Genomic DNA, 72,089 nt, shown 5'->3' with positions numbered 1-72,089 from the left:
CTGGCTGGTAGGGCTCAAAAGCCCGTGCCTCTAATGACAAGTTGACCCCACTGCCAACCAGCCACAGTTCCTGGATGAGGTCCAAAAGCAACCTCATTAACATAATGAAAGAAACCTTTATTGCTATCCTCATTGGAAATTACAGAGGTTTTTAGTTCTGTGCCTGAAATGGAGACACAGAACAAATAGTTCTGTTATATTTCTATTTCACAGAAATAGAAAGTAAAGGAATAACATAAAGAATGTAAAAAAAAAACCTAGATCAGTGAATAAATTTGATGATGTCTTTTTCTAAGTTTTCAATAACTTTGTTATTGTACCATGCCTAAAACATATTGTATATGTAAACACAACCTTACTTGGTTATCAGTGATATTTAAAACACAGGGATATACAGACAACAGTAGTTTAATATTGTCTTAATTCTCCGGGTATTTTAGTCCATAATATCCATTTTTTAAAAAGACTTTATTTTTTTATTTGACAGAGGGAGATCACAAGTAGGCAGAGAAGCAGGCAGAGAGAGAGGAGGAATCAGGCTCCCTGCTGAGCAGAGACCTGGATGCAGGGCTCAATCCCAGGACCCTGGGATCATGACCTGAGCTAAAGGCAGAGGTTTTAACCCCTGAGCCACCCAGGTGTCCCAATGAACATCCATTTTTAATTATATATGTTGCTTTGGAAATTTAACAACTGAGCTGAGAAAAAAAAACTGTGAGTTCTTTCAAAAAAGTGAATATTTTGTTAGAAAAAAGGCTAGAAAAAATTGTATAGTATTGTACACTAAACTCTTATCTCATAAAATTTACCAACTTAGAAATTCTTAAAAATTTAAAAGATATCTTTGATACCCTTATTTGTACCTTTTAATGAAAAATTAATTAATGGGGGCCCTGGGTGGCTCAGTGGGTTAAAGCCTCTGCCTTTGGCTCAGGTCATGATCCTGGGGTCCTGGGATCGAGCCCCACATCAGGCTTTCTGCTCGCCAGGGAGCCTGTTTCCTCCTCTCTCTCTCTGCCTGCCTGTCTGCCTACTTGTGATCGCTGTCTGTCAAATAAATGAATAAAAATCTTTAAAAAATTAATTAAAATTTACAGGGAGGGTTTTTTCACATGTACTTTTTAAAAAAGATTTTATTTATTTATTTGACACAGAGAGATCACAAGTAGGCAGAGAGGAAGACAGAGAGAGAGAGGAGGAAACAGGCTTCCTGGCGAGCAGAGAGCCCAAAGCAGGACTGGATCCCAGGACCCTGAGATCATGACCTGTGCCAAAGGCAGTGGCTTAAACCACTGAGCCACCCAGGTGCCCCTCACATGTACTTTTAAAATGACAGAGACTGTGCTCACTTCGGCAGCACATATACTAAAATGACAGAGACCCCAGAAAACAATGATCTGAGATCTCCTATTCGAAGATGTTCAGATTTCAACTTTCCTGGGAACAAATGAAATAAGAAAGCAAGATCCTTATATTTCTGAAAACCATCTTTGAATATTCTTATTCTCTTAATAAAAACATAAATACACTGAGTCCATTTTAAATGGGAAAACATAGGAAGATGACAGAACTTTCCTCAAATATTCAGAATTAACCAGAAATGTCAAGACTACTCAGCAGCAAACATTCAAATGAGCCAGTTTTAAAGCTCTAATTTGTTTTTATCAAATGATTCATGAATCAGTCAACATCCTAACACTAGAAAGGCATTCCAAAGTCTACAGGAAGGGAAAGGTTTTTAAAGACGAGTTAAGGAAGTCATTATTATTTTTTTAATTGCTTCGGGTGAAGTCACCTTCCTTTTGAGGGTAAAGGGATATATTAGGGGGATTACTTCATCTTCTTTGGGAGGATGGAAAGGAGACATGTGGCAGATTACATCATTGGTGCTGACTAGAAAATTCCACACTGACCAGGTAAGACTACACTTCTGAGGGAGTTTGAAACTGTAATTAGGTTAAGATATTAAGTCTTGGTGGACCTAGCACAGATGATTCCATTTTGGACCTGCTATTATTTTTTATTTTGTTAAACAAAACCTTTATGTGTGCATTCCCAAAGCATGTAAAAAAAAGTATACAATGGTGAATTTTCTCCAGGCCAAATTGTTTCTTATTACACATAAAAGTTCTTTGAAAATAAGGAATTGAAAACCAAACTTGAAATAGCTACAGTGACCTCTACTACTTTTTTAGACAAATAATTAAGCCTCATCTTTGTTACCTTAACTGTATCTGTGATAGTAAATAAACACAAAAATCCCCTTGGATGAACAAAATAGATGTTAATCTCTTGCATCCATGGTGAGGGATGCTGCCTTCTAACCACAACAGAAACTTTCCCCATCCTCCCTCCTCCCCATCTAGGTCTCTCTTCTCCTCCTCCTCCTCCTTCCACTACTTCTTCCTCTGTTTCTCCTTTGTCTCTTCCTTCTCCGCTTGCTCCTCCTCCTCCTTCTCCTTACTCTTCCTCTTCTTATTCTTCTTCTCTTCAGATTTATTTATTTATTTGATTGTTTGTTTATTTATTAATTTATTTTAGAGAGGGTGGGGAGGGCCAAAGGGAGGGAGACTCTCAAGCTCACCACCTACTGAGTGGAGCCCAACTTGGGGATCCATCACAGATCCCTGAGATCATGACCTGAGCCCAAATCAAGACTGGAATGCTTAACCAACTGAGCCACCCAGGTGCCCCCCTGGGTCACTGTTTTGGAGGAGACAGAAAGAGGGAATCTCGGAGAGCTGGCATCAGTAAGATACCAACAATGACAATAAGGCAAATACCAACAAGAGGACACTGAACTGCCATTTTGCCATTTTAAGCACTTCATGTATATTAATTCACCCCTCCCTTATGTCTACCTGGGAGGGAGGTACTATTATTACTGGCATTTTTCAGTTATAGAAACTGGGGCACTTAAATTGGGTAGCTCACTAAGGTGACATAGGAAATGATGGGGCCAAGATTTGAATCATGGTGGCCTGGATCCACAGTCCATTCTCCTAGTCACTATGCGAATGGCCCCACTTGGGGTAACAGTTGGTGTTGGTCAGGCATCATCCTCAGGGGCCTCTGGGTCTCTGGGGCAGCGAGGTGGGAGGAGGCTCAGGTTACGTCTAATATATTTTCACCCTTTATTGTCCTTTTATTTCTGCCTGTGCACCTATTTGACACATTATTGAAATATCTCCACATTCATCTATTGAGGCTTTTTCATAAGTTCTTTTAGGATTTTAATTTACTGAGAGATGATAGCTGCTATTATTGTAGTGAGGACATTGGAGTCTGCATTTTCAAGTGAGGCAGAGGGAGGGAGGCTTTCTCTACCTGGATGTGTCCCACAGGCTTCGTGATCTAGGCTCCATGGCTTCAGTCAAAGAAATTGGGAGGTTTCCTTCTTCCTCTGGGTCTGGGATGTAACATATAGCACAGTATGGCCTGGGACTTGAGCATAAGTAGAAGTACTTGACTGGGACATTTAGATATGAGGAATGTGGTAAGTCCCTGGCTATCAATGATATTTCTATATCTATCCATCATGTTCATACTTTCTCTACTCAGTTTTAGTTAATGTCTAAATCTGTACTCTCATTCTATCAATCTTTTTTTTGTGATTTCTTTAGATTGAGGTCCTTTGTTTCTTGGTCAAATAAATCATTTGAATCTTTTGTTTAATCATCAGTTAAAAGGGATTTTAACTCTCCCCAGTGCAGGTTTCCTGTCCTTTTAAGAAAAAAATTTAAAATAACCATCTGCCATATTAAATTGCTGATTTTATCCGAAGTGCAACCCAGATTTCCTAATTGAAATGAGCATTGGTTGAACAAGCATTATTTTCATTATTTCATTTCATTTTTCATAGTTTTCCAGGAATGCATCCATTTCATCTAGGTTGCTTAGCTTATTGGCATATAACTGTTAATAATAACTTCTGATGATTGTTTCCACTTACTTGGTGTTAGTTGTGATCTCTCCCTTTTCATTCATAATTTTATTAACTTGAGCTTTCTCTCTTTTCTTTTGGATTAATGTGGCCAATGGTTTATCGATCTTATTGATTCTTTCAAAAAACCAGCTTCTAGTTTCATTGATACATTCTACTATATCTCTTGACTTCTACCTCATTGATTTCTGCTCTAATCTTGATTATTTCCCTTCTTATGTGTGGAGTTGGTTTGATCTGTTGTTGATACTCCAGTTCTTTAAGATGTAGGGACAGCTGGTGTATTCTGGATTTTTCAATTTTTGGGAGGGAGGCTTGGATGGCTATGTATTTCCCCCTTAGAGCCGCCTTTGCTGTATCCCATAGATTTTGGACTGAAGTGTATTCAGTCTCATTGGTTTCCATGAATTGTTTAAGTTCTTCTTTGATCTCCTGGTCCAAGCCTTCTTCAGCAAGGTGATCTTTAGCTTCCAGGTGTTTGAGTTCCTTCTGAACTTTTCCTTGTGATTGAGCTCCTGTTTTAAAGCACTGTGATCTGAGAATATGCAGGGAATAATGTAAGTCTTTTGGTACCGGTTGAGTTCTGCTTTGTGACCCAGTATGTGGTCTATTCTAGAGAAGGTTCCATGTGCACTTGAGAAGAATGAGTATTCTGTTGTTTTACAGTGTCATTTCATTTCATTTTTCACTCAATTTTTTCATTTCATTTCATTTTTCAATTGCATGCAGTTTGCCTTTTTCGTTCATCCATTTGTTGTTCTGCTCTATTTCTCCTGTAGTTGACATAGGATGTGGCCTTTTATTGTTCCACTTGGGAAATAATAAAGGCTTCTCATGGTATGGGGGGAACATGGCAAACTACCCAAAGCCTCCCTAGGACAGAGCTGTGACAATGCAGATCCATGATCTGGACCACAGAGTGGTGTTTCTATTCACTGGGGAGGGAACTGCAGATCTGTGTGGTCTAAAGCTGCTTAGGTCAGAAACGGCATCTAATCTAAAACCTCATTTCCCAAAGAAAAGAAGGAGTTAAATCAATGGAACTAAGTCAGGAGGAGGAATTGAAAGTGTATTAGTCAGCATTCTCCAGAGAAATAACTGACCATCTATACCTACATCTCCATGTAATCTCTCTCTAGAGAGAGATTTATTAGAAACTGGCTCACACAGTTTTGACCCAGGCAGGAGAAGACCAATGTCCCAGCTCAGAGAGACAGAGGGCTAGAAAGAGGGACATCTCCATTACTCAGGCTTTTTGCTCTGGCTCTACCAGTTGGATGAGGCCCAGCAGTACTGGGGTAGCAATCTGTTTTACTGAGTAACCGATTAAAATGTCAGTCTCATCCAGAAACACTCTCATAGGCCCAGAGCAAAGTTTCACCCAATTGGGCACCTTTGGTACCAGTGGTCTAGTGAAGCCCAACAAAAAATAATTAACCATCACAGCATCTTCCACAAGAGTGAATGAAGCTTCTGGGTAAATGGGGAACTGATACCAAATGAGGTCACAGAGGAAGAAAAGAGAGATTCCCATCTAGGAGGCTGTGCAAGTGCATTTGAGGACCTTTAAAGTGTTTTGAAATTTCATGGAGTTTTATCCACATTTTCCATGTTTTAATCCTTGTGGTATTGTTGATAATACCTTCAAATCCTGCTTCTAGTTAATTAAATCCTCTTTATCTGCTTAGCCCTCTAGTTGAGTTTATAATTTTAGTTATTTCATTTGTCAATTCTAGAAGTTTCACAGCATATTTTTGGTAATCTTTCATCTTGATGTCAATACATTCTTTTGAAAATATACAGATTTTGTCATTTGCAGTATGTTGTCTTTGCAAGCTTTTCTTCTTCTCCCTCCCCTCCCCTCCCACTCCCCTCTCTGCCTCCTGTCCCCTCCACCACTCCCACCTTCTTCTTTGGTTCACATTCTTCACATGTTGTATGGGTTTTGATTATTTCCTGAAACGTTTTTCAATAGGAATATGTTAATGCCTGGCTTTAAAGCACATTCCTGTAGAATATATTTTGTAGGTATTCCTCTAGGTACCTCCAATTCAAGTAGATATAAACTCACATTTTGGCTTAGATTTCTCAGTTCACACAGGCAATGTGAATTTCAGGCTATAAAAATTAATAAAGGGAATTCATATATAAAATGAATGGAAATTAATATTATAAAGGCTTAATTGTTCATGTTAAAAATAACCATGTTTTGGGAGAGGAGTGTTTTCCTAGTGCGTTTAAGGGGTTGACCTTAAGCTCCCATCTTGCAACCTGGAGGTCTTTTCTACTGCAAAATAACTCCAGAAAAAATCTCTTCAAGCTCTTTGGAAAGTCCCATATCAGGTCTTGCTAACCAACCCTGTGCTGCCAAACTCCAGAGAATAGGCTCTTGGATTCACGTGGCACATTTGAGGAAATCTCCAGATTCTGTGGGACCTGCACACCATGCAGTGACCTAAAAGTACAGATTTCCCAGCACTGAAGTGGGTGGCATCTCAAGAGACAGCTTTGCCACGATGCCTGGATGAGACCCATGTACCTTTTCTCACCCTTGCTTCCTCTCTCCTTCATGGAAAGACAGTCCCCCAATCCCACATTTACCAAACCCTTGCAGAAGGGGGCATCATTTTTTTTTATGATCTTTCAGAACCAGGCTACTCATAATCCCATGACAAATTGATCTTTTCCCTTGTTTTTGCCGGAGGGCAGATGTTTCTGAATCAACAAAAGTCTTTCTTTCATGGGAACCGCTAACAGACTGGATTCTTAGCCACATTCATGGTCTCTGCATTTGCATACTTACAGACTGGATAACTTGGGTTCTAAATAGGTCTTTGAGATACTAAAATTCTAAAGCAGCTTTGACATCTTGGTGTTTTGCAAATAGTTGTGTCATGTCTATACCTGCACTGCATCTTCCCAAGGGCACTCAGTTAATTCTCTGATGGGCTGCTTGAGCGTCCCACTATTCTGTTTTCATGGCTGTTTGAAGCAGGGACTCCAGGAGGCATGCATGTCTCTGGGCCTGCTTCCATAGGGAGAACTGTTCTCAACTAAGTCACAATAAGTGCCAATAACTATTTTCACTTGGCTACTTTCCAAACTAGGGTACTGATTTAGAATAAAGATATAATTTGGAATTTTCATGTGACTTTTTACTTTTCTTGAAGATTTTCTTTATGTATTTACTTGAGAGAGAGGGAGACTGAGAGAGAGAGACTATGAGGTGGAGAGGCAGGTAGAGGGAGACAGAGAATCAGACTCTTCTCCTGATCAGGGAACCCAACGTGGGGTTCTATCTGATCCCAGGACCCCAGGATCATGACTGGAGCTGAAGGCACATGCTTAATTAACCGAGCCACCCAGGGGTCCTGATTTAATTTATTTGAGAGAGACTGCATGTGTGAGATCTTGTGTGAGCAGAGGGAGGTGAAGAGGGGGAAGAAAAGGGAGAGAGAATCCCGAGATAAAGAAAGATCACCCACAACAGAACAGGAACTACTTACTGACATCAGGAGAGTGAATCAGGCGGGCACCTCCACCCCCTGCGTTTGGAAGAGACTCAAGTCAAAGGCAGGCAGAAGAGCAGAAAAGCTTTTGGGTGATGAAAGGGGAAGGTCAGATGACAGGTTGTTGGGGTGGGGGAGCAGGACAGGAGCTGACAGAAGAGGGCTGTTCTATGTCATAGACCATATCTGAGAAGTATATGTGTTCCTCCTCTCAGTCTCAGTTTTGGGGGTGTGTGTGCTAAGCAAGAACAAGAAAAGCTATCTGGGGCTGATCACTGCAGAGATGTGACTTGGCTTTCCAGGAGGGCCGCTGCATAGCTTGTTGGTCTGGCTCTCCCTGGGTTCTTGCCAGATTAAGAAAGTTCCATAGACCTTGGAATCCCTCTCCTTAGCTGTCTTCAGACAACTGAACATCTTCTGTGGATAGAGAAACTGTATTCTATAACAACTATGATTAGTACTGTACATAATTACAATTATGTACATAATTACATAATTACAATTACTGTACATAATTACAATTACAATTATGATCAATAATAATTACTATAATCTACATATTATTCAATGTACAAATATTAATATGTATGAAGTTATATACTCTATATATGATGCTATAGGATGTATGTGATTATATATATTTGTAATAATTATAACATAAGTGATAAACAAAATTAAAACATAATAAAGTAATACATTAACAAAGTATTAAATAATAAAAAATTTATGATGAAAATGATTGGCTAACTGGCAGCCAGAAATGCTCCTTTTCCTCCCTTGTTCTGAGCTGGTCACAATGCTTTAGGCTTCCAGGTGTCTGATCTCCAGATAACTGAATGTTTCTGTACATGGATTACCAGTGTTCTAGAAAATGAGCCTTGTTCTGAATTTAGTATTTTATACTGAAATTGCTCAAAATTAATCATATATATACATGTAAAAATATCTAAAACTTTTAGAAAAGATAAAGGAAAAAATCTGTCATATTAGGTTTAGACATAATACAAAAAATTAAAATTAAAACCCAAAACTCCATAAAAGACATTGCTAAGAGATTGGAATGGTTAGCCACAAAATGGAAGAAAATATTTTTATTTCACATGCCCACAAATAACTGGTGTACAGAGTATATATAAAGGAAACTCAAAATAAGAAAACAGAATCCAGTTCAAAAATTAGCAAAAGACATGAATAGCCACTTTACCAAAGATTAAGGATTAACTAAAAGGATAGTCAACATTGATAGCCACTACGGAAATGCAAAATGAAACCGTGCTGAGATGCTACTACACAATTATTAGATGGCTTAAATTTGTATGTACGTGTGTGTGTGTGCGTACATGTGTTTCTATGTATGTGTTTAAATGTTCACAAAGTGATAGTATGCACAGCAACTGGAACTTCCACAACATTGCTGGTGGGAATACACAATGGTACAGCCTTTTTGGAAAAGGTTTGGTAGTTTCTAAGAATGATACACATAAACTTGCTTGTGACCCAACAATCCCACTCCACTCCCCCCCACTTTTTTTTTTTTTTTTTTTTTTTTTTTTTTGGTGAGAGAGAGCACATGTGCGTGTGCTCAGGCACATGGAAGCAGGGGGAGGAGCAAAGAGAAAGGGGGAGAGAGAATCTCAAGCAGGCTCCATGTCCAGGGCAAAGTCCCACACACTCAACCTCAGGACCCTAAGATCATGACCTGAGCCAAAATCACGATATGAAGGCTTAATCGACTGAGCAACCCAGGCGCCCAGAACCTATTACTCTTTAGAGAAGCATCAAATCTAAATATCTTCTCATACAAACACAGTAGCTGGGAATGCAAAAAAGCTGCATATAATAGATCTTATCCCATCTAAATGTCTGTTCTTTAATTTATTTAAGTGGACTCCAAATATTTTAGCAATCAGGAATTAGAAACCTAATGGGTGGGCGCCTGGGTGGCTCAGTGGGTTAAGCCACTGCCTTTGGCTCAGGTCATGATCTCAGGGTCCTGGGATCGAGTCCCACATGGGGCTTTCTGCCCAGCAGGGAGCCTGCTTCCCTCTCTCTCTCTCTCTCTCTGCCTCCCTCTCCATCTACTTGTGATCTCTCTCTGTCAAATAAATAAATAAAATCTTAAAAAAAAAAGAAAAGTAATGGGTGCATGTTCCTGGTTGATTACAGCAAATCCCTGGACTTGGATCTGTTTCTTTGTACCTGATGTTTGTTCTCACTCCCAAACAAACTTGAGCTATTTCAAATCTTTTATCTGCTGTTCAACCTCAAGTAAACATCTGGTTCTATATCTTTACTATTGCTACGGTCCTTTTACATCTCATAATGGCTTCTGATATTATGTAGGAAACTGTAGACATGGAAGAAATTTAGGCCATTGACCTGCATTACACCATCTTCTCCACATCTATATTCTGGCATTTCAAAGTAGTTCACAAATAACTTGAACTATTGGATAAAAAGTTAACAAGAATGTGAGCCATGAGATTCTGGACATCAAGTGTGCTATCTCAGACAAAAAACTTTCAGAAGGTGTTAGGGAGTTCTTTAACAGCCTCAAGACTCTAACTTCTCTGTGTCTTATTCAGTGGGTTCTGATGATCTAGAATGGTTGATGCCATCTCTTAGGCATTTATGGAATCTTCAGACTTGAAAGGTCATAACATTTAAAGAATATGATGAGTTAATATGATCAGGAGTCATAGATGCTTTTTCCAAGACTTTTACATACCAGGGTCTTCTGGCTGGCATTACCTGCAAAAAAGATACACTTAGAGCCCTAAGCCTGAATATTATTTAATAGCATCTTTCAGTGTTTCTCTTTTTTTCTTCTTTTTTTTCTTTTCTTTCTTTTCCTCCCCCCTTCCTTCTTTGAAATAATCTTTCAACTAACATTTTCTTCCATGAATAGAAGTCTTTCCTTTTTTTTAATTTAAATTCAGGTTAGTTAACATATAGTGTATTATGGGTTTCAGGGGGAGCAGTGTTACTCTTCTTGATGATGGACTACAGATGGAATGTTTTTCTTTACTTGTAGGCCTGACTCTGGATGACCCTTACACTGGCAGTCCCAAGTCATATAAGCTCTAATATCAAGCCTCTCAATTCCCATTTTGATGTTCTTTCTAACAGATTCCATTTTATCTTTGTGCCTCTCTAGTGTTTTATTAAGGGGAGGATATCTCATCTTGCATATGATTCTCATATGTTGACACGAAAGATGTATTTCATAATCAAAATTCACCCAGGGAGACAAGATGGATCAGTCTCTCTGCAACCACTTCCTGTTGCTGTCCAATTCCCATCACAACCTATCACAGAGATCTGTATAACTTTGGGGGCTGCCTATACTCAGTGACTTGATTCCTGGGTTTACTATTCAGACTTGGCCTTTCTATTGACTCAGAATGGAATACACTGACACCAGTCTAGGACTCCTACACCCTGGCACAGACTGCTTTATTGAGAAGTATTTAGGTAATTAAGAATTCTATAGGCAAGTGACATCTGTGACAAGGAGCACACACATGACCAAATTTCATAGATCCTACCACCACACCCAACACCATCACATTGCCATAGCAAGGGTCATGAGTGTTAATTTTCCTGGTATCAAAAGGGTATAGGAAAGACTGGATGAATTCACTTTAGACTTCCTGTACTATCTAATAATCTCATTGGTATCAATACGAGGGTGAATTACTTGCTAGGGATGCCATAACAAAGTACTACAAATTGCATGTCTTAGACAAAAGAAACATACTGTTTCAAAGTTTAAGCTGGTAGTCTAAAATTAAGGTGTTGGCAAGATGGATTCCTTATGAAGGTTATGAAATAAGATCTGTTCTAGGCCTCTCTTCTTGGCTTGTCAGTAGCTGTCTTCTCCCTATGTCTCTTCATATCACCTTCCCCATATGTGTCTCTGTCTCTCTGTCTAAATTTCCCCCTTTTTATCAGGATAATAGTTCTTTTGGATTAGGAGCCACCCTAATGGCCTCATTTTAACTTAACTCTATAAAGATCCTATTTCCAAAACAGAATCACCTTCTGAGGTGCTGGAGATTATGACTCTAACATATTTTTTGTAGAGTGTAGGGAACAGAATTTATTTATTTTTTATTTTCTTCAGCATAACAGTATTCATTGTTTTTGCATAACACCCAGTGCTCCATGCAAAACGTGCCCTCCCTATTACCCACCACCTGTTCCCCCAACCTCCCACTCCTAACCCTTCAAAACCCTCAGGTTGTTTTTCAGAGTCCATATTCTCTTATGGTCCCCTCCCCTTCCAATTTTTTTTTTATAAACATATAATGTATTTTTACCCCAGGGGTACAGGTCTGTGAATCGCCAGGTTTACACACTTCACAGCACTCACGATAGCACATACCCTCCCCAATGTCCATAACCCCCTCCCCCTCTCCCAACCCCACCTCCCCCCCACAACCCCCAGTTTGTTTTGTGAGATTAAGAGTCATTTATGGTTTGTCTCCCTCCCAATCCCATCTTGTTTCATTTATTCTTCTCCTATCGCACTAACCCCCCATGTTGCTTCTCCATGTCCTCATATCAGGTAGATCATATGATAGTTGTCTTTCTCCGACTGACTTATTTCACTAAGCATGATATGCTCTAGTTCCATCCACGTCGTCGCAAATGGCAAGATTTCATTTTTTTGATGGCTGCATAGTATTCCATTGTGTATATATACCACATCTTCTTTATCCATTCATCTGTTGATGGACATCTAGGTTCTTTCCATAGTTTGGCTATTGTAGACATTGCTGCTATAAACATTCGGGTACACGTGCCCCTTCGGATCACTATGTTTGTACCTTTAGGGTAAATACCCAGTAGTGCAATTGCTGGGTCATAGGGTAGTTCTATTTTCAACATTTTGAGGAACCTCCATGCTGTTTTCCAGAGTGGTTGCACCAGCTTGCATTCCCACCAACAGTGGAAGAGTGTTCCCCTTTCTCCACATCCTCTCCAGCATCTGTCATTTCCTGACTTGTTAATTTTAGCCATTTTGACTGGTGTGAGGTGGTATCTCATTGTGGTTTTGATTTGTATTTCCCTGATGCCGAGTGACGTGGAGCACTTTTTCATGTGTCTGTTGGCCATCTGGATGTCTTCTTTGCAGAAATGTCTGTTCATGTCCTCTGTAGGGAACAGAATTTAGCCTGGAACAAAGAATATGAAATAATTTAAGTGGATAGCCTCCCATATACTCACATAATTTCTGATTCCTGTAATAGAATTTGATACTACTGTTGAGTCAGATGGGTCAGTCATTTATCTCATCCCTAAATTAGGGACTGAATATGTGTTAAAATGTGCAGATAGGCTGAGAAGTATTTTCATGATTGGCAGTCATAAAAATTGAAAAAATATATATAATCATATATGTAATTTGACCTTGTGAACCTGGTGTTTTACTGCATAAGTTGCTGGCTAATAGTTGAGACCTTCTGTTGGTAAAAGGGTAGAATATATTCTCCATTGAGATTTTTTCTCTACCCTTTTATTTAAAAGTTTTGCTACTGTATGATTCTGATGTTACAGCTACTATTTCTAGAGCTACATCTCTCTGTCTGTCTGTATACTGAAGGAGTATGGTCTAGCGCTTTTAATAGCAAAAACATATATGTATAGAGAGGTTAAAACATAGCCAACCACCTGTACTACATTTACTTCTTGTGTTACCATGATTGTTTGATATTTTAATAAAGATAGCATTTAGAAATTAAATCTGAACTAGAAATTATACTAAACTTGAGGTGCCTGGGTGGCTTAGTGCATTAAAGCCTCTGCCTTTGGCTTGGGTCATGATCTCAGGGTCCTGGGATGGAGTGGCATATCAGGCTCTCTGCTCAGCGGGGAGCCTGCTTCCCCATCTCTCTCTGCCTGTCTCCCTGTCTACTTGTGATCTCTGTCAAATAAATAAATAAAATCTTAAAAAAAAAAGAATCACTGCTAAGTTTCCTGAGAGTAACATCTCACGTGGGTACAAATATATACATAATTACATAAATATACATATGTATGTGTATATACAAATATAACTATTTTTTTCATTGATGGAAGCATGAGAATCAATGTCGCTCTTCTGTTTATCCTTCCAGTCCCATAAATGTGTGATTATTTTTACCCCACCTGATTTGAAAATTGATTTGAGATAGCCTATACAATGAAATCCATCCAACAGTATAAAGGTAATCTAAAAACTTCTAATAAAGGAAAAGATCAGTAAAATAAATTCAATAGTATGTTTGCTATGTAAAATACATGACAGTAAACACATTACATTAAAGAAAGATCTAATCCAAATATTCAAGGATGATTTATCATTAGAGTATCAGGCAATGTGTCACTGCACCAAAAAATTATGTATCTTGATAGATGTCATAACATTTTTAAAAAAGATTTTATTTGAGAGAGAAAAAGCACAAGCGTGGAGAGGGGCAGAGGAGAAGGAAAAGCAGACTCCTTGAGCAGGGAGCCCTACATGGGCTCCATCCCAAGACTCCCAAATCATGACCTGAGCCAAAGGCAGATAGATGCTTAACCTACCAAGCCACCCACAGGCCCCATAACATTTTATAAACTTCAATATTTACAATGATTACAAAATTTTAAAAAACTAGGCATAAAAGAGAACTTTTTGAGCACAACAAAACCTGCATATTTAAAGACATCATATATGTAATGAACAAATTTTAAGACATCCCATCCCTTACCAGTTGCTCTTTTGTTTAACTTGTTCCTCTGACTTTTCAGGAATTCCACATTTGGAGCTCTCTAGTTTACTTTCCAACCTTGAAACTCAGAACTCATTGATTCCATTCAACTAATAACATTCCTTGTTTGGGTCCTGTCTGTCACCTTTGGAGGCTAGAAGAGATATATACTTTCTAAGGAGATAATTAGCCATTCAAAAAACCTCCAATTTGCTTATAGGCCAACTAGAAATTATGAAAAATTGTACAATTTTAATTGATTTGAACAATTCCTTATTTGTAAACTACTTCATGGTTTGTTTCTCAATTTGTATATACATTTTATATTCTTGTTTTTATAAGAATCTGAGTATAGAGTACACATGTATGTGCACATATTATGTGAACAGAGAAATGTCATAAATTTATAATTCTCAAACGATGTTTATGAGTACATTGTTTTTATTTTATTTTTAGAACACTATTAGAAATACTAGGAAGACAGCTCTATTAGGATATTTCTGACAGAAAGTGTGGATCTCTGATCAATAGATCAGACAGATCCCTATAAAATAATTTGGGGAAAGCAAGATACAAATGGAAGAAATAAGCAGAATTTGGAGTCCTTGAGATTACAAATTAATAATGTAAGTTCTTAATATATTTCTTATAAGTTGTGGAAACTAGATCACTCTCTCTCTATCATGCCTATGAATATCAGTTCTGTTGAAAGCTTATTTTTACTCTTTATGTTTTTTTAAAATTTTGTTTTTATTTTATTTTATGTCTGTTTGTTTAGTGTTTTGATTTATTTTTCCTTTTTATTGAATGTTTTCCTTACCTTATAATTTCTAAATCAGAATCTCAAGTTATGATACTAAGCGATTGAAAATTTAAGTCTCTAGTATTCTATAGAGATATATATGTCAACAGAAATACGTTTTAAATCATATTATTAAGTAAAAACAATTCTTAGTGTTCTGTTCTTAGGCACAACACAATTTAAATATCTGTATCTATATCGATATATATGTCATATTGATATATGTCAATATATAGATATAGATATAGATATATAGATCTATATATCAATATAGATCAATGTATATCGATATAGATATATATTTTTAATTGTATATCCATGATATATATATCAATATAGATATATATACAATTTAAATAGATATAGATATAGATATACATATGTATATATGTATTCATCTATATATAGATACAGACATAGATATATAGATACATATACGTGTGTCTATATACACATGTGTGTATATACATATATACACATATATACATATACACATGTATAGATATATACATATACACATGTATAGATATATACATATACATATACATATATGTATATCTATGTATCTATATATATAGATCTATATATAGATATATAGATATATATGTATCTATATATAGATACATATATATAGATATATATGTGTATATATATGTATATATATATAGATCTATATATATATAGATATATGTATATATGTATCTATATATATATAGGTACATAGATATACATATATCTAACTCAAAGTTTTGAGTAAAAGTCATAGCAAAGGAAATCCACCAGAGTTGTTGCTCAACATGATGGGCTGATAATAGACCTTGTAATCAGAGATAGAGAGGGAGAAATGACATAAAATAAAGCAATAGAGCAATTGTGCATGAGTTAGTATTTCTGGTAAAGACTGAGTCTTTATTCACCCACACCACTGCCTCCTATGAGCACATTGGAAGACTGTGTCTTTTAGACTTCATATGAGTTTATTGCAACCATGTAAGTGAGTTCTGAATGATGAAATGAAACACAGCACTTTCAGCTTCATCATTACACCTTGTGCATAATCACCCCCTTTGTTCTCTTTTTCTTCTGCTTGTGAATTCAACATCACAGATTAAAATATCTTGGATACCTGACTTACCATGGAAAGTCTGCCTGACTCATCACACTGGACTATGACTAGGTCAGAAGTAATCATTTAGGCTGCTAAGCTAGCGAGATGTGGTATCATTAGAGTACCTAGCAATAATCACCCTTAATAGGATGATGATGGGGTACCATGAAGCATATGATTCAATAAAAGTCATTTCTGTAGGAGAAATGTAAAAGAAAAGGGGAAAAGAAAAATAGAAGAGGAAAGGTTCCACATAACAATATTTTACGAGGCCTCCATACAAATCAGTGTTCATACATATTATTATATAAGCAAAAGCAGAGAAGATAATTCTTATTTAAAATATACACAAGTTCAAGTTTTGTCCATATTAGAGTAACTGGAACCAGATATTCCTTTCTATTATTAAAAACCAGATAACCCAAATAAAAGACTTGTTTTCAGAAATTGGAAAACACAGCATGGGAGTGAGACACATAAGGCAAGAAAAAAATAAGAGGTTGAAGTCATGGTTACTTCACTTGTTATCTAAAAACACTTTCTGGATCATGGCACTGGGAGGAGAAATCCAATGGTAACTGTGTTGTCTTGTTGCATTGAGAAAACAGATATTACTCTTGGGGAATCCTGAGCCAGCTGGTCATGCAAGGCAGAATACGATAAAGGATGGAGGTCGGCAGAGGGATCTTTTAAATTGTGGGTGCATATTAATCTGTGCACACAGAGGAGTAACCTTCATCAGACTAAGAAGGTGAAAATTCTCAGGAGCTCTGTGCTGGATAATTCAGAGATCACACAGACCTGGGAGTCATTTGGATAACTGGGGTGTTCAGGAGATACACATAAAATGTTTTGTTGTTGTTGTTGTTTGTTTGTTTGTTTTTTAGCAGAAATGAACTAACCTAGAGTAAAGGCTATTTTAGACCTTCCCTACAAAGCTTAAAAAGAAGTGTCCAGCAGACCAAAGTAATCAGTTAAAATATACATTGTCCCCAAATGTATCTATGAATGAAAACAGTCTTAGTCAAATTCCAAACAGACACCTTATAGAAATGGAAAAGTACATTCAAAATACATGCAGAAATGAAGACAACTTAGAATAACCAAAATAATTTTGAAAAATAAGAACAACTTTGGAGATTTACACCACTTAAATTCAAGATTCACTATAAAGCTCAAAAATCATGACAGTGTAGCATTAGCATAAAGTTAAGACAGAACTGAATGAGGGCTGCCAGCCTGGCTCAATTGGTGGAGTATGTGTCTCTTTATCTCGGAGTTGTGAGTTCAAGCCCTGTGGTGGGTATGGAGGCTACTTAAAAATTAAATCTTGGGGTGCCTGGGTGGCTCAGTGGGTTAAGCCTCTGCCTTTGGCTCAGGTCATGATCTCAGGGTCCTGGGATCAAGCCCCACATTGGGCTTTCTGCTCAGCAGGGAACCTGCTTCCTTCTCTCTCTCTCTCTCTCTCTCTCTCTCTCTGCCTACTTGTTATCTCTATCTGTCAAATAAATAAATAAAATCTTACAAAAATAAAAAATTAAAATTAAAATTAAAACTTAAAAAGAAAAAAAAAAAGAATAAAAATGAATGGACCAGAATAGCAAGACCAAAACTAGAACCACATACATAAAGCCAATTGGCATTTGACATAGTTACCAAGGCAGTTCAATGGGGATAGAGATCATCTTTTCAACAAATTACGCTGAAAATAGGGGCTAACTGCATACAAATAATAAAATGAATCTCAAATCTTACCTCACATCATACACAAAAACAAATTCAAATTGAGTCATTGACCTAAGTGTAAACCCCAAATTATGAAACTTCTAGAGAAAAGAATAGGAGAAATTGATTTTCAGTCTGGCAAAGATTTCTTAAATAGAATGAAGAACACAGAGTTGTACTTCCCATTTCTTGTCCACATATTAGAAGTTGGGAAGTTGCCACTGTATTCCAAGAAGTAAAAAGGTGAAGAAACTAAAAAGTCAACAGCTCTTCTGAGATCTTTGTGAGAAGTGAGTTTACAAGCAAGACTGCTGTCCCTAGAATTGGAAAGACAGGTGAATACAGAGAATCCTAAATAACTATGGCAAAAATCCACTGGCAGAAAACAGGAGCAGTACTGCGGTAGAGAAAGCTGAACTTTGACAACCTCTAGAAGCTCAGTATGGACAAGTCTAAGAGAAAAAAACTCCACAGGGACCCAGTCATAGCCCTCCCACTCCCCACGCATTGATCTCTTGAAGTTTTTTTTTTTTTAAAGATTTTATTTATTTGTCAGAGAGAGAGAGAGGAGCAAGAGTGAGTACAAGCAGACAGAGTGGCAGGCAGAGGGAGAAGCAGGCTCTCTGCCGAGCAAGGAGCCCGATGTGGGATTCGATCCCAGGATGCTGGGATCATGACCTGAGCCGAAGGCAGCTGCTTAACCAACTGAGCCACCCAGGTGTCCCGATCTCTTGAAGTTTTACCAGGTTCTCATGGAAACCATGTGCATTCTGCTTTTCACAATGTTAGCCCTGGGAAGGATTTAACCACACTCTAACCTTTTGGTCCCTTAACAGACCCTAACTGACCTAAAAGAAGCAAAATACTCAATTCCATTCCATTGGAGCCATCCTGTCCCACCTAATAGTGTAAATTTCTGACCCTCCATAAGATTGAACAAGTACAGAGAGACATTCACTATGCTTTTATTAGCTCATTAATCCAACAAATCTTTATTTGTATATCTGATGTGTGCTAGGTACTGTATTCAATGAGGATATATCAGCAAAGAAATACAGTTCCTGCCCTCATAAATTTGATATTCTAGTGTAGAAGAGGTGCAGCAAGTAAGTAAACAAGCAAATGCACTATGTAATTTTAGGTGTTAAAATTCTCCATGAGGAAAAATCAATTAGGTTAAAAACAGTAATGCATGAAATGGATTACCAGAAAGTTTTTGCCTGTGTAAGTGAACTGTGTTCATAATGTCTTTTATATGCCTCCTAAGGAAACGGAGGTACATAAAGGCAAAATTCCATGTGGACAGTAAATTATAAAGTGATTAAGAAAAAAAAACCCGGAAATGAGTAAGTTATTGAATTAAATTTAGTTAACTATGTGATTTTGCTGTTTAGATATATTGTGATACGGTGTTGAAGTGAAATTACTCTGTTTGCATTGAAAGCAAGTTCTATAGTGCTTTCAAAGGCCAGGTCCTCAGATCCCATAATAGACAACAACATTGAAATATATTGAAATACATTGAAATACATTGGCATAGCGACAAAAATCTAAATTCTCCTATTCCTCAGCATACACAGAGGCAAAATTTGATGAGTCATATGTGTGAAATTATCAGTAAGAACTTGCCAGTGATGAGATTCATTAAAAAGTTTTGTTTTTGTTTTAGAGATTTAGGAAGTTCTGCAGATATTTAACATGAGGTCTGCTTTTTGACTGTATTGATTAGAATTTCTTAGTATCTTTTCAAGGTGTAAAGGGAAAAATGAATGAAACAAAACAATTAAAAGACCAAAATGACACAATATTGGGCAACTAATTTATTTTAGGTACCAGGTAAAGCATTTTCTTTAAAAACCAAAAACAGTGGACATTTATTCCTCAATTTTTGTGCAAGAGTGTAAAGATGCATTTGAAAGAACCTGATGCTAGAGATAATCAGCCATGGCTTTTCGACTGGCCTGGTTTATAATTAGATTAGGAGAAGGAGGGAAAAAAAGGTAATTTGCCTAGTTCACATGAACGATGTTTCTGGCAAACACAGTTGTTTACAAGTTTCAAACTACTATTTACTAGAGTCAAGGGAAGACTTCAAAAAGACCCATACAGTACAATTTATAATTGGATGAACATCCTGCAGTGTCAGTGCAAAGTAACTATGTAGACCCTCCAATACAAGATTGTGCCCATGTTTCCCAGGTTGGGTCAGTGTTGCTCTTTTAACAATCATGATCACAGAAGCTTAACTTACCAAATAGCAATGCCTTTGTTTTATGTCCTATGTACCAAGGAAATGTTACAAGGTTTTTGTGAAATGAATCTTAGTTTCATTAATAACACAGATTTCTTATTAGTTTAACACTCATGTTCCTGGAATACTGCACATGTAAGTTTCATGGAAATGCTTTTAAGCTTATGCCCTTATCTTGTTCAGTAAAATTACTTTCAAGATATCCTTTTGACTATGTAAATTGGAATTGTTTCATGATTTTGAACTGTAACCAGTATAAATGAAACATTTGTGGGGAGGGGGAACCCACCACTAATCTCTGCTAGACAAAGTTCTTAAAATCAAAAAACCTATTCACACAAAATTATATGTAATGACTGTAGTTATCAGTTTATTACACAGATTAATCATTCTTGAACATACAAGCTCCAGAGAAGCAATTGTGTCTTTAAATAAATATACACAAGTATTTAAATCAAATGAGTTTTCATGCTTACATCCAGATAGACGTAACCAGTTAAAAACATAAGAAAAGTAAGAGCAATAAGAGTATTAACTGAGAAACCACATACAAACCAAAGAATGTAGAAGAGAGAGAGGGGCTGAAAGGACAAAGGTTGAAGGGTGGGGAGATGCAAAAGATGTGGGACCAAAGCCCATCACACTTTATGTACTAATAGCTCCAATCCATTTAAATGTTGACCAGTTAAAGGGGGGGGTGGGAGGTTGAGGAACCAGGTGGTGGGTAATAGGGAGGGCACGTACTGCATGGAGCACTGGGTGTGATGCCAAAACAATGAACACTGTTATGCTGTAAATAAGCAAATAAAAAATAAATAAATAAATAAATAAAAAAGAAACAGTGACTTATGGTCACTGTTCTATTATATTAACCACAGCATTTTGGGAAAATATAAAAAAAAATGTTGACCAGTTAAACTTAGACCTTAAAATACAGGATGTGGGTAGAGTTTCATCTGGTTGGTCATAAATTTCACCTAATATGTAGGTCCTTCAGAAAAACATGAATACAAAAAGAGCTTCATGTTCTCCTTGCTTTTCATAACAATTCTGAGTTTAAAGGGATTCACCTAAAACAATCTCCTACAGGTCAGTGGAGCTTTTCTTCCCCATCCAAGCACACACCATACCCACCAACACTCACCTTGCCTTTATCCAAATTCAAGTCAGTAAGGAAAACTTTTAGTCTCACATCTATGTTATGCCTGGAGAAGTGGCTTGTCACACACACACACTTCTCTGCTAGGAGGCAATGTTGGTACAGAAGTACAGTATTTCTAGTTTTTTGTTCCAAGTATGTACAACACGCAGCACTGCCATATCAGGTAAACATGTGCACAGGGGAAGATGAGGCGTGGGCTCATAGAAAGCAGTCACATGGAAATCAAAAGGACTTTCTCTTTCAGAGTTCCCCTATCTTTATTTGTAGAGGTTATCCAATAATTTCTTTAATTACATTGCATACTTCTGAGTCCCTTTGCGAGCTATTCTGTTGTACTTTTCTCTGTTTTGTAGATACGAGCAATCTCAGGCACTAAAGGGTCATCTGGATTGGGATCACACAACAGAGAACAGATGGACAAGAGTACTTTTGAAATAGTGCTGGAGACCACTGTGACTGGAGAATATCAAGACCAATGCTGCCATTACTGTTAATATTTGGATGATAAATTCTTTTTGTAAATGCAACCTCAGGAGGCTTGAAGGAGTAATCTGTTGGGAAATGAATTTTCAAGAAAAATACTCCACCCTGATAGGGACTGACATTCTTGTGGATTCTCTACAGAGCCATCTTAGGAGGCAGGTGGCAGTAGGCCCCAGGCAGTGACAGGGACAGAGGAGGGACTGGGAACAGGCGAGGGGGAGCGAGGCCACCTCAGTGCTGGTGGGTCAGCCAGAGAAGATGGGGAGTTCCGGAGCGCAGGTCAGGCAAGACGGACTGAGGGCAGGGGCCCACTTGACTCCTGAGCCTGCCGCAGTGGTCACTGCATCACCCAGTGGCAGCCCCTTTATGTGCTGCCCTCCAACATGCCAGCCGCCTGTACCCAAGGCGCCACAGCCAAAGCTACCGCTTCCACCTATTTTCACTGCCCCTGCCTCAGCCGCCACATATCCCTCCACCAGGAAGCAAGAGTCCAGGCCATGGGCTTTGCTGGCGCCATTCAGTGAGACAGCCAGAGGGTCTGCCTGTTGCAGGTCGACGGAGGGACACGCTGGCGAATGGGCGGGCAGCACCCCCGGGGTGGTAAAACACTTTTGTATATATTATCTCAATGCAAAGAGGAGAAAAAAAATAAAATACTGACATACATAGCGGGGGATTTTTGTGACTCTAAACATTTCTTCTACTTATCATTGGTAAGGGATAAAGTGAAGGCAAACTCTGGATGTTTTTAAATAGTGTTTATTTCTGTAAGTGTATCCTACTGGAAGAATGGGACCATGGGGTCTAATTCTCAGTCCCAGGGACTGTGGTTGCTTTGAAGTTCTCACAAACTTTTTCTTTTGACTGAATCATCTATTTTACTGCATAAAAACAGATTTTAATCTTGAGAAACCTAAGGTTTAATAAAAAAGATTACTGTCAGTATCAATTGAAAGGATGGAGAACAGAAACATTCAGTGAATTTTTGCTGTTCATTGGGACATACCTTTATTAGCATATAACCCCCCTAAGACAGACCATGGAGACTAGATCAGGTCTGGGTGTAATGTGCTGAATTTTGGTGCAGAAATGAAAGGTAAAATATTTGTCTCAATGAGGAAAGATCCATTACTGCACTTTTCAAAATGTCAAGATTACATTTGAAAAGTAGTTGTAATTTTCTCCCATTTCCTAAAGATAATTCTCTGCTTGTACTTCCCCCATAAAAATCCATGACTTAATGAAAATTTTCTTAACAGTATTAAGATAATAAACCTAACCTAACATGGCTTAGAGTACAGATTATTTTTTTCTTAGTATCTGGATTCCAGAGAATAAAAACATAACATTACTGGTGATTTAATAATATTTTGTCTTTTCGACCACTTCAGTTTTGTAGGAGGTCATAATTTGTTTTAGAAGCTTTGTCAAATAAAGAATCACTTTTGGACATATTAATCCTAAAAGAAGAAAACATATTCCTATATGTTTGAGATATTTATATATATAATAGCCTACCTCAGATAAATTGAATCTTGCTATATAAAACAATGTACATTTGTGTATATTTGGTATACTTTACAAAGTCCTGATTATATAGGCAATAGCAATACAGCTAAACATTGCATTATACTCTACAACTATTAAACCATTAAAGTTTATTGTGGTGCAAATGTTAAAAATACTAGTAGCTATTTAGAGTTAGATATTACATAGCGATGTTTAATGAGATTAATGAATGAGAAATGCACAATAAAGTACTCAAATATTTTTAAGAAAAATTAATTTCAATTTATTAGAAATATTAATGTAACAAATATTTTTAAAAGCCCAGGTAAGGAAATTCTGGTGGGTGGTCACTTGTACAAAATCAGTAACTTTAAACATTCAGTTAAAATTTCTGTCACCATCCTGGGGCGTGAGAGGACATATGGACAAGAGTTCAAAGATTTATGTAAATTTGCAGATGTCAACAGGTAATTTGCCTTTATATTGGACAATTATTTTTAGTCCATAACCATTGATCCAGAAAAGTGGTACAAAAATTATGGACTTTCCTTGCAGAAATTAAACAGTGTATCTTTGTAAGAAATACTCAAACATAAAACATCATTTAGATTGTTCTTTGGGTGTTGAGTTTGCTAAGTTCCTTATAGATTTTGGATACTAGCCCTTTATCTGATATGTCGTTTGCAAATATCTTCTCCCATTCTGTCAGTTGTCTTTTGGTTTTGTGAACTGTTTCCTTTGCTGTGCAAAAGCTTTTGATCTGGATGAAATCCCAATAGTTCATTTTTGCCCTTGCTTCCCTTGCCTTTGCTGTTGTTCCTAGGAAGATGCTGCTATGGCTGAGGTTGAAGAGGTTGCTGCCTGTATTCTCCTCAAGGATTTGGATGGATTCCTTGCTCACATTGAGGTCCTTCATCCATTTTGAGTCTATTTTCATGTGTGGTGTAAGGAAGTGGTCCAATTTCATTTTTCTGCATGTGGCTGTCCAATTTTCCCAGCACCATTTATTGAAGAGGCTGTCTTTTTTCCATTGGACATTCTTTCCTGCTTTGTTGAAGATTAGTTGACCATAGAGTTGAGGGTCGATTTCTGGGCTATTCTGTTCCACTGATCTATGTGTCTGTTTTTGTGCCAGTACCATGCTGTCTTGATGATGACAGCTTTGTAATAGAGCTTGAAGTCTGGAATTGTGATGCCACCAACTTTGGCTTTCGTTAGAAATGGGCAGAGGACCTGAACAGACATTTCTGCAAAGAAGACATCCAGATGGCCAACAGACACATGAAAAAGTGCTCCACGTCACTCGGCATCAGGAAATACAAATCAAAACCACAATGAGAGATCACCTCACACCAGTCAGAATGGCTAAAATGAACAAGTCAGGAAATGACAGATGCTGGCAAGGATGTGGAGAAAGGGGAACCCTCCTCCACTGTTGATGGGAATGCAAGCTGGTGCAATCACTCTGGAAAACAGCATGGAGGTTCCTCAAAATGTTGAAAATAGAACTACCCTATGACCCAGCAATTGCACTACTGGGTATTTACACTAAAGATACAAACATAGTGATCCGAAGGGGCACTTGTACCCGAATGTTTATAGCAGCAATGTCTACAATAGCCAAACTATGGAAAGAACCTAGATGTCCATCAACAGATGAATGGATAAAGAAGATGTGGTATATATACACAATGGAATACTATGCAGCCATCAAAAGAAATGAAATCTTGCCATTTGCGACAACGTGGCTGGAACTAGAGGGTATCATGCTTAGTGAAATAAGTCAATTGGAGAAAGACAACTATCATATGATCTCCCTGATATGAGGACATGGAGAAGCAACATGGGGGGTTAGTGCGATAGGAGAAGAATAAATGAAACAAGATGGGATTGGGAGGGAGACAAACCATAAATGACTCTTAATCTCGCAAAACAAACTGGGGGTTGCTGGGGGGAGGTGGGATTGGGAGAGGGGGAGGGGATGTGCTATCGTGAGTGCTGTGAAGTGTGTAAACCTGGCGATTCACTGACCTGTACCCCTGGGGATAAAAATACATTTAAAAAAAAAACAAACATCATTTAGATTCAACTAAATATAAAAATTTCTGTATGTTCAAAACAGACATTTTCACATAGATCATCTTTTTTTCAAGATTTCATTGGTTTGTTTGAGAGGGAGAGAGAGGGTGAGAGTGTGGGCACACAAGCGGGGTGGAGCAAGGTAGGGGCAGAGGGAGAAGGACAAGCCAGCTCCCCACTGAGCAGGGAGCCAAATGCAGGGCTTGGTCCCAGGACCCTGAGATCCCACTTGCACTGAAGACAGGCACTTTAAGAGACTGAGCCACCCGGGGAACCTCTCCATGTGGATTGTCTTAGGTCATCTTCACAATGACCTTGTGGAGCAATTATTTCAATTTTAAAAATAAGCAGATTAGACTTAGAGAGTGTAAGGATCTTGTTCAGAATCTCAGCTGCTTGATGGTTGATGTGAACCTTAATTGAGCTCTTCTACCCCAATTATAGTGCTTTTCCACTACCTACGCCAGCTCAAATAATTAATAGCCTCATTTGGACATCTCAATAAGTCTCTTATTTTTTCAGTAAATATCTACACGATTTCTAGTATTTCTGATATTTCTGTGTTACATAGTGGAGATTGAAGAGTTACCTTGACGATCTCAAGTAAACTTTGTTCTTCTGTATATTTTTAGTATGTTGTTTTTCTCTGGCTGTTTTCAAAACTTTCAAATTAAGCATAAATTTGACTGTATGTGCATAGGTGCTATTTTATTTGCATTTACTATGCTTGTGCTCTAATGAGCTTGAATTTGTACATTTATGTTTTTCACCAAATTAGAGAAATAAACCACATTTTTTAATCCATTTATTCTGTCCCTTTATTTATTTATTTATTTATTTTTCTTTCCTGGTACTATCACTGCATATATGTAAGACCATCTTCAATTGTTGCAGGTTTTATGATTCTGTTCATATTTTGCATTTGTCTCTCTAATTTATTATTTATCTCTCTTAAAGTTCTATCTTCAATACGTTAGGTGAAATTTTTATTTCGGATTGTATTTTTCACTTTTTAATTTCTTTTTTATTCTTCTTTTATAGCTTCTATTCCTTTGCTGAGATCTGTCTTTTTATTCATCTTCAATGTATTTCCATATCCATGAAGATAATTACAGTAGCTTCTTTAAAATCTGTTCTGATTCCAAAATCTTGATCCATCTCTAGTTTTGTCTTCATTGATTGTCTTTTTCTTTGAGTGTGGCATTTTTCAGTTTCATTGAAATTTGTGTAATTTGGACTTGTGTTCTGTGTATGAATTATACATTGTAGAGATTCTGGATTAGGTTATATACTTTCAAAGAATATTGACTTTTTTTTTTTTTTGAATGTTGAGTTTGACAGAACTCAAACTAAAATTTTTTCCATCTGGTGCATGGCAATTTCAGCCAAATTAGGTATAACGTGGTGTTTCTTATCTTACCTTTTTAGAGACCCTACCCCCCCACTCCACTCTGACCCCTCTTAATTTTTTCAGCGTGTAATTGTCCCAGACTCTGCCCTTCGAGGTTCATCAGTCTAATAAAAAGGTCTTATCACTTCCATATTGTAATTGCACAACATTGCACTAATGGTGTCTGCCCTCAGTCTCTGAGTGTTAAAACTAGGAAACTTACCTAGGATTATTCTCTTCTAGCAAGTGTTTACTTACCTGTAACATCTCCCTGCTTTGCTCAGTCTTCAGTGTCCTTAGATAATTGCTTTTCTTTACATATTACCCTGTAGTTTATGGAATCAGATAACATGTGGTGTTTGTACCTGGCTTCTTTTACTTAGCATAATGCTTTAAAATTAATTTTCAATATTGCATATATAATAGATTATTCCCTTATGTTTATATTCTTTTACTATTGAGTAGTATTTTGTTGTGTGAATATGCCACAATGTGTTAACCCACTAACAATTTAATGAACACTTGGGTTAATTTTAGTTTGGACTATTATGAATAAATTTCTTTAAAAAATCAGACATATGTTGTGTGGAAATATAGTTTTATATTTTTTGAAATTACTTGGTCATGTGTAAGTGTTACATATAACTTAAACTATCAAATTTTTTTTTCAAAAGCAATGACATTATTTTATATTCCCATCAGTAATGTTTGAGATTTCCTGTGGATCCACATTTTCACTTGGTATTATCAGTCTTTTAAACTTTAATTATTCTAGGGAAGCCTGGGTGGCTCAGTTGGTTAAGCGGCTGCCTTTGGCTCACCTCATGATCCCAGGATTCTGAGATTGAGCCCCCAGGGAGCCTGCTTCTCCCTCAACCTACTTCTGCTCTTTCTCTCTGTCAAATAAATAAATAAAATCATAAAAAAACACTTTAATCATTCTAGCAATTATATAGTATTATCTCATTATTTAAATGTGCATTTCTCTAGTGACTAATGCTGTTGAACATATTTTTAAATGTTTATTTATCATCTGTATATTTTTATGTCTTTAAAATCTCCTGCCTAATTTAAATTTGATTATTTTAATATTGTGTTGAAATTATTCTTTACATCCTCTAGATACAAATCCTTTTTTTTTAGAAGTTATGAGATCATTTTATTTTTTTTTCAGTGTAACAGTATTCATTCTTTTTGCACAACACCCAGTGCTCCATGCAAAACGTGCCCTCCCCATTACCCACCACCTGTTCCCCCAACCTCCCACCCCTGACCCTTCAAAACCCTCAGGTTGCCCCAACCTCCCACCCCTGACCCTTCAAAACCCTCAGGTTGTTTTTCAGAGTACATAGTCTCTTATGGTTCGCCTCCCCTCCCCAATGTCCATAGCCCGCTCCCCTCTCCCAATCCCACCTCCTCCAGCAACCCCCAGTTTGTTTTGTGAGATTAAGAGTCATTTATGGTTTGTCTCCCTCCCAATCCCATCTTGTTTCATTTTTTGTATCTATAGTTTGCAAATATTTCTCCCAAACTCTTTTAGCCTTTTATTTTATTACCAGTGTATTTTTCAGAACAACAGTTTCTGATCTTGAAAGTCTTGAACTTGACAGTTTTTGAAAATACTTTGTGATTTTTAAAATTAAACTATTATAGAGCAGGTTTAGGTTCATAGCAAAATTGAGCAATGGTACAGAGATTTCCCACATTGCTTCCCTCCTTCATTATAAGCATTTTTCCACAGAAGTGGTATATTTGTTACAATCTCTGAACCTATACTGACACATAATTATCACCCAAACCCACCATTTACATTATGATTCTCTCCTGGGATTGCATATTCTATGATTTTGATAAAATGCATAGTATCCACCATTATACATATGTAGGTATATGCATATATCCACCATTATGGTATCATACAAAATAGTTTCAGAGCCTAAAATCATCTGTGTTCTGCTTATTTATCTTTCCCTCTGCCCTCACTTATAGAAACCACTGATTTTTTTGCAGTAAACATTCTGGTGTCTGGATGTATCACAGTTTATTTGTCCATTTACCTTCTGAAGGGTATCTTGGTTGCTATCAATTCCGGTAAGTTGCTCTGTAGGCATTGCTTTAAGCTTGTTTGGGGGAAATACCAAGTTCTCTAAGGTATTTATTTTAGAAATATTTAGAAATATTTTATTTAGAAATATTTTTAATATTTCTTGCAAGGCAGGTCTGGTGGCAATGAATTTCAGTAATTTTTGTTTGAGATAGTATTTCTTCTTCACTTTTAAAATGTAATTTTGTAGGGTACAAAATTATAGATTGATGGATATTTTTCCCCTCAACACTTTAAATATTTCACTCCACTCTCTTGTTTGCATGATTTTCTGAGAAGTTGGATGTAATTCTTATCTTTGTCCCTCTATAGGTTAAGATTTTTTTCCCTCTGGGTTTTTTCTGAATTTTTTCTATATCTTTGATTTTCTGTAGTTTGAATATGATATGCCTTGGTGTAGTTTTTGGCATTTATCCTGCTTTCTATTCCCATGATTTGGTATCTGGTATTAATTTGGGAAAGTTTTCCATCATTGTTTCAGATAGTTCTTCTATTCCTCTCTTTCTTCTTCTGGTATTTCCATTACTTGGATATTCTACCTCTTGTAATTATTCCACAGTCTCTGAGTAGTCTGGAGTTGTTTTTTGTTTGTTTGTTGGTTGGTTGGTTGTTTGGTTTGTCGGTTTTTCAGTCTTTTTCCTTTTGCTTTTCATTTTGGAAGATTTTATTGTGATACCCTCCAACTCAGAGATTCTTTAGTCAGATATATTAATGTCCAGTTTCATAATAAGCTCATGAAAGGTTTTCTTAATTTCTGTAGAGCAGTTTTCTTTGTTTGTTTGTTTGTTTTTGTTGTGGTTTTATCTGTAGCATTGCTTTTTGACTCTTTATTAGAATTTCCAAATCTGTGTTTACACTGCCCATCTATACTTACATACTGTTTACTTTATCCACAGATCCCTTAGCATATCAATCCTGGTTGTTTTATATCCCAGGTCTTATATCCCAACATCTCTGCCATGTCTGGTTCTTATGCTTGCTCTGTCACTTCGAATGGTGATTTTTGTCATTAGGTATACATTGTAATTTTTTAAAAATAGTTCTCCATGATAAAACAGGTAAAGGAACTGCTGTACATAGGCCATTGGCAATGTAGTGGTGAGGTACGGGGAATGGAAGTGTTCTGTACTCCATTGTTAAGTCCCAGGCTTTTAATGAGTCTCTGCCTCTGGAATGTGAACTTCACAACTGTTTCTCAGGTTTTTCTTACCCCCAATGTGGGAGAGACTAGCAGGGTGAGCTGGATTTTGGTATTTCCCATTCACAGGTCTCTTAGGCTGATAACACCCCAGCAGCTTAGGTTCCAATTAACCAGCTTTACCTAAGGAAAGTCCTTATGAATAGGCTGGAATATTCTGGAGTATTTCAAAGTTTTCTGGAGTGTTCAGAGTCTTTCCTCTCTCCTTGCCAGAAGCAAAGGAGGAATATGCTCTGATATTGACTGTGGGATTCTGGTCAATCTCACAAAACTGTAGGAACCTATCTGCTTCCCTATTTTCCCAGGAATATTTTAACTCTCAAACGTGTCTACATTGAGCCTCTAGCCATTCCTCAGTTACAGTTCATGTTTTCCTATCTCAGCACAATATCCATAGCTATTCCTCTCTCAGTCTCTGCTCCATTAACCCCCAAATTCCTTTATTCAGCTGTCTGCCTCTTCAGTCTTGAACAGTGATTTGTAGAGCGTCCCATCTCTTATAAATTCAAGATTTGTTAAGAGTCTAAGTCCGTAATGCTTTATAGTTGTTAGGAAGAGTGGCAACTTCCAGGCTCTTTATATAAGCAACTAAAACCCAGAAGTCCACTTAATTTTTTGTATAGAATAATTCAGAAAATACAGAAGTCATGCATAATTGTGTCAAAATTATATAGAGCCACTAATAAAAAAATGGTTCTTGAATGAGTATTCTGTGATTTTTTTTAATTAATTTATTTTTTTCAGCGTAACAGTATTCATTGTTTTTGCACCACACCCAGTGCTCCATGCAATACGTGCCCTCCCTATTACCCACCACCTGGTTCCCCCAACCTCCCACCCCGCCCCTTCAAAACCCTCAGGTTGTCTTTCAGAGTCCATAGTCTCTTATGGTTCACCTCCCCTTCCAATTTCCCTCAACTTCCTTCTCCTCTCCATCTCCCAATGTTCTCCATGTTATTTGTTATGCTCCACAAATAAGTGAAACCATATGATACTTGACTCTCTCTGCTTGACTTATTTCACTCAGCATAATCACTTCCAGTCCCGTCCATGTTGCTACAAAAGTTGGGTATTCATCTTTTCTTTCTTTCTTTCTTTTTTATAAACATATAATGTATTTTTATCCCCAGGGGTACAGGTCTGTGAATCGCCAGGTTTATACACTTCACAGCACTCACGATACCACATACCCTACCCAATGTCCATAACCCCTCTCCCTCTCCCAACACCACCTCTCCCCAGCAAATTCTCTCCAAATTCTTATAAGCATAGGTATCTCTCCTCTTTTTTTTTTAAATTTATTTATTTTTATTTGCTTATTTACAGCATAACAGTGTTCATTGTTCTGGCATCACACCCAGTGCTCCATGCAGTACGTGCCCTCCCTATTACCCACCACCTGGTTCCTCAACCTCCCACCACACCCCACCCCCTCCCGCCGCCCCTTCATAACCCTCTGGTTGTTTTTCAGAGTCCACAGTTTCTCATGGTTCATCTCCCCTTCCAGTTTCCCTCAACTCCCTCTCCTCTCCATCTCCCCATGTCCTCCATGTTATTTGTTATGCTCCACAAATAAGTGAGACCATATGATACTTGACTCTCTCTGCTTGACTTATTTTGCTCAGCATAATTTCTTCCAGTCCCGTCCATGTTGCTACAAAAGTTAGGTATTCGTCCTTTCTGATGGAGGCATAATACTCCATTGTGTATATGGACCACATCTTCCTTATCCATTCATCCGTTGAAGGGCATCTTGGTTCTTTCCACAGTTTGGCGACCGTAGCCATTGCTGCAATAAACATTGGGGTACAAATGGCCCTTCTTTTCACTACATCTGTATCTTTGGGGTAAATACCCAGCAGTGCAATTGCAGGGTCATAGGGAAGCTCTATTTTTAATTTCTTCAGGAATCTCCACACTGTTCTCCAAAGTGGCTGCACTAACTTGCATTCCCACCAACAGTGTAAGAGGGTTCCCCTTTCTCCATATCCTCTCCAACACACATTGTTTCCTGTCTTGCTAATTTTGGCCATTCTAACTGGTGTTAGGTGGTATCTCAATGTTGTTTTAATTTGAATCTCCCTGATGGCTAGTGATGATGAACATTTTTTCATGTGTCTGATAGCCATTTGTATGTCTTCGTTGGAGAAGTGTCTGTTCATATCTTCTGCCCATTTTTTGATATGATTATCTGTTTTGTGTGTGTTGAGTTTGAGGAGTTCTTTGTAGATCCTGGATATCAACCTTTTGTCTGTACTGTCATTTGCAAATATCTTCTCCCATTCCGTGGGTTGCCTCTTTGTTTTGTTGACTGTTTCCTTTGCTGTGCAGAAGCTTTTGATCTTGATGAAGTCCCACAAGTTCATTTTTGCTTTTGTTTCCTTGGCCTTTGGAGACTTATCTTGAAAGAAGTTGCTGTGGCTGATATCGAAGAGGTTACTGCCTATGTTCTCCTCTAGGATTCTGATAGATTCCTGTCTCACGTTGAGGTCTTTTATCCATTTCGAGTTTATCTTTGTGAACGGTGTAAGAGAATGGTCGAGTTTCATTCTTCTACATATCGCTGTCCAGTTTTCCCAGCACCATTTATTGAAGAGACTGTCTTTTTTCCATTGAATATTTTTTCCTGTTTTGTCGAAGATTATTTCACCATAGAGTTGAGGGTCCATATCTGGGCTCTCCACTCTGTTCCATAGGTCTATGTGTCTGTTTTTATGCCAGTACCACGCTGTCTTGGTGATCACAGCTTTGTAGTAAAGCTTGAAATTGGGTAACGTGATGCCGCCAGTTTTGTTTTTGTTTTTCAACATTTCCTTGGCAATTCGGGGTCTCTTCTGGCTCCATACAAATTTTAGGATTATTTGCTCCAGCTCTTTGAAAAATATCGGTGGAATTTTGATCAGAATGGCACTAAAAGTATAGATTGCTCTAGGCAGTATAGACATTTTAACAATGTTTATTCTTCCAATCCAAGAGCATGGAACAGTCTTCCATCTTTTTGTGTCTTCTTCAATTTCTTTCATGAGTGTTCTGTAGTTCCTCGAGTACAGGTCCTTTACTTCTTTGGTTAGGTTTATGCCCAGGTATCTTATGGTTCTTGGTGCTATAGTAAATGGAATCAATTCTCTAATTTCTCTTTCTGTATTTTCATTGTTGGTGTATAAGAAAGCCACTGATTTCTGTACATTGACTTTGTATCCTGCCACGTTACTGAATTGCTGTATGAGTTCTAGTAGTTTGGGGGTGGAGTCTTTGGGGTTTTCCATATAAAGAATCATGTCATCTGCGAAGAGAGAGAGTTTGACTTCTTCCTTGCCAATTTGGATACCTTTTATTTTTCTTTGTTGTCTGATTGCCGTTGCTAGAACTTCTAATACTATGTTGAACAAGAGTGGTGCGAGTGGGCATCCTTGTCGTGTTCCTGATCTCAACGGGAAGGCTGCAAGCTTTTTCCCATTGAGGATGATATTTGCTGTGGGTCTTTCATAGATAGATTTTATGAAGTTCAGGAATGTTCCCTCTATCCCTATACTTTGAAGCGTTTTCATCAGGAACGGATGCTGGATTTTGTCAAATGCTTTTTCTGCATCAATTGAGAGGACCATGTGGTTCTTCTCTCTTCTCTTATTGATGTGTTCTATCACATTGATTGATTTGCGAATGTTGAACCAACCTTGCAACCCAGGGATGAATCCCACCTGGTCATGGTGGATAATCTTTTGAATGTGCTGCTGGATCCTGTTTGCTAGGATCTTGTTGAGAATCTTTGCATCCATATTCATCAGTGATATTGGTCTGAAATTCTCGTTTTTGGTAGGGTCTTTGCCTGGTTTGGGGATCAGGGTAATGCTGGCTTCATAAAAAGAGTCTGGAAGTTTTCCTTCTGCTTCAATTTTTTGGAACAGCTTCAGGAGAATTGGTGTTATTTCTTCTTTGAAAGTTTGGTAGAATTCCCCAGGGATTCCGTCAGGTCCTGGGCTCTTGTTTTTTGGGAGGTTTTTGATCACTGCTTCAATCTCATTACTAGATATCGGTCTATTCAGGTTGTCAATTTCTTCCTGGTTCAATTTTGGGAGTTTGTAGCTTTCCAGGAATGCATCCAATTCATCTAGGTTGCTTAGTTTATTGGCATATAACTGTTGGTAATAATTTCTGATGATTGTTTCTATTTCCTTGGTGTTAGTTGTGATCTCTCCCTTTTCATTCATAATTTTATTAATTTGGGCTTTCTCTCTTTTCTTTTGGATTAGTGTGGCCAATGGTTTATCGATCTTATTGATTCTTTCAAAAAACCAGCTTCTAGTTTCATTGATACGTTCTACTGTATCTCTCCTTTCTACCTCATTGATCTCTGCTCTAATCTTGATTATTTCCCTTCTTGCATGTGGAGTTGGTTTGATTTGTTGTTGATTCTCCAGTTCTTTAAGGTGTAGAGACAGCTGGTGTATTCTGGATTTTTCAATGTTTTTGAGGGAGGCTTGGATGGCTATGTATTTCCCCCTTAGAACCGCCTTTGCTGTATCCCATAGGTTTTGGACCGAGGTGTCTTCATTCTCATTGGTTTCCATGAATTGTTTAAGTTCATCTTTGATCTCCTGGTTGATCCAAGCATTCTTAAGCAAGGTGGTCTTTAGCTTCCAGGTGTTTGACTTCCTTCTGAACTTTTCCTTGTGATTGAGCTCCAGTTTCAAAGCATTGTGATCGGAGAATATGCAGGGAATAATGTCAGTCTTTTGGTATCAGTTGAGTCCTGCTTTGTGACCCAGTATGTGGTCTATTCTGGAGAAGGTTCCATGTGCACTTGAGAAGAATGAGTATTCTGTTGTTTTAGGGTGGAATGTTCTGTATATATCTATGAGGTCCATCTGGTCCAATGTTTCATTCAATGCTCTTATTTCTTTATTAATTTTCTGCTTCGATGATCTGTCTATTTCTGAGAGAGGCATATTAAGATTTCCTACTATTATTGTATTCATATCAATATGGCTCTTTATCTTGATTAATAGTTTTCTTACGTAATTGGGTGCTCCCATATTGGGGGCATAGATATTCACAATTGTTAGATCGTCTTGGCGGATAGTCCCTTTAAGAATTATGTAGTGTCCTTCTGTATCTCTGACTACAGTCCTTAGTTTAAAATCTAATTTATCTGATATGAGAATTGCTACTCCGGCCTTCTTTTGAGGCCCATTGGCATGAAAGATGCTTCTCCATCCCTTCACTTCCAGTCTGGGTGTATCCTTACGGTCAAAATGGGTCTCTTGTAGACAACATATGGATGAGTCCTGTCGTTTTATCCAATCTGCAACCCTGTGTCGTTTTTTGGGCGCATTTAGGCCATTCACATTGAGAGTGATTATTGAGAGATAGGTTTTTATTGACATCGTGTTGCCTTTGAAGTCTTTCTGTCTATAGATTGTTTCTATCTTTCTGTTCAATGATATTCTTAGGATTTTTTCTCTTTTATAAGACCCCCCTTAATATTTCCTGCAGTGTCGGCTTGGTGGTTGCATAGTCTTTTAAGCCTTGCTGGTCTTGGAAACTCTTTATCTCTCCATCCATTTTAAATGTCAGTCTTGCTGGATAGAGTATTCTTGGTTGCATGTTCTTCTCATTTAGTACTCTGAATATATTTTGCCAGCCCTTCCTGGCTTGCCAGGTCTCTGTGGAAAGGTCTGACGTTATTCTAATGGGCTTTCCTCTGTATGTAAGAAGCTTCTTTGTCCTAGCTGCTTTTAAGAGGGTCTCTCTTGAAACATAATTCCCCATTTTAACTATAAGGTGCCATGAGGACTTTCGAGAATCTAAAATCTTGGGAGGAGATCTTTCTGCCTCTAGTACATGAACATTGTTTCCATTCGTGAGATTGGGAAAATTTTCATAGACAACTTCTTCCACTATATCTTCTAGACTTCTTTCTTTTTCTTCCCCTTCAGGGATTCCAATAATTCTTACGTTGGAACGATTCATGGCATCGTTTATTTCCCTGATTCTGTTTTCGTGGCTTCTGAGCTGTTTGTTCCAGGCTTCCTCCTGATCCTTTCTCTCTATCTGTTTGTCCTCCAGATCACTAATTCTATGTTCTGTCTCAGTTACCCTAGCTTTTAGAGAATTTAGATTGGATTGGAACTCATTGAGAGCATTTTGAACATCATCCCTGGTGGCTTTCAGTTCTGCCCTAACATTGTGAACATCATCCCTGGTGGCTTTCAGTTCTGCCCTAATCAATTCTGTTTGGTCATCCATGGCTTTCTCCAACCTAGCTATTGCCTGGATAATTGTTAGTCTGAATTCCTTTTCTGACATATTGTCTATGTCGATAGCCATTAGTTCTGTTGCAGAAGGCCCATCCTCTGTATTTTTCTTCTGTTGGGTATTCCTCCTCCTAGTCATTTTGGTAAGAGATGACTAAACAGATGCAGCTGGACTTATCGATTGTGGTGCAGTCAATGTGCACCCTGGAACGCTTCTGTGCAATCAGGATTCCCCACCCAAATGAGAGAAAAAAGAAAAGAAAAAGAAATAGAGAAAAGAAAGAAAAAAAAGGGGGAAAGAAAAAAGGAAGAAAAAAAAAGAGAGAGAGAGAGATATAGGAAGAAAAGGGAAGATACAAGAGAAGGCTCAGCCCAAATGGGCCACAAGGTAAGATTTGTGGAGTTTACAAACAAAAACAGACAGACAAAAAGAGTGATAAAAGTATATGACAAGAGAAAAAAATATGTATATATAAGCAAAAAAAAGGGAAAAACCTCCTCAGAAAGAACCCCAAGTATAAGATTTATATATTGTCAGGACAGACACAAATTCACAGAAACACTGACAGAAGGAAAAATTGGGAGAATGGTTATAGATTCTCAGTGTGGGTGAGGAAGTTTATTTTGATTCTTCCTGAAGGTATCTTGATGTTTTTGTTAAGGGACTCAACTGTCCTAAGTTACAGGGGGATTAGAAACTGGTTTGCCTATAGGGGTAGCATTGATTGGGGGAAAGGGGGTTACCTTGAAGTTTAACTCTATATGTATAGTAGAAAATAAAAATTGAAAAAAGAATAAACTAGACTAAACTAAGTTAAAATTAAAAAAATAGAAAAACAAAAGAAAAACACGGGTGTATGTATCAAAAAGTTCAGGTTAGAAGGTTATTAAAGAATTTGATGTACTGGACATCTCAGTGTGATGGTAAATAGGTTAAAAAATTATCTGTATGTATAAAAAAAAAGAACCAGAATATTGGTAAAGAGTTAAAAATAAAAGTTGTATTTATGAAGTAGTGGTGGTTGTTCTCTTGTAGTCTTTTTTTTTTTTCCTTCCTTCCTGGTTGGTTTTCTGGGGGAGGGGCCTGCCACGTGGGTTTTCAGACAATGATGTTCCCTGAGTTAGGTCCTCCTGCTCCCCTCAAGGGGGTGAGCTCTTTTTTTTTCAGGAAACTGTTTTTTTTTTTTTTTCAGTCTTTTGTTCTCTGGGGGTTTTTATGTTCTTTCATCTGCTTTCTCTCGCCTTGACAGCTTTTGATGGTTTTTGGAGGTTTAGAGGAGAGCAAACAGCACCCCAACCTCCCTCTCAGAGAGAAGCCTCAGACTGTTTTTGCAAAAGCTGCTGGCAGAGTTGGTTCTGGGTCACTGTCCCTGGGGATGCAGGAGCTCCTCGTTGTGCCCAAAACCAGGGCAGCTGTGGCTGTCTAGGCAGCTCCAGACCGCCAGAGAGGTTCCGAGCAGAGACCGCGCACTGAGATTTTCCCGCTGTCCCAGGCTGGGAATGTCTGGTTTTTCCTGCTGCTAGAGCTCCAGGCTAGCGCCTATGAGCACCTATCCCAAGGGAGGGTGTGGGACGCGCGCGTTTCAGGATTGCCGTCAGGCCAGGCTCCCAGCCCCTCACGGGAGCCAGACCCCACTCGTTCTCAGGCGCGCTGGCGTTCAGGTGCACTCGCGGCTCAGGGACCGAGACCTGATTTCTCCGCCACATTCTCTCTGGCTCCGTGCCAGGGGAGGCTGTCCTGGGTCCGGGGACTTAGGTCCCTGACCCTAACCGCCCAGGTTCCCACTATTACCCCCCCACCGCGATCCTTTGCTGTTTGTTTTTTGAGTGCTTTCAACCAGACTCCAAGTTAATGCTGGTCCCCAGACGCAGAGCACTCTTGTGTTGGGGTGTTACTTTCCAATTGGTCACCTCTCGTGGCTCCCTCCCCCTTTTGTTTATCTTCCGATATCAGTCCGATGCTCCCAGTCTGCTTTACCTGCCACTGGCGTCTTCTGCTCCAGTAGAGATCCAGACGTGTATAATTCTGATCTCAGGCTGATTTCATGGGTGGTCGGAGTTCTATGGTAGGTAATCCGCTCACTTTAGGGTACAGGTTGAAATGGTGCCTCCTCCTACTTCCCCGCCATCTTGCTCCCCTACCGGTATCTCTCCTCTTCTTAAAAGGACACCATCCCTACTGAATTAGGATTCCCACTCTTATGGTTTTATTTAACCTTTAGTACATTGTCTCTGGCCCTGACTCCAAGTCCAGTAAGTCATTCTGGGACTTAAGTCTTGAGCTTATGAATTGAGGTACAATTCAGTTGAGCAATAGTAAACCACAAATAAATAATTTACTTTCAGCAAAATACTATAATCTCTGTTAAGAATATACATGTTTTGTTACTTTTACCTCATGAAAAATAAATCTACATAAAATGGAGGGATTTCCATTGCCTTCTCATGGCAACCCTTTATCTTTCCATTGAAAAGAGGTCCCTTAGGAGGACAGTGAGAAATCCCTTGAAATGGACTGGAAAAATCTGCCACTTCTCTGTGTCAATCCCACCTCTGGCCTCTTTAGAGATTATCTTGGTAGGATGCCTGATGGTGTTGGCTTTGAGTGATCTGATCTTCAGCACTTCCTTAAACATGGACATACAAAGAATCCACTTCCAGCAGTTTAAACTGAAGTGAAGAAAACTACCGAGATTAAAAAAAAAAAAATAGTTTAACGTTAAAAGCTAATTTACTTAAAATTTCCAGTTTTCTTTTAAGACTTATTAAAGCCTAATTTAAATGAACAGATTTCTAGTTCACTATCAATTGGCTAATTATTGACTAGAAAGCTTCCTGGTTTTTCTCCTATTTCAAATAATGTAAAGGCTCCATTATTTGGAGATACAAATGGCTAACTTAATTTCCAAATCCATTATTTTATTTATTTTATTCAATATAGTTGGACTTATTTTTAATGAACTTTGAAAAAAAAAACATTTCTAGCTCACTGCTTGTGTTTGCAGTTGTATTTCTTTTATTAAATAACTTAATTTATGATGTGGCTTCATTAACTTGATTTTTAGCTCATTATCACATCATAAATACGAGTTCTCTAAATACTGATCTCTTATCCTTCCATTTGACTCAAAAGAGGTAAAAACAAAATAAAACAAAACAACAACAACAACAAACTTAATTCCCACTGCTATAAAGAGGGGTATATTTTGCCGTATTTTTTTTCCTTGTAAGTGGAATGACACACGTTGTTTAGTTGTTTTATTCATTCCTCCCTTTCCTTTTCATGATTACAACACTCTCTCCCTTAAGTAAGTCAATACTAAAAACTCAGTGTGTGTTCATATGTATTTTTCTCCTTTTATGGACTATGTAAAGCTATGTAGATATGTATCAGTATACATCCTCATACACAAGTATACGGAGTTGGGTTTCTTTTTTCCTGTTTTTATTTTTGTTTTTCATTACCTTGAACAACTCTATAAAAGTTATCTTTAGAGGCACCTGGGTGGCTCAGTTGGTTAAACAGCTGCCTTGGGCTCATGTCATGATCCCAGGGTCCTGGGATCAAGCCCCACATTGGGCTCCCTGCAAAGCAGAGGGCCTGCTTCTCCCTCTCCCTCTGCCTGCAGCTCTGTGTACTTATGCTCTATCTCTCTCTGTCAAATAAATAAATAAAAATAAATCTTTTTTAAAAAAGTTATCTTTATATATAAGTTCTTACAAATTGATACATTTGTTTCTACAGAATAGCTTTCTAGGAAATGAATAGGTATTTTTTTCTTAGTAGATATTTCATATTCTCATTTTACACATTAATAATACTGAGGCTTTTTAGAACAGAATGCTGAACTCAGTTAATCACATTACATTTCAACCAGCAATCTAAGACTACCCTTTCACCTCATGTCCATATCAACATGAAATCTGTAACATTAAACTTTCTCTCTGGTTAAATCATTATATTGATTTCTATTTCCCTAATAATTAGTCAATTTCCATATCCCCATGAGTGTTAGTTATTTGGATTTGAACTTAGCATATTGTGTATTCATATCTTTGCCCATTTTTAGACTCTGTGTTTTGCCTTTTTTCCTGACGATTTGTAAGAACTTTTTGTTTTTTACTGAAATGAACTCATAGCCTGCTATTTGCATTTGCATTTTTTTCCAGATATATCATATCTGTCTTGCTTGTTATATCTTTTTTTGCACAGAGATGGTTTTAATTTCATTTAATAAATTCTGAATTTCTAGATACTCTAGGTGTCTGGAATTGCACATGAACTATCTAGATTTTCTTGCACTATTGCCAGAAAACAATGTTTTAATTCAACTGGTGTTAATTTTTGTAAATAGTGTAAGACAGACAGGGATCCCTTTTTCATTCCTCCTAGATCAATGCATTGCTGTTTCAGCACTGAATATGAAATTAGCTAGTCTTATCTCATTGAATGTCTCTACCACAATTGTTGTATTAACTTTATTATTTTGAAAAGGTATTCAGAGTCTGATGCTTATCAGACTATGCTACCCAAATGCCCCTTAATTCCTTTATTCCTAACAACTGATTCTCTTTCTTTATTAACTTGTTTTGTCAAAAGAAAGACTAAGAAATATGTAGAAAGTCCATGATTTGTCTTCATCACCCCTTCCATGCATTTATGCATTTTAATGTCTATTTCTCCTCTTTACTTCCTGAGAACTTTCTTTCTACTTATTCCCACCCTCCATTGGTAACACTTCAGCCTAATGTCAAGCCCACTTTTCTTTATTCCTCTCAAATTAGTCATGTCCTAATACATTTCTACATTTTTTCCTAATCATGAGATAGGTTGATAAATCTTTTATACTCAGTTTCAATTTTTACAGTGATACCATAAAGTAGGTATTATTATTATCATCACTGTTACTGAAGAGGCTATATGACTTGTCCAAGAACCACACCAAAAAATGGCAAAGCCTATATTCAAACACAGACTTTCTGATAATAAATGTCATGTGTTTTTTGCTGTTCTTTAATTGTAAATGACTGTTTTGTTTGATTGACTAATCTGAGTTAGGGTGACAGTGATTAAGAATCAGTAGGTAATTTTCCAAAGTTTATCTTGTCAAATGGTTTTTCTGCATCAATTGAGAGGACCATGTGGTTTGTCTCTTATTGATTTGTTCTGTCCTATTGATTGATTTGTGAATGTTGAACACCCTTGCAACCCATGGATAAATCCCACCTGGTCACAGTGGATAATCTTTTTAATGTACAGGTGGATCCTATTAGTGAAGATCTCATTGAGAATCTTGGCATTCATATTCATCAGGGATATTGGTCTGAAATTCTCCTTTTTGATGGGGTCTTTGCCTGGTTTGGGAATCAAGGTAATGCTGGCTTCATAAAGAGTCTGGAAGTTTTCCTTCTGCTTCGATTTTTTTTTGAAACAGCCTTAGGAGAATAGGTATTATTTCTTTTTGAAAGTTTGTTAGAATTCCCCAGAGAACCCATCAGGTCCCGGGCTCTTGTTTTTTGGAAGGTTTTTGATTACTGCTTCAGTCTTGTTACTAGATATTGGTCTATTTAGGTGTTCAATTTCTTTCTGATTCAGTTTTGGGAGTTTATAGTTTTCTAGGAATGCATCCATTTCTTTTAGGTTGCTTAAGTTATTGGCATGTAACTGTTGATAATAATTTATGAAGATTGTTTCTATTTCCTTGGTGTTAGTCATGATCTCTCCCTTTTCATTCATAATTTTATTAATTTGGGTCTTCTTTCTTTTCTTTTGGATTAGTTTGGCCAGTGGCTTATTGATCTTATTGATTCTTTCAAAAAATCAGCTTCTAGTTTCATCAATGCATTCTACTGTATCTGTAGTTTCTATCTCATTGATCTCTTCTGTAATCTTTTTTTTTTTTTTTTTTTTTTGGCTGTGATCACCAAGACAGCATGGTACTGGCATAAAAACAGACACATAGGCCAGTGGAACAGAGTGGAGAGCCCAGATATGGACCCTCAACTCCATGGTCAAATAATCTTCGACAAAACAGGAAAAAAATATACAATGGAAAAAAGACAGTCTCTTCAATAAATGGTGCTTGGAAAACTGGACAGCTATATGTAGAAGAATGAAACTCACCCATTCTCTTACACCATACACAAAGATAAGCTCAAAGTGGATAAAAGACTTCAACACGAGACAGGAATCCATCAGAATCCTAGAGGAGAACATAAGCAGTAACCTCTTTGATATCAGTCACAGCAGCTTCTTTCAAGATATGTCTCAAAGGCAAAGGAAACAAAAGCAAAAATCTCTGCTGTAATCTTGATTATTTCCCTTCTTGTGTGTGGGGTTGGCTTATTTTAGGTTGGTTCTCCAGTTCTTTAAGGTGCAAAGTATAAGTGATTTTACTCACCATTTAATAGGTTTATTTGGTCATAGAAATTCTTCTGTGTATGTGTGTGTTTATGTACATGAGCAAAGCAATTACTTTACATCTCAGGAAATACTTTTTATCTCAGGACATACTTTTAAGTTATTACCTCTACCAAAAAAAATCATATTTCAAAATGAGGCAAATAGGTTTAAATGTGAAAATATTTCTCATGCCATAGGAGAGTGACTGAGAAACTAAAGACTAGAATTTAGAATTATTATTTATAGGAATATAATGAATAATAAATATCTATTATTTACCAGGGCCACCTGAGGCACTCAGAATGTCACTGGACATTTCAGATATACCCTTACTTTACAGTTCTATATACACAAATATTAGATACTACATTTATTTTACATAGAAGCGCATGCACTCTTTATGGCAAGGCATCATGAACTTGTATTAGAATCTCCATGTATAGCAAATAAAAACACAGAGAACACAGTTATATATACTGCTCAGATAAAGGACAAATGTTATTTTAGTATAAGTATATGCCATGCAATACTTGGGATACATGTTTACTAACAATTATCCATTTTTATCTGAATTTAAATTTAAATAGGTATCATGTACTTTATCTGGCAACTATTTTTATATCTAACACTATACTCAAATCAGTGTTCATATTGATGTTCAAGACAACAACTGCTAACAGCTAAATAAGATCATCATATTGCATTAACCTTTTTTTATGTTGCAATAGAACCCATATAACATAAAGTTTACTGTATTAACCATTTTTAGGTGTGCAGTTCAATAGTGTTAAGTGTCACCAATCTCCAGAGCTCTTTCCGTCTTGCAAAACAGAAGTTCTATAACCATTGAAGATCCTGTCATTTCCCTCACTGTGGCCCATTAATCAGCATTCTACTTTCTGTCTTTTTGAATTTAACTACTTTAGGAACCTATTATAAGTAGAATCATGAGGTACTGGGTTTTTTGTTTTTGTTTTTGTTTTCTGATGACTGTCTTACTTCACTAAGCATAGTATCTTTAGGGATTACACATGTAGCAGGTGTCGGAATTTCCTACATTTTTAAAGGCTGAATAGTATTCTACCATTAGTTCTCTATTCACCTGTAAATAGATATTTGGATTGCTTTTACCTTTTTTGGTTATTATTCAGAGTTGGTGTCTTGGTCCCTTTGAGCTACAGTAACAAAAACGCACTAACTGGGTAGCCTATAAATGGCAGAAATGCATTTCTCAGTTTCAGAGGCATGGTTGGGTGAGGGCTCTCGTACAAGATGCAGACTTCTCCTTGTATCCGTCCATGGTAGAAGGGGCTAGGGAGTTATGTGGGATCTTTTTTATAAAGGCACTAACCCTGTTCATGAATATTCTACCCTCAACCTATTTACCTGCCAAAGGCCTCACCTCCTAACACCACCCCATTGGGCATTAAAATTCTACCATTTAAGTATTGGAAGATCATAATAATTTAGACCATAGATTTGATTTCTCCTCAGTCTCTTCTTCTTATCCTGTAAATGCCATTTTCTCCCTGTATTGTCTGTCTTCTAGGTAAATCTGCATCCTAACTTTCTTTTCTTATAAAAATACCAGTCAAGGGGCACCTGGGTGCCTCAGTGGGTTAAAGCCTCTGCCTTCAGCTCAGATCATGATCCAAGAGTCTTGGGATCAAGCCCTGCATCAGGGTCTCTGCTCAGCTGAGAGCCTGCTTCCTTCACTCTCTCTCTCTGCCTGCCTCTCTGCCTTCTTGTGATCTCTGTCTGTCAAATAATTTAGTAAAATCCTTAAAAAAACAAACAAACAGCAGTCATATTAAGTTAGGGCCAAACTCATTTAAATTTAATTCCCTCTTTAAAGACTGTATCCAGATACAATCACTTTCTGAGTTACTAGGAGTTAGGAATTTGGAGGGACATAATTCTGTTAGTAATAGGTATCAAATCAAAAGTGAAATTCCTAGATCATATGGAAATTTTGTTTTTATTTTTTGAGGAAACTCCATACTGTTTTTCATAGTAACTACACTTTTTAAAAAAAATATATATATATCTAACAATAGTGCATAAGGATTCTTTTCTCCACATCTTTAACAAAAATTGTTATTTCTTTTTTTGATGGTAGCCATCATAGTGGATGTGAGGTGCTATCTCATTGTAGTTTTGACTTGCATTTTCCTAATGCTGAACATCTTTTCATGAACTTATAGGCCATTTATGTATATTATTGCAAAAATGTCTATTTGAGTCCTTTGCCCATTTTTTTGTTTTTATTTTACTTATTTATTTTTCAAAGATTTTATTTATTTATTTGTCAGAAATAGATAAAATGAGCAGAAGCAGGAGAAGCAACAGTCAGAAGGAGAAGCAGTCTCTCTGCTGAACTAGGATCCTGATGTAAGACTCTGGGATCATGACCTGAGCTGAAGGCAGACACTTAACCCACTGAGCAAAGGCATCCATGACCATTTTTAAAATTGGATTGTTTTGTTGTTGAAGGAGTTTTTTTTTTTTTTACGTAGTCTGAATATTAAACCTTTATCAAATATATGATATGCAAATATTTTCTATCCTTCTGTAGGCTGCCTTTCACTCTACTGATTATGTCCTTTATGCACAAAAGTTTTCAATTTTGATGTATTCACTTTTTCTGTGTTAATTTTTTCTGCCTGTGCTTTTCCTGTCATATCAAAGAATTCATTTCCTCATCCTACATCATGAGGACTTTCTGCTGTTTTCTTCTAAAAGTTGTATAGTTGTAGCTCTTTCATTTAAGTTTTTGACTCATTTTGAATGACGTTTTTTATATGGGGTAAAGGAAGTGTGCACTTCACTGTGTTGCTCGTGAAGTTGCAATTTCCCTAATACTGTTTGTTAAAAAGACTCTCCTTTCCCCATTGAATGATCTTGGCACCTTTGCCAAATATCATTTGACCATTTAGATGAGAGTTTATTACTGGATTCTCTGTTCTTTCCATTGACCTATAGGTCTGTCTGTATTTCAGAACTACATTGTTTTTAGTACTGTTGTTTTATGATAAGTTTCGAAACCAGGAAATGTCAGAACACAAAGTTCATTCTTTTTCAAGATTGTCTTGGCTATCCTTGTTCTCTTGAGATTACATATGAATTTTATGATAGTTGTTTTTAATTCTGTAAAAAATGCATTGGGATTTTCATAGAGATCACATAAGTCTACTTTTTGACGGATAGTTATTCTGTTCTTACTCCAATACAGTTCTTAGTATTATAGTCATTTCAAACTTTATTACTTCGGATATTATCTCTCAGTGGGAGGTGATGTTAAAGATGCTACCAGACAGCAAAAAGCAGCACTTTTGAGATAAGATACAATAAAGAGAAAAATAAAAACCCTTAATTTACAAGTATCAAAAGTTTAAAAAAAGTGCATATATATGTATGTATTTATGTATTGTTGTGCTCTGGCTGCCATAACAAAATAACACAGGCTGCATGGCTTAAATAGCAGGGACATACTTTTTCATACTTCTAGAAATTAGAAGTTCAAAATCAAGGAATCTACAGGTTTGGCTATAGATGAGACCTCTTACTGTTTTTCAGAGAACTGCCTTATTCTATCCTCCTATGACCTTTCTTCTGTGCTTGATGAGAGAGTGCTGTTCTCTGATGTCTCCTTCTCTTCTTATAAGGGAACCAGTTCTGTTGGTTTTGAGCTGACCCTTTTGACTTCATTCAACCTTCATTACCTTCTGAAGTCCTTATCTCAAAATACAGTCACAGTAGGTTTAGAACTCACCTATGAATTTGGGGTTGGGAGTTATCAGTCCACAATAACATAAATTAAAAAATAAACAATAAGACATGTATGTCACTAACAAATAATGGCAGCCTCTCATTGAAATGGCCACCTCTGTTGCTGGGGACAGAATTAGCAAAGCAGAGGAATGATGGATAATAATTTATCCAGTGTCCAAAGTTGTGAAAAACAACCTTGTGTGAATGAAAAGTCCAGCCTCCCTCACTCAGTGGCTTTTTAAAAATTATTTTTATTTTTTTTCAGTGTTCTAAAATTCATTGTTTATACATCACACCCAGTGCTCCATGCAATACATGCCCTCCACAGTACCCACCGCCAGGCTCATCCCAACCCCACCCCCCAAGAAACCCTAACCCTGTTTGTTTCTCAGAGTTCACAGTCTCTTATGGTTAATCTCCCCCTCTGATTTTTCCCAGATAACTTCTCCTCTCCATTTCCCCATGTCCTCCATGTTATTCCTTATGCTTCACAAGTAAGTGAAACCATATGATACTTGACTCTCTCTGCTTGACATATTTCACTAAGCATAATATTTTCCAGTTCCATCTATGTTGATAAAAAAGGGTGTTCATCCATTCTGATGGATTCATAATACTCCATTGTATATATGAACCATATATTCTTTATTGATTCATCCGTTGAAGGGAATCTTGGTTCTTTCCACAATTTGGTGACTGTGGCCATTGCAGCTATGCAATGGGTATAAAAGAAGGGTACAGATGGCCCCTATTTTCACTACATCTCTATCTTTGGAGTAAATACCCAGTAGTACAATGGCAAGGTCATAGGGAAGCTCTATTTTTAATTTCTTAAGGAATCTCCACACTGTTTTCCAAAGTGGCTGCACCAACTTGCATTCCGACCAACCGTGTAAGAGGGTTCCTCTTTCTCCACATCCTCTCCAACACTTGTTGCTTACTGTCTTGTTAATTTTAGCCATTTTAACTGTTGTAAGGTGGTATCTCAATGTAGTTTTTTTTCCATTTTATTTATTTTTTCAGTGTAACAGTATTAATTCTTTTTGCACAACACCCAGTGCTCCATGCAAAACGTGCCCTCCACATTACCCACCACCTGTTCCCCCAACCTCCCAGCCCTGACCCTTCAAAACCCTCAGGTTGTTTTTCAGAGTCCATAGTCTCTTATGGTTCGCCTCCCCTTCCAAAATTTTTTTTTTAATAAACATATAATGTATTTTAATCCCCAGGGGTACAGGTCTGTGAATCGCCAGGTTTACACACTTCACAGCACTCACGATAGCACTTACCCTCCCCAATGTCCATAGCCCCCTCCCCCTCTCCCAATCCCACCTCCCCCCAGCAACCCGCAGTTTGTTTTGTGAGATTAAGAGTCATTTATGGTTTGTCTCCCTCCCAATCCCATCTTGTTTCATTTATTCTTCTCCTATCCCCCTAACCCCCCACGTTGCTTCTCCATGTCCTCATTATCAGGGATATCATATGATAGTTGTCTTTCTCCGATTGACTTATTTCACTAAGCATGATACGCTCTAGTTCCATCCATGTCGTCGCAAATGGCATGATTTCATTTCTTTTGATGGCTGCATAGTATTCCATTGTGTATATATACCACATCTTCTTTATCCATTCATCTGTTGATGGACATCTAGGTTCTTTCCATACTTTGGCTATTGTAGACATTGCTGCTATAAACATTTGGGTACATGTGCCCCTTCGGATCACTATGTTTGTATCTTGAGGGTAAATACCCAGTAGTGCAATTGCTGGGTCATAGGGTAGTTCTATTTTCAACATTTTGAGGAATCTCCATGCTGTTTTCCAGAGTGGTTGCACCAGCTTGCATTCCCACCAACAGTGGAGGAGGGTTCCCCTTTATCCGCATCCTCGCCAGCATCTGTCATTTCCTGACTTGTTCATTTTAGCCATTCTGACTGGTGTGAGGTGATATCTCATTGTGGTTTTGATTTGTATTTCCCTGATGCCGAGTGACGTGGAGCACTTTTTCATGTGTCTGTTGGCCAAAAAGACAGCCTCTTCAATAAATGGTGCTGGGAAAATTGGACAGCCACATGCAGAAAAATGAAATTGGACCACTTCCTTACACCACACACGAAAATAGACTCCAAATGGATGAAGGACCACAATGTGAGAAAGGAATCCATCAAAATCCTTGAGGAGAATGCAGAAAGCAACCTCTTCGACCTCAGCCGTAGCAACATCATCCTAGGAACAACAGCAAAGGCAAGGGAAGCAAGGGCAAAAATGAACTATTGGGATTTCATCAAGATCAAAAGCTTTTGCACAGCAAAGGAAACAGTGAACAAAACCAAAAGACAACTGACAGAATGGGAGAAGATATTTGCAAACAACATATCAGATAAAGGGCTAGTATCCAAAATCTATAAGGAACTTAGCAAACTCAACACCCAAAGAACAAACAATCCAATCAAGAAATGGGCAGAGGATATGAACAGACATTTCTGCAAAGAATGTAGTTTTTTTTTTCTCAATATAGTTTTGATTTGAATCTCCCTGATGGCTAACGATGATGAATATTTTTCATGTGCCTGTTAGCCATTTGTATGTCTCCTTTGGAGAAGTGTCTGTTCATGTCTTCTGCCCATTTGTTGGCATGATCATCTGTTTTGTCTGCAATGAGTTTGAGGAGTTCTTTATAGATCTTGGATATCAGCCCTTTGTCTGTAGTGTCATTTGCAAATATCTTCTCCCATTCCCTGGGTTGCCTCTTTGTTTTGTTGACTGTTTACTGTGCTCTGCAGAAGCTTTTGATCTTGATGAAGTCCCAAAAGTTCATTTTCGCTTTTGTTTCCTTTGCCTTTGAAGACTTTATCTTGAAAGAAGTTGCTGTGGCCCATGTCAAAGAGGTTACTGCCTGTTTCTCCTCTAGGATTTTGATAGATTCCTGCCTCTCCTTGAGTTCTTTTATGCACTTTGATTTTCTCTATATGTATGGTGTAAGAGGATGGTCAAGTTTCATTCTTCTACACATAGCTGCCCACTTTTCCCAGGACCATTTATTGAAGAGACCATCTTTTTTTCCACTGTACATTTTTCTCCACTTTGTTGAAGATTATTTGACCATAGAGTTGAGGGTCCATATCTGGACTCTCTACTCTGTTCCATTGGTCTATGTGTCTCTTTTTGTGCCAGTATCATGCTCTCTTGGTGATCACAGCTTTGTCGTAAAGCCTGAGAATAGGCAATATGATGCATCCAGTTTTGTTTTTCTTTTTCAACTTTTCCTTAGAAATTCTGGGTCTCTCCTGGTTCCATACAAATTCTGGGCTTGTTTGTTCCAACTCTTTGAAAAATGCCGGTGGAGTTTTGATCAGAATGGCACTGAAAGTATAGATGGCTATAGGCAGTATAGACATTTTAACAATGTTTATTCTTCCATCCATGAACATGGAATGCTCTTCCATCTTTTTATGTCTTCTTCAATTACTTTCATGAGTGTTCTGTAGTTCTTTGAGTACAGATCCTTTATCTCTTTGGTTTAGTTTATTCCCAGTTATCTTATGGTTCTTGGTGCTATAGTAAATGGAATCGATTCCCTAAGTTCCATTTCTGTGTTTTCATAGAAAACATAGTGTATAAGAGAGCAACTGATTTCTGTACATTGATTTTGTATCCTGCCACCTTACTGAATTCTTGTATGAGTTCTAGTAGATTGGGTGTGGAATCTTTTGGGTTTTCCATAGAAAGTGTCACGTCATCTGTGAAAAGAAAGAGTTTGACTTCTTCTTGGCCCATTGGAAATACATTTCATTTCTTTTTGTTGTCCCATTGCTGTTGCTAGGACTTCTAGTATTATGTTGAACAGCAGTGGCGAGAGTGGACATCCTTTTCATGTTTCTGATCTCAAAGGGAGGACTGTCAGTTTTTCCCTGTTGAGAATGATATTTGCTATGGGGTTTTCATAGATAGAGTTTATGAAATTGAAGAATGTTCACTCTATCCCTATACTTTAAGTTGTTAATCAGGAACGGATGCTCTATCTTTTCAAATGCTTTTTCTGCATAATTGAGAGGACCGTGTGGTTCTTCACTCATTGATTTGTTCTATCACATTGATTTATTTGTGAATATTGAACCACCCTTTCATCCCATGGACAAATCCCACTTGGTCATAGTGGATAATCTTTTTAATGTACTATTGGATACTATTAGCTAGAATCTTGTTGAGAATCTTGGCATCCATATTCATCAGGGATATTGGTCTGAAATTCTCCTTTTTGGTGGGTCTTTGCCTAGTTGTTGGATGAGGGTAATGCTGGCTTCATAAAAAGAGTCTGGAAGTTTTCCTTCTGTTTCTATCTTTTAAAATAGCTTCAGGAGAATAGGTCTTTCTTCTTTGAATGTTTGGTAAAATTCTCCAGGGAATCCATCAGGTCCTCGGCTCTTGTTTTTTGGGAGTTTTTTGATCACTCCTTCAATCTCGTTACTAGATATTGGTCTATCCAGGTTGTCAATTTCTTCATGATTCAGTTTTGGAGGTTTATAGGTTTCCAGGAATTCATCCATTTCTTCTAGGTTGCTTAACTTATTGGCATGTAACTGTTGATAATAATTTCTGGTGATTGTTTATATTTCCTTGGTGTTAGTCATGATCTCTTCCTTTTATTCATAATTTTATTAATTAATTAATCTCTCTCTCTCTCTCTTTGGGGGGGTTCTCTCTCTTTTCGATTAGTTTGGCCAATGGTTTATTGATCTTATTGATTCTTTCAAAAAAAAAAAAGCTTCTAGTTTCTTTGATGTGTTCTACTGTATCCCTAGTTCCTATATCATTGATTTCTGCTCTAATCTTGATTATTTCCCTTCTTGTATGTGGGGTTGGCTTAATTTTTCGATTCTCCAGTTCTTTAAGGTGTAAAGAGAGCTGGGGTATTCTGGTTTTTCTTTTTCTTTTCCTTTCTTTCTTTCTTTTTTTTTTTTTTTTGAGGGAGGCTTGGATAGCTATGTATTTCCTCCTTAGCACTGCCTTTGCCGTATCCCATAGGTTTTTGGACAGAAGAGCCCGCATTCTCATTGTTTTCCATGAGTTGTTTGAGTTCTTCTTTGATTTCCTGGTTGATCCAAACATTCTTAAGCAGGGTGGTGTTTAGTTTCCAAGTGTTTGAATTCCTTCCAAACGTTTTCTTGTGGTCGAATTTCAGTTTTAAAGCTTTGCGGTCTGAGAATATGCAGGAAATAATCTCAGTCTTTTGGTATTGGTTGAGCCTTGATTTGTGACAGAGTATGTGCTCTTTTTATCAGTCTTTTTGTTTGTCTATTTTCACCTTTGGGGCCCGTTCTGGCTGGGTCTTCTCTTTTTTTTTTCTGCCTCTCTCTTTCTCTTTTTTTTTTATTTCTTTTTTCTTTCTTTTTGGTGGTGACTTCCAATTCATCAGAAGTATTTCAGGGTGTCCCTTGCCTGGATTGTGGTTGATATTTTCAGCTACACATCCCTTCAACCACCTCTCACCAAAATGACTGGGAGGAGGAACACCCAACAGAGGAAAAATTCAGAGACTGTGCCCTCTCCATCAGAGCTATTGGATATGGACATAAACGGTATGTAGGAAAGGGAATTTGGGGTAACAATTATCTAGGCAGTAGTTAGCTTGGGGAAAACCATTAGTGACAGCATGGAATTTATTAGGGCAGAAATGAAAGCCACCTGGAAAGAAGTTAAAAATGCTATTGATGAGATCCAATCTAATCTAAGTACTCTAACAGCTAGGGTAACCAAGGCAGAAGACAGAATTAGTGATGTTAGAGGACAAACTGATAGAGAAAAAGGATCAGGAGGAGGCCTGGAACAAACTGCTTAGAAGCCATGAAAACAGAATTAGGGAAATAAATGTCACCATGAAACGTTCCAATGTCAGAATTATCTCCTCCCTGAGGGGGAGGAGAAATAAAGAAGTATAGAAGACATAATTAAACAAATTATCCATGATCATTTTCCCAATCTGGGGAATGGAATCAGCGTTCATGTCCTAGAGGTAGAAAGATAATCCCCCAAGAAGAATGAATCTAGAAAGTCCTTGAGACACTTTATAGCAAGACTGACAAAATCATTTGAGACAAGAGCTTTTGACTGCAGCTAGGGGGAAGAGATTCCTTACATACAGAATAAGGTCCATCATAATCTTGTCAGATATGTCCACAGAAACCTGGCAAGCAAGAAAGGGCTGGCAAGACATACTCAGGGCACTAAATGAGAACATGCAGCCAAGAATACTTGATCCAGCAAGGTTGACATTCAAAATGGATGGAGAGATAAAGAGCTTCCAAGACCAGCAAGATTTAAAAGAGTATGTGGCCACCAACCTGGCACTACAAGGAATATTAATGGAGGTTGTATAAAATAAAGAGCCCAAGAATGACATAGAACAGAAACTTACAGAGACAATCTATAGAAACAAGAACTTCACAGGCAATGGGATGTCAACAAAAACATATCTTTTAATAATCAATCTCATGGTAAACAGCCTGAAAGTTCCCATAAAACAGAACAAGGTTGCAGATTGGGTAAAATGATAGGACCCATTCATATGTTGTCTACAAGAGATCCATTTGGAACCTAAGGATACATCCAGACTGAAAGTGAAGGGATAGAGAAGCATATTTCATGCCATTGGGCCTGAAAAGAAAGGTGAGGTAGCAATTCTAATATCAGATAAATTAGATTTTAAACTAAAGACTGTAGTAAGAGATAAGGAAGGGCACTACATAATTCTTAAAGGGACTATCCACCAAGATTAAAATCGTTAATAGTTAATCAATTCTTTATTTAACAATACTGTTTCTTGTATCACTGTTTATGTTATTTATTTATTTTTAAAATTTAGTCTCTCTCTTTCTTTTTTTTTTTTAATTAACACAGCCAGAGTTTCCCAATTATCCATGGAAATCATGTCACCTGAAGTCAAGTCACTCACTATTTAGAATAAAAATATTTTTGAACTCACTGATAGGAAGTTACAGTTTCACTGCTTTTGACAGCAAGTTAATTCCCCCTATTACAGCCACAGGTAGCAAAATAAATCAAGGACAGCTGAGTTTCAAACAGAACATTGTATAACAAGAGTATTAGTATAAGAATATGGTGAATTACAACCATAGCTTGAAATAAGACCTGGGAGATATTCTAAATGTATCACTTCAAAACTATATTACCCTAAGCTTTTTTAAATAATTAAAATGGAAAAGGTAAAACAAAATAATGAAATGGAAAAGTAGTAATAGTTGTTTTACATAATGAAAAGGGTGTTGTAGGGACCAAATATCTTTGAAAATGACTGGCATAGTGAATTTCAAATAGACTTTATTAATGAGTATTCTACAAAAACTTTATATGTTTTTTAAAAAACACATAAAATTATATGTGTTTTAGAGACACGTGGAAGTATATAAGTTATGGATAACATCATTTCTGTTCCAGGGCACCTGGGTGGCTCAGTGTGTTAAAGCCTCTGCCTTCAGCTCAGGTTGTGATCTCAGGTTTCTGGGATTGAGCCCGCATCAGGCTCTTTGCTCAGCAGGGGGCCTGCTTCCCTTCCTCTCTCTCTCTGCCTGCGTCTCTGCCTACTTGTGATCTGTGTCTGTCAAATGAATAAATAAAATCTTAAAATAAAGATCATTTATGTTCCTAGAATGACATTTTGATATATGTGGGGAGCCCCTGGTTTTATGTGGCACAGAGAAATGATGCTTTCAAATGTTCAGTATCTGAAAACTTGATATTCTTTCATATTTATCACCCTGTGTTCAGCAATTCATCTTCAAAATTATTTAGGTAATATGTACCATATACTCCTAGGTAAGAATGATATGGAAATAATCCGAGTTGCTGCTCCTTACCATTTAATCTTAAATAATTATGCTAGTTGTGGATTACTAGGACACTATATCAGATTTTTAAAAAATAACAAATAAATATAAAAGAAAATGGAAAAAAATGCATGCTTATCTCCCTTTTGTGACTAACACTTCTTGTAAGACTGTAGACAACTCATCTGACTTTATATACACTTCGCAATTCTATTAAAAAATGAGGGGAAATATCATGTTCTGTATCCAAAAGGGAATAGGACTCTTTTAAGTTCCCTTTCAAACATTAAGATGCTTATAATCAGTATAAAACATCTATTTAAAACTTCTACAAATTTCCAAAAAAAGCTTTCTACAAATTTAGACCCTTATTTTATTGAAAAGAGATGACATCATCCAAAAAGAGCTATTCTTTGTTAAATATTTATAAAACCCAGTAATTTCTATACTCCCTGTGGTACATCAGCCATAAGGAAATACAATATTTTTAACATGAAGAAAATTAAAATAAACATAAAGTGCATTTAAAAATGCAAATTAGTTTATTTGATTGCACTGTCGACACCCAGAGTACCTCAAACCTGTAAACTGTATGACAAGCGAGATTACAAAGTATGATTAGCTCTGTGCCAGTGACATGTAATTTTGATAAAGTAAGCGATTAAATTCCTCACATTTAGTGAAAGAAAAGCTGTTATGAAAATAATGGTTGGAATCATTGTAATCATCACACATAAATTATTTTGTTTATATTAAAATGTAGTTGGAGCAAGATAAGGCTGAAACAATTACCAACATATGTTCTCCCATCTGTTGGGCAGTCATTCCTGGAGGGTGATTAGCAAACTGGAATGTTTTAATTTGAAGTGACCAAGTTTCTAAAATTGGATCATGAACGTATACAGTCAAATGACAAGACAATCCCCTGAGAATGAGGATTCACATATTCCAATTCTACTGTAGTGCCTTAACAAAGTTGCATATCCTTTATGCAGTATGCATTTTTTCCAGGAGAATTATTAAAATGATAAAACGGGGGGGGAGTTTTCATTGTCAATAGTCTGACATTGACATTGTAAGAAAACCTAGTTATGGGGAAACACAGTAGACTGAGAGAAAATCTTACTTGATATTATGATTTCTAGCTGTGCTGATACTTTACTCTCTAATTTATATGTAATTAATGACTGGACTGCCTTTTAGGGCCCTTTAGCTTCTCATCTTATGAGCTGTGATCTCATCACTTCTAAAATGAGGAAGCTCATTTTAGGATCTTGTAAAAAACAAATGCACTAATAATAGATGTAACACACTTATCATAGCATCTAATATATAATATGTTTTCCAAAAAGTGACTAAATGTTAGTATAGATAGCAGTCACTCAGTGAACAATTCTGTTCACAACCCCGTTACCTAGTAATCCCCAAATTTTAGTTCCTCTCCATTATGTATGATACTAAAATGTATATCAGTATCCTCTGAAGTTTCCAGTGACCAATGCATAAGATGGTACTTTACTTTTTGCTGTGATCATATTATTTTAAAGGACACCAAGATCACATTATTTTAAAGGACCCCAAATTCTGCAGATTAAATCAGGAATTAGCCATGAACTCAAGAAGGATCTATAAGGTTAAAGGAATAGATTTTATACTAAACAAACAAAACAACAACAACAACAACAACAAAGAAACCCAGGTTGATAAAACCCGTTTTTAAGCCTTGAGGTGGCATTTCTTAGAAACCAGTTATTAACTCTTTTACATCATGTAGATATTTTCACATTTGAAGTCCCATAAATGATATTTCATTTAACAAGTGTGAACATGGGTTACTGACAAAGTTGTTTTTAAACATGCTTTGGATGAGGTGGAGACTGGAGTAGTCACCAAGAAAAATGGTGTCCTTTTTTTTTTTTTTGTTCATTTTCACCTACAATTGAGAAGAAAATCTACCAGTTAAAGGCACAACAATTTTCTTAAGTACATAATTAAAAATGGCTGTCTTGAGGCACCTGGTGGTTCGATAGTTAACTATCTGCCTTTGGCTCAGGTCTTGATTCCAGGGTCCTGGGATCAAGCCTGCACCTTATGTGCTACCTACTCACTAGGAAGCCTCCTTCTCCTACGCCCTCTTCCCCTACTTGTGTTCCCTCACTTGCTCTCCCTTCCTGTCAAATAAATAAATAAAAATATTTTTAAAGTGCTGCCATAAATCTGGCTTAAAAAAACAACAAAAAAATTTAAAAAATGGGTGCCTGGGTGGCTCAGTGGGTTAAAGCCTCCGCCTTCAGCTCAGATCATGATCCTAGGGTACTGAGATTGAGCCCCACATTGGGTTCTCTGCTCAGCCTGGACCCTGTTTTCCCCTCTCTCTCTGCCTGCCTCTCTGCCTACTTCTGATCTCTGTCTGTCAAATAAATGAATAAAATCTTTAAAAAAACAAAAACTAAATATTATTGTTGTTCATTAGTACCCAATGTGTCTTCATTTTATTTTTACTTATTTATTTTAAAGTGTTTATTTATTTATTTATTTTACAGAAGGAGAGAGACAGTGAGAGAGAGCACAAGCTGAGAGGGAGCACAGGTGGGGGAAGTGGGAAAGGGAGAGTGAGAGTGAGAAGCAGGCTTCCTACTGAGCAGGGAGCCCCATGTAGGGCTTGATCCCAAAACCCTGGCATCAGGACCCCAGCAGAAAGCAGATGCTTAAAGTGGAGCCACCCAGGTGCTCTACTACATTACCTATTAAATAAGTTTTATTAATCAACACTTTTTTCATCTGTCTTATGTGTGTTAACACTAACACTCTGTGTTTTAATTTGCTCTTTTATGATCACTGAGGATGTTATGTATCTTTTCATGTGTTTATTGGCTGATTTTTTTCTGTTAGGGATATTTCTGTTCAAGTATTTTCATTGTTTTAAGTTACCTACCTTTCTTTATTGATTCATAATTATCATATATATTTATGCATGCACTTACTTAGTTGGTATATCATCATAGCCTTTTGTAGTTTTACTCTTGTCATTTTGTGGACAAGAATTTTTTTTTTTTATATTTTAATGAGTAGAGTACAACTTGCCAATCTTTCTTATGCTTAATGTTTTTGGCGTCTTATTCCACTAATCTTTACCACCTCCCCAGATCATAAAAATATTTTTTTTATTTTACTTTCTAGAAAATTTGTGATGTCATCTTTTGTGTTTAGTCTAATCAATCTGGAATTTACTTTTATGCTATTTTGTTCCATGTGGATATTCAAATAATTTAGCACTGCTTTGTCAAAGTCTGCCCTTTTTTGTTTGTTTTCTCTGGTCATTTCAATAGTCTTTTTGTAATAAATCCAATCCCACTAGATTCACCTCTCACTCTCTTTCTCCCTACCCTTGCTCTCACTTTATTCTTCAAATTTCCTGGGTAATTACTAGTCGTTTTCATTTTCATGGAAATATAAGATTTGGCTTATAAATGTACATAGGTACTTCCTGGAAATTAAACCGGGATTGCATTGAATCTCTAAATCATGTTGGGGAAAACTGAAAGTTTACAATACTGGTTATCAAATCTATGAACATGTTACATAACATATTTAACATATTAATATATTTGACATTCCATTTATTTAGTTCATAAATTCCCCTTAGTAATATTTTATGATTTTCTGTGTTGAGACTTTCTGTGTAGAGACAGTATAAAGTCTTTGGATAGATTCATTCCTAGTATTGATGTTCTCACAAACATTATTTTCAGCCCTGGTTCGTATTTCAAAAATTACAATGAATTTTTCTTAATTTTTAACTTATATTCTATGACCTTGGTTAATTCACTTACTGATTCTAATACTTTGTACATTCTTTTAGATTATCTTTTGATACAAATTTTACTCATTTTATCCAGTTGTTATAACTTTAATGATTCCTCCATAACTTATTACGCTGGCTAGGACTTCCACTTCTAGGTTTGTAGATTAGTCATTCAATTTTAGGTGTTCAATATTACAAAATTTTATTTCTGCCTTGGTGAGCTTATTATGTTTCTCTTAGAAGCAGCACATCATTATGTGTGTATGTGTGCATTTGTGCAATCTAACAAATTTAATCTTTTAATTAGGGTATGTAACCCATTTACATTTCATTTACTTTCTGAGCCCCTAAATTTTTTTCTGTTGTCCTGTAATTTTTTTGTTTCATCATTTTTATATCCCTTTTTAAAAATATATCTTTTCCTTTATATCTTTAAAATGATGATAAATGCTGCCAGCCTCAAAAATCTCTGGTCACTTAAAGTACATTCAAAATGAAAAAAAAAAAAAAGTAAACTTACAAAGAATAACCATTTAGCTTTTATAGATCCTTAATTTGCTTAAACAAAAAGAAACAAATTCAGAAGGAAGGAGTGAGATGAAAGTAACTTTAATCAGCACATAAACAGATATTAAATACCCAGAAAAACAGTAAACTCCAAAAAGATGTGAACTCTTTTTAAAAAGATAGCATACGACTTTAGGTAACAATAACATTCATGGAGATTTATGAGGTCGAAGTGGTAGAATTGTTCAGTAGGTACCAACAACATGCAAATAACCTTGCAATGTAAGGAAGGAAGACTGAGATTCTAAACAAAAATGTTTTATTAGCAAAAAAATATATATCTTATAGTACATAAAAACTATCCCAGTCCTAAGTCCCAGTACCTGGGAGCATGACCTTATTTGAAAATATGGTCACTGTAGATGTAACTAGCTAGTATAAGGTCACATTTGAGTAGGATGGGCCCCTAATTCAGTATGACTTGTGTACTGATAAGAAGGGAAACTTGGGATATACAGATATGCACTGAGGGAGAATGCCATGTGAAGAAACCCAAAGCCATGGAAGTATTTAAATCTGGGAGAGAGGCCTGGAACAGACCCTTCCTTAATACCTTCAAAAGGAATGTATGGCCTTCCTAGTATGGCCTACTAGCATTGTAGCCTCTAGAACTGTAAGACTGTCAATTTCTGTTGTTTAAGCCACTAGGTTTGTGGTATCTTGTTATAGCAGCCCTAGAAAACTAATACAAATTTTGATAGAGGAAAAGAAACCAACCATAAGCACATGGGGAATTGGGGAAAAAATATATGTATATATGTATGTGTATATAATAAAATATATATATGTATATGTATTATATATATATAAAACTTTATACATATATATGTGTGTGTATATATATATATATATATATATATATATAACTCTTTAAAACATTGAAAAGGAACACAAATTTGTGAACCCTGTGAAAAGGAAAACAAGAAAACAAACAAACGGAGCCCCAGGATTAACTCAGCTTTTCACCTGGGGAGTTCTGGATGGTGAGGAGATTCCAAGGAAAAGATGGGAGTGTCACTGTTGTGAGGAAAGAGAGATTGGAATTCAGGAAGTCTGGAATGAGGAAAAGGTCATGGTTTCCAGAAAGAAGGAATTCAAGTAGAAAACAAGCTCTTGGAAACACACACTGGAGTCCTCTTGAGTCCTTGCTCAATAGGAAGCAGTATGTGTATAAGAAAATGCCCCAGGTTCTAACAAAGAGTAAATGGAACTGAACCAGATGGCTCCCAAGACTCATACAAGGCTAGGAGTCATTTGAGTTCCAACCAGCCAGAGTGAAGAGTTCTTTTTCATAAGTCAGAATATTCAGTAGAGACTCAGTAAGGAACATGAATTAGTAGTGGGACTAAATTATCACTAAAATAAAGGTAAGTCGAGGAGACAAGATGGCGGGGAAGTAGGAGTAGGCCCCGTTTCAAACTGTACCCTAAAGTGAGCCGATTACCTACCAAAGAATTCTGATCACCCATGAAATCAGCCTGATATCAGAATTATACACATCTGGATCTCTGCAGGGGCAGAAGACACCAGGGGGCAGGTAAAGCGGAGTGGGAACATCGGACTGATATCGGAAGATAAACAAAAGGGGGGGGAAGCCACCAGAGGTGACTGATTGGAAAGTAATACCCCAATACAAGAGTGCCCTGCGACTGGGGACCAGCATTAAGTTGGAGTCTGGTTGAAAGCACTCAAAAAAGACCAAAGGGTCACGGGGGGAAATTGTGGGAATTGGGGTGGTTAGGGACAGGGGCTTAAGTCCCCGGACCCAGGACAGCCTGCCCTCGAACTGAGCCAGAGTGAGTGTGGCAGAGAAACCAGGTCTTGGTCCCTGAGTCACCAGCCCACCCAAGAACATGTGGGGTTCAGCTCCCATGAAGGGCTGCGAGCCTTGCCAGATGGTAGAATACCAGGCCCTGCTATCAGAGCCTGAGACGCACGCACCCCCACCCTCCCTTGAGAGAGGTGTGGGCAGGCACCTGCCTGGAGCTCTTAGATCCTCACCGAGAGTTCAGAGCCTGAGACACGCGTGCCCCACACCCTCCTCTAGGAGAGGTGCATGCAGGTGCCAGCCTGGAGTTCTCAGACCAAGAAAGACCAGACACTCCCAGACTGGGCCAGCTGTTTGGAACCTCTCTGGGAGTGTAGAGCTGCCCAGACAGCCACTGTTGCCATGGTTTTGGATACAAGCAGGAGATCCTGCGTTCCCAGGGACCACGACTCAGAACCTGCTCTGCCAGCGGCAAAGGGGGAATTAATTCGCTCTCCAGCAAGCTGAGGTTTCTCTCTGAGTGGGAGGTTGGGGTAGTTTGATTTCCTCTAAACCTCCAAAAACCATCAAAAGCTGTCAAGGTGAGAGAAACACATGAAAAACATAAAAACCTTCAGAGAACAAAAGCCAAAAAACTGGTTTCCTCAGAGCCCACCCCCTTGTGGGGGGTGGGAGGACTTAACTCAGGGAACATCATTGACTGAAAACCCACATGGTAGACCCCTCCCCCAGAAAAACAGTCAGGAAAGAAAAAAAAAAGACAACAAGAGAACAACCAACGCTACTTCATAGATACAACTTTTATTTTTAACTCGTTACCACTATTCTGGTTCATTTTTAAAAAATATATAGAAATTTTTTAACCTATTTGCCACACAGTGAGATGTCCAGTACATCAAATTCCATAATAACCTTCTAACCTGAACTTTTTGATACATACACCCATATTTTTCTTTCGCTATTCTATTTTTTTTTTAATTTTAGTTTAGTTTAGTCTACTTTATTCTTTTTTATTTTTTTTTCTAATATTCTTATAGAGGGCTGAGTTCCAACCTACCAGCATATAACTCATATAGAGTTAAACTTCAAGGTAATCCCCTTTCCCCAATCAATGCTACCCATATAGGTAAATCAATTTTCCTAAGATTTTATTTATTTATTTGACAGAGAGAGATCACATGTAGGCAGAGAGGCAGGCAGAGAGAGAGGGAAGCAGGCTCCCTGCTGAGCAGAGAGCCCAATGCGGGGCTCCATCCCAGGACCCTAAGATCATGACCTGAGCCAAAGGCAGCGGCTTAACCCACTGAGCCACCCAGGTAACCCGGTAAAAAAAAAAAAAAAAATTAATCCTCCTTTATCTTAGGAAAGTTGAGTCCTTTAACAAAGATACATCCAGGAAGAATCAAAATAAACTTCCTCGCCCACACTGAGAATTTATAACCACTCTTCCATTTTGTTCTTCCACCAGTGTTTCTGTGTATTTTTGTTTGTCCTGATAGTATATAAATCTTATACTTGGGGTTCTTTTTGACGAGGTTCTTCCTTTTTTTACTTTTTTATATATACATATATTTTTTTTCTCTTGTCATATACTTTTAACAGTCTTTTTGTTTGTTTTTGTTTGTATACTTCATAAATCTTACCTTGGGGCTAATTTGGGCTGAGCCTTCTTTTTTATCTTCCCCTTTTCCCCCCTTTCTCTCTCTCTTTTTTCCTTTTTTCTCTCATTTGGGTGGGGAATCCTGATTGCTCAGAAGCATTCCAGGGTGCACCTTGACTGCACCATGGTCGATATATACAGCTACATCCGATCAGTCACCTCTCACCAAAATGACTAGGTGGAGGAATGCCAACAGAAGAAAAATACAGAGGATGGGCCTTCTACAACAGAGCTAATGGCTATCAACATAGACAATATGTCAGAAAGGGAATCCAGGCTAACAATAATCCAGGCAATAGCTAGCTTGGAGAAAGTCATGGATGACCAAACAGAATTGATTAGGGCAGAACTGAAAGCCACAAGGGATGATGTTCAAAATGCTCTCAATGAATTCCAATCTAATGTAAATTCTCTAAAAGCTAGGGTAACTGAGACAGAAGATAGAATTGGTGATCTGGAGGATAAACAGATAGAGAGAAAGGATCAGGAGGAAGCCTGGAACAAACAGCTCTGAAGCCACAAAAACAGAATCAGGGAAATAAATGATGCCATGAAACGTTCCAACATCAGAATTATTGGAATCCCTGAAGGGGAGGAGAAAGAAATAAGTCTACAAGATATAGTGGAACAAGTTGTCTATGAAAATGTTCCCAATCTCATGAATGGAACCAGCATTCATGTACTAGAGGCAGAATGGTTTCACCCCAAGATTATAGATTCTCAAAAGTCCTCGAGATACCTGATACTAAGAATGAAGAATTATAACTGTAGGCAGACCCTCTTGAAAGCAGCTAGGACAAAGAAGCTCCTTACATACAGAGGAAAGCCCATTAGAACAATGTAAGACTTCTCGACAGAGACCTGGCAAGCCAGAAAGGGCTGGAAAAATATATTCAGGGCACTAAATGAGAAGAACATGCAGCCAAGAATACTTTATCCAGCAAGACTGACATTCAAAATGGATGGAGAAATAAAGCGTTTCCAAGACTGGCAAGGCTTAAAAGACTATGCAACCACCAAGCGGACACTGCAGGAAATATTAAGTGGGGTACTATAAAAGACAAAAAAAAAATCCCAAGAATATCATTGAACAGAAATATAGAGACAATCAACAGACAGAAAGACTTCAAAGGTAAGACGATGTCAATAAAAATGTATCTATCAATAATCACTCTCAATGTGAATGGTCTAAATACACCCATAAAATGACACATGGTTGTAAATTGGATATAACGACAGGAGCCATCCATATGTTGTCTACAAGAGACCCATTTTGAACATAAGGATACACCCAGACTGAAAGTGAACGGATGAAGCATCTTTCATGCCAATGGGCCTCAAAAGAAGGCCAGGGTAGTGATTCTTATATCAGATAAATTAGATTTTAAACTAAAGACTGCAGTCACAGATACAGAGGACACTCCATAATTCTTAAAGGGAATATCCACCAAGATGATCTAACAAATGTAAATATGTACATCCCCCATATGGGAACAGTCAATTACATAAGAAAACTATTAATCAAGATAAAGAGTCATATTGATATGAGTACATTAATAGTAGGAAATCATAATATGCCTCTCTCAGTAATAGACAGATCATCCAAGCAGAAAATCAATGAAGAACCAAGAGCATTGAATGAAACACTGGACCAGATGGACCTCCTAGATATATATAGAACATTCCACCCTAAAACAACCGAATACACATTCTTCTCAGGTGCACATGGAACCTTCTCCAGAATAGACCACATACTGGGTAACAAAACAGGACTCAACCGATACCAAAAGACTGACATTATTCCCTGCATATTCTCAGATCAAGAATGCTTTGAAACTGGAACTCAATCACAAGGAAGAGTTCGGAAGGAAGTCAAACACCTGGAAGCTAAAGACCACCTTGCTGAAGAATGCTTGGATCAACCAGGAGATCAAAGATGAACTTTAACAATTCATGGAAACCAATGAGAATGAAGACACTTCAGTCCAAAACCTATGGGATACAGCAAAGGCAGTTCTAAGGGGGAAATATATAGCCATCCAAGCCTCCCTCAAAAAAATTGAAAAATCCAGAATACACCAGCTGTCTCTACACATTAAAGAACTGGAGAACCAAAAACAAATCAAACCAACTCCACACATAAGAAGGGAAATAATCAAGATTAGAACAGAGATCAATGAGGTAGAAACCAGAGATACAGTAGAAATTATCAATGAAACTAGAAGGTGGTTTTAGAAAGAATCAATAAAATTAATAAACCATTGGCCACACTAATCCAAAAGAAAAGAGACAAAGCCCAAATTAATAAAATTATGAATGAAAAGGGAGAGATCATGACTGACACCAAGGAAGTAGAAACAATCATCAGAAATTATTACCAACAGTTATATGCCAATAAGCCAAACAACCTAGATGAAATGGATGCATTCCTGGAAAACTATAAACTCCCAAAATTAATCCAGGAAGAAATTGACAACCTGTATAGACCAATATCTAGTAACGAGATTGAATTAGTGATCAAAAACCTCCCAAAAAACAAGAGCCCAGGACCTGACGGATTCCCTGGGGAATTCTACCAAACTTTCAAGGAAGAAATAACACCAATTCTCCTGAAACTGTTTCAAAAATTGAAGCAGAAGGAAAACTTCCAGACTCTTTTTATGAAGCCAGCATTACCCTGATATCCAAACCAGCAAAGACCCTAAGAAAAAGGAGAATTTTAGACCAATATCACTGATGAATATGGATACAAAGATTCTCAACAAGGTCCTAGCAAACAGGTTCCAACAGTACATTAAAAAAGATTATCCACCATGACAAGGTAATATTCATCCCTGGGTTACAAGGATGGTTCAACATTCGCTAATCAATCAATTTGATAGAACAAATCAATAAGAGAAGAGAGAAGAATCACATGGTCCTCTCAATTGATGCAGAAAAAGCATTCCACAAAATCCAGCATCTGTTCCTGATTAAAATGCTTCAATGTATAGGGATAGAGGAAACATTCCTGAACTTCATAATATCTATGATTTTATAAAATCGATGAAAGACTCAGAGCAAATATCATCGTCAATGGGAAAAAGCTTGCAGCCTTCCCCTTGAGATCAGGAACACGACAAGAATGCCTACTCTCACCACTCTTGTTCAACATAGTATTAGAAATCCTAGCAACGGCAATCAGACAACAAAGAGAAATCAAAGGTATCCAAATTGGCAAGGAAGAAGTCAAACTCTCTCTCTTTGCCGATGACTTGATTCTTTATATGGAAAACCCCAAATACTCCACCCCCAAACTACTAGCATTCATACAGAATTTCAGTAACACGGCAGGATACAAAGTCAATGTACAGAAAACAGTGGCTTTCTTATACACTAACAATGAAAATACAGAAAGGGAAATTAGAGAATCGATTCCATTTACTATAGCACCAAGAACCATAAGATACCTGGGAATAAACCTAACCAAAGTGTTAAAGAGTCTGTACTCGAGGAAATACAGAACACACATGAAATAAATTGAAGAAGACACAAAAAGATGGAAGACCATTCCATGTGCTTGAATCAGAAGAATAAACATTTTTAAAATGTCGATACTGCCTAGAGCAATCTATACTGTAATGCCATTCCAATCAAAATTCCATTGGTGTTTTTCAAAGAGCTGGAGTAAATAATCCTAAAATTTGTATGGAATCAGAAGAGGCCCGAATGGCTAAGGAAATGTTGAAAAACAAATACAAAACTGGTGGCATCACGTTACCCGATTTCAAGCTTTACTACAAAGCTGTGATCACCAAGACAGCATGGTACTGGCATAAAAACAGACACATGACCAGTGGAACCGAGTAGATGGGCCAAATATGGACCCTCAACTCTATGGTTAAATAATCTTTGAGAAAACATGAAAAATATACAGTGGAAAAAAGACAGTCTCTTCAAAAATGGTGCTTGGAAAACTGGACAGCGATATGTTGAAGAATGAAACTTTACCATTCTCTTACACTGTACACAAGGATAAACTCAAAATTGACAAAAGACCTCAACATGAGACAAGAATCCATCAGATTCCTAGAGGAGAACATAGGCAGCAACCTCTTTGATATCAGCCACAGCAACTTCTTTCAAGATATGTCTCCAAAGGCAAAGGAATCAAAAGCGAAAATGAACTTTTGGAACTTCATCAAGATCAAAAGCTTCTGCACAGCAAAGTAAACACTCAACAAAACAAAAGGCAATGCACTGAATGGGAGAAGATATTTGCAAATGACAGTACAGACTAAGGTTGATATCCAGGATCTATAAAGATCTCCTCAAACTCAACAGACACAAAACAGATAATCATATCAAAAACTGGGCAGCAGATATGAACAGACACTTCTCCAATGAAGACATACAAATGGCTATCAGACACATGAAAAAATGTTCATCATCACTAGCCATCAGGAAGATTCAAATTAAAACCCAATTGAGATTAGTGTGGCCAATGGTTTATCGATCTTATTGATTCTTTCAAAAAACTAGCTTCTGGTTTCATTGATACATTCAACTGTATCTCTGGTTTCTACCTCATTGATCTCTACTCTAATCTTGATTATTTCCCTTCTTATGTGTGGAGTTGATTTGATTTGTTGTTGATTCTCCAGTTCTTTAAGGTGTAGAGACAGCTGGTGTATTCTGGATTTTTCAATTTTTTTGAAGGAGGCTTGGATGGCTATGTATTTCCCCCTTAGAACCGCCTTTGCTGTATCCCATAGGTTTTGGACCGAAGTGTCTTCATTCTCATTGGTTTCCATGAATTGTTTAAGTTCATCTTTGATCTCCTGGTTGATCCAAGCATTCTTCAGCAAGGTGGTCTTTAGCTTCCAGGTGTTTGACTTCCTTCTGAACTTTTCCTTGTGATTGAGCTCCAGTTTCAAAGCATTGTGATCTGAGAATATGCAGGGAATAATGTCAGTCTTTTGGTTTCTGTTGAGTCCTGTTTTATGACCCAGTATGTGGTCTATTCTGGAGAAGGTTCCATGTGCACCTGAGAAGAATGAGTATTCTGTTGTTTTAGGGTGGAATGTTCTGTATAAGTCTATGAGGTCCATCTCGTCCAGTGTTTCATTCAATGCTCTTATTTTTTTATTAATTTTCTGCTTTGATGATCTGTCTATTTCTGAGAGAGGCATATTAAGATCTCCTACTATTATTGTATTCATATCAATATGACTCTTTATCTTGATTAATAGTTTTCTTATGTAATTGGGTGCTCCCATATTGGGGGCATAGATATTCACAATTGTTAGATCATCTTGGCGGATAGTCCCTTTAAGTATTATGTAGTGTCCTTCTATATCTCTGACTACAGTTTTAGTTTAAAATCTAATTTGTCTGATATGAGAATCGCTACCCTGGCCTTCTTTTGAGGCCCATTGGCATGAAAGATGCTTCTCCATCCCTTCACTTTCAGTCTGGGTGTATCCTTAGGTTCAAAATGGGTCTCTTGTAGACAAGATATGGATGGGTCCTGTCATTTTATCCAATCTGCAACCCTGTGTCATTTTATGGGCGCATTTAGTCCATTCACATTGAGAGTGATTATTGAGAGGTAGGTTTTTATTGACATCGTGTTGTTGTTGAAGTCTTTCTGTCTGTAGATTGTTTCTATATTTCTGTTCAATGATATTCTTAGGATATTTTCTCTTTTATAGGGCCCCCCTTAATATTTCCTGCAGTGTCGGCTTGGTGGTTGCATAGTCTGTTAAGCCTTGCCGGTCTTGGAAACTCTTTATCTCTCCATCCATTTTAAATGTCGGTCTTGCTGGATAGAGAATTCTTGGTTGCATGTTCTTCTCATTTAGTACTCTAAAAATATTTTGCCATTAGCCATACTAATCCAAAAGAAAAGAGAGCAAGCACAAATTAATAAAATTATGAATGAAAAGTGAAAGATCACAACTAACACCAAGGAAATAGAAACAATCATCAGAAATTATTACCAACAGTTATATGCCAATAAGTTAAGCAACCCTGATGAAATTGATACATTCCTGGAAAACTACAAACTCACAAAATTGAACCAGGAAGAAATTGACAACCTGAATAGTCCAATATCTAGTAACAAGATTGAAGCAGTGATCAAAAACCTCCCAAAAAACAAGAGCCCAGGACCTGACGGATTCCCTGGGGAATTCTACCAAACTTTCAAAGAAGAAATAACACCAGTTGTCGTGAAGCTGTTCCAAAAAACTGAAGCAGAAGGAAAACTTCCAGACTCTTTTTATGAAGCCAGCATTACCCTGATCCCCAAACCAGGCAAAGACCCTACTGAAAAGGAGAAATTCAGACCAATATCACTGATGAATGTGGATGTAAAGATTCTCAACAAGTTACTAGCAAACAGGATCCAGCAGCACATGGAAAAGATTATCCACCAAGACCAGGTGGGGTTCATCCCTGGGTTGCAAGTTTGGTTCAACATTCACAAATCAATCAATATGATAGACCAAATCAATAAGAGAAGAGAGAAGAATCACATGGTCCTCTCAATTGATGCAGAAAAAGCATTCCACAAAATCCAGCATCCGTTCCTGATGAAAACGCTTCAAAGTATAGGGATAGAGAGAACATTCCTGAACTTCATAAAATCTATCTATGAAAGACCCACAGCAAATATCATCCTCAATGGGAAAAAGCTTGCAGCCTTCCCCTTGAGATCAGGAACACGACAAGGATGCCCACGCTCACCACTCTTGTTCAACATAGTATTAGAAGTTCTAGCAATGGCAATCAGAAAACAAAGAGAAATCAAAGGTATCCAAATTGGCAAGGAAGAAGTCAAACTCTCTCTGTTTGCAGATGACATGATTCTTTATATGGAAAACCCCAAAGACTCCACCCCCAAATTACTAGAACTCATAGAGCAATTCAGTAACGTGGCAGGATACAAAGTCAATGTACAGAAATCAGTGGCTTTCTTATACAGTAACAATGAAAACACAGAAAGGGAAATTAGGGAATCGATTCCATTTACTATAGCACCAAGAACCATAAGATACCTGGGAATAAACCTAACCAAAGCGGTAAAGGACCTGTACTCGAGGAACTACAGAACACTCATGAAAGAAATTGAAGACACAAAAAGATGGAAGACTGTTCCATGCTCTTGGATTGGAAGAATAAACATTGTTAAAATGTCTATACTGCCTAGAGCAATCTATACTTTTCATGCCATTCTGATCAAAATTCCACCGGTATTTTTCAAAGAGCTGGAGCAAATAATCCTAAAATTTGTACGAAATCAGAAGAGACCCCTAGTTGCTAAGGAAATGTTGAAAAACTAAAACAAAACTGGCAGCATCACGTTACCCGATTTCAAGCTTTACTACAAAGCTGTGATCACCAAGACAGCGTGGTACTGGCATAAAAACAGACACACAGACTAGTGGAACAGAGTGGAGAGCCCAGATATGGACCCTCAACTCTATGGTCAAATAATCTTCGACAAAACAGGAAAAAAATTGCAATGGAAAAAAGACAGTCTTCAATAAATGGTGCTAGGAAAACTGGACAGTGATATGTAGAAGAATGAAACTCGACCATTCTCTTACACTGTACACAAAGATAAACTCGAAATGGATAAAAGACCTCAATGTGAGACAGGAATCTATTAGAAAACTAGAGGAGAACATAGGCAGCAACCTCTTCGATATCAGCCACAGCAACTTCTTTCAAGATATGTCTCCAAAGGCCAAGGAAACAAAAGCAAAAATGAACTTGTGGGACTTCATCAAGATCAAAAGCTTCTGCACAGCAAAGGAAACAGTAAACAAAACAAAAAGGCAACACACGGAATGGGAAAAGATATTTGCAAATGACAGTACAGACAAGAGGTTGATATCCAGGATCTATAAAGAACTCCTCAAACTCAACACACACAAAACAGATAATCATATCAAAAAATGGGCAGAAGATATGAACAGACACTTCTCCAATGAAGACATACAAATGGCTATCAGACACATGAAATGTATTCATCATCACTAGCCATCAGGGAGATTCAAATTAAAACCCCATTGAGATACCACCTGACACCAGCTGGAATGGCCAAAATTAGCAAGACAGGAAACAACGTGTGTTGGAGAGGATGTGGAGAAAGGGGAACCCTCTTACACTGTTGGTGGGAATGCAAGTTAGTGCAGCCACTTTGGAGAACAGTGTGGAGTTTCCTGAGAAATTAAGATAGAGCTTCCCTATGACCATGCAATTGCACTGCTGGGTATTTACCCCAAAGTTACAGATGTAGTGAAAAGAAGGGCCACCTGTACCCCAATGTTTATTGCAGCAATGTCTACAGTCGCCAAACTGTGGAAAGAACCAAGATGCCCTTCAACGGATGAATGGATAAGGAAGATGTGGTACATATACACAATGGAGTATTATCCCTCCATCAGAAAGGATGAATACCCAACTTTTGTAGCAACATGGACGGGACTGTAAGAGATTATGCTGAGCGAAATAAGTCAAACAGAGAGAGTCAAGTATCATATAGTCTCACTCATTTGTGGAGCATAAGAAATAACATGGAGAACATGATGATATGGAGAGGAGAGGGAGTTGAGGGAAACTGGAAGGGGAGATGAACCATGAGAGACTATGGACTCTGAAAAACAACCAGAGGGTTTTGAAGGGGCGGGGGGTGGGAGGTGAGGAACCAGGTGGTGGGTAATAAGGAGCACACGTACTGCATGGAGCACTGGGTGTGATGCCAAAACAATGAACACTGTTATGCTGTAAATAAACAAATTAAAAAAATTAAATGAAAAAAAAAAAAACTTTGAGATACTACCTTACACCAGTTAGAATGGCCAAAATTAGCAAGATAGGAAACAACATGTGTTGGAGAGGATGTGGAGAATGGGGAACCCTCTTCCACTGTTGGTGGCAATGCATGTTGATCCAGTTTGGAGAATAGTGTGGAGATTCCTCAAGAAATTAAGAATAGAGCTTCCACATGACCCTGTAATTGCACTACTAGGTATTTACGTCAAAGATACAGATGTAGTGAAAAGAAGGGCCACCTGTACCCCAATGTTTATAGCAGCAATGGCCACGGTCGCCAAACTGTGGAAAGAACCAAGATGCCCTTCAACGGACCAATGGATAAGGAAGATGTGGTCCATACACCCGATGGAGTATTTTGCCTCCATCAGAAAGGATGAATACCCAACTTCTGTAGCAACATGGATAGTATTGGAAGGGATTATGCTGATTGAAATAAATCAAGCAGAGAGAGTCAAGTATCATATAGTTTCACTTATTTTTGGAGCATAACAAAGAACATGGAGGACATGGGGAGATGGAGAGGAGAAGGGAGTTGTGGGAAATTGAAAGGGGAGGTGAACCATGAGAGACTATGGACTCTGAAAAACAACCTAAGGGTTTTGGAGGGGCGGGGGTGTGAGTTTGGGCGAACCAGGTGGTGGCTGATAGGGAGGGCACATATTGCATGGAGCACTGGGTGTGGTGCAAAAACAATAAATACTATTACACTGAAAAGAAATTTTTTATAAAAGTGAAAAAAATAAATAAAATAAATGGAAGTCAATAGATTCCCTAAACAAGTTGAAAACTAATTTTAGAAAGAGTCAGAATTATCTACTAATATCTCACTGCCCATGTGGCACCCAATAATAGAAGGAAGATAGCATCCTACAAATGACTCAGGTCATATAAAGAAAGGCAGTTAAAAAGGAAGAAGGAACAGATGGGAAAAACAAAATACAACTAACAAGGTAGTAGACTTAAACATTTCAACAATTACCTTAAAAATTAACTATTAATATTCTATTAAATAAAACACCTATGTCAGTGAAAAATAACTTTTAACATAAGGATGCAGATGATAATGTAAATTTTGTTAAAATAAATATTATGAAAAGGGCTATATCGTACACATACTAGTCATAAAAGGCTGAATTTAATATGTATTGACAATAGACAATATAAAGACAACAAATATAACAGAGAAAGAAT

At 37.5% G+C, this 72,089-nt stretch overlaps 1 pseudogene; it reads right to left on the bottom strand.

The window, feature by feature from the left end:
• Window positions 1-21,400: 21,400 nt before the first annotated feature.
• On the bottom strand, window positions 21,401-28,809 carry LOC123935797 (annotated as a pseudogene).
• Between the last annotated feature and the right edge of the window lie 43,280 nt (window positions 28,810-72,089).

Source organism: Meles meles, chromosome Y (genome assembly GCF_922984935.1).
Source record: "Meles meles chromosome Y, mMelMel3.1 paternal haplotype, whole genome shotgun sequence".
Lineage (NCBI taxonomy): Eukaryota > Metazoa > Chordata > Mammalia > Carnivora > Mustelidae > Meles > Meles meles.
The sequence above is the reverse complement of the archived record's forward strand: the minus strand, read 5'-3'. Positions and strand labels throughout refer to the sequence as shown.